General features: G+C 31.9%; 3 protein-coding genes and 1 non-coding gene across 4 annotated transcripts; 1 reads left to right on the forward strand and 3 right to left on the reverse strand.

Annotated features, from left to right (window-relative positions):
• Positions 1-4325: 4325 nt before the first annotated feature.
• Positions 4326-9433, reverse strand: LOC115723962 (uncharacterized). Its single transcript, XM_061105052.1, has 5 exons — positions 9007-9433; positions 7876-8252; positions 6530-6715; positions 5850-6048; positions 4326-4990 (listed from the first exon to the last, which is right to left on the reverse strand). The coding sequence occupies exons 1-5, from the start codon at positions 9431-9433 to the stop codon at positions 4326-4328; spliced, it is 1854 nt and encodes a 617-aa protein (XP_060961035.1).
• A 7545-nt stretch (positions 9434-16978) lies between these two features.
• Positions 16979-18609, reverse strand: LOC133031531 (uncharacterized). Its single transcript, XM_061105053.1, has 2 exons — positions 18170-18609; positions 16979-18113 (listed from the first exon to the last, which is right to left on the reverse strand). Exons 1-2 carry the CDS (start codon positions 18607-18609, stop codon positions 16979-16981), a joined length of 1575 nt encoding a protein of 524 aa, XP_060961036.1.
• A 14249-nt stretch (positions 18610-32858) lies between these two features.
• LOC133031632 (small nucleolar RNA snoR127) lies at positions 32859-33026 on the forward strand. Its single transcript, XR_009684733.1, has one exon. It is a non-coding gene; the product is annotated as a small nucleolar RNA snoR127 (small nucleolar RNA).
• A 5100-nt stretch (positions 33027-38126) lies between these two features.
• Positions 38127-44671, reverse strand: LOC133031532 (uncharacterized). The gene is made up of 5 exons (XM_061105054.1): positions 44161-44671; positions 43445-43950; positions 42335-42520; positions 41117-41318; positions 38127-38785 (listed from the first exon to the last, which is right to left on the reverse strand). The coding sequence occupies exons 1-5, from the start codon at positions 44669-44671 to the stop codon at positions 38127-38129; spliced, it is 2064 nt and encodes a 687-aa protein (XP_060961037.1).
• Between the last annotated feature and the right edge of the window lie 27418 nt (positions 44672-72089).

Genomic DNA, 72089 nt, shown 5'->3' on the forward strand with positions numbered 1-72089 from the left:
TTTATTCTATTTATGGAGATATGTTCCATAATTTTTGGTGCTATAATGTAGAAGAATTCTTATTAATAACACATTTCTTATTGTCAGATTGAACTTGCATATCTTTATGAGTGACATCATTTTGTAGTAAAGACCTCTAAATGTGTCTAAATCAAGTTTCAAAAGAAGCTTGGAACATAAAGGTCTTTGCTAATTTTAAAACAAAGTCACTACTATATTGCTTGTTCCTTAAACTTCTAAATGTGAGAAGTTATCTTGTCTGTGGATAAGATTTGCTCACAGTTACTAACTTTCTTAGGTTTATTTGTAAACCTTGCAAGAAATTATGAATGTGGAATAACAATCTAAAATAATCCACTATGTGTTAATAATCACATTAACTATATTAGAATGAATTCATACGCAATAAATTAAAATTTATTGGTGATAATAAAGTGTGATTTATTTTTCTTAATTATACAGTAAAAATTGTACATTTTAGATTAAGTTATCAGAATAAATTTTTGGAAATTTCTACTGGTATGAAAGAAATTTATGAATAGTGATGTAATAAAATTACATATATAGTTTTGAGGTTTAAATAAATCATGTTTTTACCAATGAATAAACATGCTTAAATATGAAATCTTATTAAACAAAAATTGCATGTGGGCTAAATTTTTAATTTAATAAGATTAGATTTAGATGTAGATTATGATAGATTTACAGAATTTATGAAAAACTTAAAGTTTAATATTTCTATCTCAATAAAAGGTATGAAACACTTAATTATTTATAAATGTTTCAAAATTTTATACTTTATGATTAACTTATTAAATTAAATCTACATAATATCTTGTGGGATAAATTAAGAGAATTCAATTTAACATATTAATTATGTAAATATAATAAAATCCCTGTAGGGTAGGATTATTATATTCACATAATTCATGTCCATTATGTGATCTTGATCCACTTAATATATATAATTTTATATAATTAAGGATGCTGTGGCTACTCACTAATTATTTAAAATTATGTGGTTCACTAGACACCAAAGTATAAACTGAAGATTAAAATTTTACTAAATCCAAAATTGCCTGTGGGCTAAATTTTAAATTTAATAAAATTAGATGAACCTTATGATAGATTTAATTAAACAATTAGTTTAGGAAAATGAAGGTTTATTATCTATCTTAATTAAATTTGTGATAACACTATTAAATTAAATCCCCATAACTCACTGTGGGGTAAATTAAGAGAATTTAATTTAACATATTATCCTAATTAATTATACAAATATAATAAAATCCATGTGGGGTAAAATTATTATACCTATATAATTAATTACAAGTTATGTCCATTAAGGTGAATTTTAATTAATATATAATTTTATACAAATAAGGATGCTGTGGCTACTCCCTAATTATATAAAATTATATTTTCACTTTGACATTAGGTATTGGGCTCTACCTAAAAGTAATTTCGTTATTAACATAGTAGACAATCACTGAGATTAGTGCTCTTAGTGTAGTCGTCCGAAGATCATTAAAAACCGTTCTAGATATGAGCATTTGTCCCAAGTTCATGTTTTCTTATGTCAAACCACAAAATTACTTACATTTTATTCATTTTATGAAGTTTTATGAATAATTTTATGAAGTTTTATGAAACTTAATGTGCTATATAAAATATTCAACCTATCTTAATGTTTGAACATTTCTAAATATATCTAGCACTATAAAAGGAATTTATGTATAACATTTAAATCATACAAATCAAAATTAATTGTATTAAAAATAAATTTTCCAAATAAATACAAATTAAAACAATTATTGTATGATAATAAATTAAATGCTTAATTCCATGATATGTAATTAATTATGCATTTATAACCATATAATATCTTAAATATTTGTACTAATAATTAATTTTTATAAATAAGGTAAATATACAAATTAGTACAATTAATTATATGAAATGAATTAAATGCAAAATTAAAGAATATACTTAATGGCAGATTATCAATTAATTTAATCAATAAATTACTTAAATGGTAAATAAATATAATAATTGCGCACTTAATTGTAGAATAATTAAATATTCACATTCTTAAAATATCACAATTATTGTAATTACATGTAAAAATAAAGCATGTAATTAATTTACCAAATTAAAAACTTTTCATAATAATTTATTACTAAATAACATATAACTATGAAGATATATGTTATAAGAATGGAAAGTTTAAACAAATGTAATTTAATTGACTAAATAAATAAAATAAGGAAATAAAATAAAATTCCAAAAATAAATTAAAATAATAAAATTTCGAAATTTTCTTAAATTTTTCTTAATTTTCCTTTTTTTTTTTTGAAAAATCTGCCCTGAAAAACGACATAATAAATTTTCCTTAAACTTCTAAAAATCATGAAATAAATTCCAAAATGATCTAAATGAAAAAATTAGTAGATCTATATTGATTTCAAGCATCGAAAACATGCAAAATGTATACTTTAATTTCAAAAAGTGTTTTCGGGTCCGAATAGATTTTTCCAGTAAAATTTTCAGATTTTAAAGTATTAAAATTATTTTGATGCACAAAATCGATCTATAATATCTTATGAATATAGTAATGCATATAGAATTCAAAATAAATGCCAAAACTGAAAACGGAAAAAATACGGACCGAAGCATAAAACTTTCATGTATATATATACTCGTATACAATATATACTGCATAAAATCATCATTAATGTATGGAAGAGAGTATTACATACAATTTTATGCAATAAAAACATATATAAAAAATATATATACGTATATATATACAACAATACTTACGTATATATATAATATATATGAACAAAATTAAAATATGAATACATATATGTATATACGTAGATTGAATTAAATGTATATATATGATCGGAATTATATGAATATGAATATGAATATATATATATATATAAATTAAGAACCGATCATATACATATATATATTATATATATGAAGATGTATATGAATATGAATGTATATATATGTATATATAAAAAATTGAGTATGAATATATATATGATGATCGGGATTATATAATATGAAAGTATATATATATATAAAATATATATTATATTATAAATGAAGAACCCCGTAAATGTATGTATATATATGAAACTCAAAATAAATCAAGGCAGAGATATATAATTCGCTCTGATACCAACTGTTAGACATTTATTATGTATAAACTGAAATATATGTATGTGTATATAAAATGCGGAATGAACGAATATATACACGATATAATCTAAGGATCGAAATACCTCCAGCCATTGATTCTTGAGCTTCAATCCCAAAAGTTCTGATCTGCAAAGGAAATTGACTACCATGGGTAATCAGGCTTCCTCGCTCTCTCAACTCTCTTTAGATGGAATTTGCTGTTATGAACAGAATGAGTGAAGAGCTCGGGGACCGAGACCTTATATTTATAGGTGAGATACTCCATCAGTATCTGCGCCATATTAATTGTCAGAATATTTTGACAATTAATTCAGGAAATCAAATCAGGTAATGAATATAGAAATCTGACCATATATAGAATATTACATAATTGATTTTGTCCGAATTCAATGAATATAAAATATTCATTTATTAGAAAATCAATTATTTATTTATTTCTTTAAATAGAAATATATTTCCTTAAATAAAAATATTCTTATATCTCATGCATAATTAAATACAGTTTTAAGTTTACAAATAATTATATTCTTTGCTTTATTATTTCAATTAATCAAATTATTTTGAACATCTCATACTAAATGCTGAGTAAGAACTTTAAGGACATAAATAAGAGTAAAGTTGAATTTTTATTATCACCAAAATATATTGAAAACAAGAAACGATAAAGAGCTTACATTGAAATACATATACGAATGTATATGATATTATTATTGATATTAAGATAATGAAATGGCAAAATTAAGAAAGGCGTGTAATAAAAATAAGTATATTTGCAATAAAAGTATTTAAATTATTATATTTATAGTATTAAAAGTATATAAATTATTATGTTTGTAATATTTAAATATCTAAACTATTTTATTGGCAGCAAAAATATTTAAATTATTACATTGACAAACTTAAGTACCAAAAAATAAATTTTGATACTTAAGTTTTACAAACATAATAATTTTGTATTTTTGTTGCAAAATGAAAAATAATTTTGGTACTTAAATTTTACCATATTGTAATAATTTTAGTATACTTTCGCCACTACAAAAATAAGTTAAATACAGATGAAAGTAAGTACTATAAATATGATAAATATTTAAGTACTAAAGAAAGCACTATCAACCTGTTTTAGGATGTGCATAAGGGCATTTGAGCATATAATGGTGATCTTTGTTAGATTCTAATTGACTATTCCATACTGCATGTGGGTCTTTAGTTGAGAACTTTGTCCAACTAGCAGTAGTATTTTCATACCTACTATGTGTAATACGTTTGAAGTTCTTCACATTTGTGTTTTTGGTAATGTCATTTGGGTTAACAATATCCACAGTGAATATGTCTCCATAAGGTCTAACAGAGTGGGGAACAATAGGCATAGAGATTGGATCAGCAGACACACCAGCAAGATCAGAAGTCACAACAATGCTCATACCATCAGGACTGAAAAATGGATGATTTACGTGCCCTTGAAAACCATACCCACTTCCAAATACTCTTGCCAACATCCAAGGATTATTTGCACTTACTAGATACACATTAAAAAATCCTGGGTCAAGACCATTGTCAGTTTTTGGTGCGTCAGGTGACTTGTTTCTAGATGAAGAGAACACTATCCAATCACCATTTGGTGACCAACTGCAATGTGTGTCGGTCCAATTTCCTCTTGTTAGCCTTCTTGTTGTTCCTCCTCCAAACTCACCACATTCTGCATTTTCCATTATGTATAAATTTTTGTGTCCCTCTTCTCCTCCATTTCTTGTAGATCGAAATACTATTTTTGTGCCTGTTACAATTTTCCAAATTCGTTACAAAAATTTACTTAAAATGTTACATATAAATTTTTTATAATGTGCTTTCGTTGTTAATTACACAGTATAGTTATTGTAATAGTATAAAAATCTTACCTTTAGTCATAATAAAACTTGTGATTAAAAGTGAATAAGTTGTGACTAATTATAATTAAATTATTATTTTTATGTTGTGATTAAAAAGTCCGTGATTGATTGTATTAGTCACAAAAATTATAATTTATTGTGACTAAATGTGTTTTAAGTCACAATAATTATTGTGACTAAAATTAAATTAGTAAAAACTTGTATATAAATACTATATTTTTGTCACATATAACTTTTTGTTTAATCACATTTAGTTATAAAGAATTTATATTGTGACTAAAAAATTATCACTAAAGATATTTTTTTTTTTAGTGTAATATCAAATGATGTATTAATAATTGATTCTAAAAAAACAACACACACTATAATATAATATATTTTCATTCATATTAGGGAGCAACTATAGTAAGTGTGTCATTTTTTGTGGTATTTATATTTTTAGTACTATTTGAAGAATTTATAATTTTTTTTTATTATATTATTGTCTACATATAGTTATAGTAAGTATCTACCTATATACTGTAGGATAATAAGATAGTTGATTGCATATGAAGAAAAAAATATGTGTGTACAATTAAATATTTGAATCCTACGTACTTTTGACACGATATATAAATTACTATACTGTACACAACATATATAAGTATTTGAGCTATAATTTATCTAAGTGTTAAAAAGAACATAAATAAAATAGTACTCCTATTGTAGAATTTTCTCAAAATAAATTAGATAAAAAGAAGTTATTACCTTCTGGATTAGATGATGGAAAAGCATTATTAGTGCCACATGCAGTAAGTTGTTTGATAATTTGGTTATATTTTCCTACATGTTGCATGGCATAAATGGCTACGGCTGCTTTAGGGTTGAAAGGTTCTCCCATGCAGAAATACAATGCATCCTTTTCGGGATTTTGGTTCCAAACTGGTCCGAAAATGCTATTTGTTGTCTACATTAACAAAAAAACTTTATATAAAGATCGATGTTGTTAGTTATAGTTAGCCATAATAATGTAGCTTAAAGAGATTTTCTGTAATTTTTCTAAAATTTCAAGCATTATAAGGGATGTCGAAAAATATCATTTTCTGCACTAGTCTATAACTTGTTTCGAATCATGCAATGATTTTTAATTTTATGAAAATTTGTAAAAAAATCTTTAGTAACTATATCATATACCGTCACATGAAGAAAAAATAATGTTAAAACTTTTCATGCACCGAAAATGCCTATAGATATAATAATTACAAAACACCACTCTTATATTTAAGACAAATACATTAAATAGACAAAAATATGTCAACTGGACAAATGGAATCACAATAATTTTTTTTGTCAAATCAATAAATATGTTAGTCTAAAGTATCATTACATTTTTTTAAATGAATATTTGACACATTGATTATATATCGTGTAGTTAATTACGTACTTACCGTATAAATTTTACGCAATCCTTGTCTATCGGCTAACCACAGATTCTTGAAATCATTATCGACGAATGCAAGCTTGGAGCCATTTTGGGAAAATGTTGGAAACACTCCTGAAGTCCTAAACAATCCTATATCTGGATTTGGAGAATTCAACACCTTGAAATTTTCTTCAATTTTAAGATTTCCATCCTGTTATAAAAGTAAATTAATTATTAGCCCGCAATATATTAATGTGTAAACTAGGGTTTTTAATAAATAATTGAAAACCCAATTAATTTTGTATATCATTTTTGTTTGATACATTTAATCACACTAAAATAACATTTATTAAATTACCAAAATTCTTATATAGGGTATTTTGTTTATTAATTTGGTCACAGTACTATTTATTTATCTTTTTGTTATCCATCTATGTCTTATTTATGTATGGCTTGCAAATCATGATGAGTAATATTTGAAATTTAATTAGTATTACCCTAAAAGATAAAAGAGTTACGTATTAGTTAAAAAACTCGCAATTTGTTGAATTACATGTCACTATAAATTTTTTTACCTTTAGTCACAACAAAACTTGTGACTAAAAGTAAAAAAATTGTGACTAATTATAAATCAATATTCTTATGTTGTGACTAAAAGATCCGTGACTAAAGGTATTAGCCGCAAAAATTATAATTTATTGTGACTAAATGTGTTTTTAGTTACAATATTTGTTTTGACTAAAACTAAATTAGTGACAACTTGTATCTAAATATTATATTTTAGTCCTAAGTAACTTTTTGTTACGATTAAAAAGTTATTACTAAAAGTAGCTATTTTTTGTAGTGTGTGTTTTTATTCTTAAAAAAAAAAAGTGTTTTTAGTCACAAAATTGTTGTGTCTAAAACTAATTTAGTTACAATTTATACTTATAAATACTAATTTTAAATTTCAAGTACTTTTGGTTGTAACTAAAATCAATATTTAATACAAAAAAATGGGATTATTTCATAAAGACACAAAAATAGCAAAAAAAAATTACAAAAATACAGTTTCACAGAATTTTAAACTTTTTTACGATTTTTTTTATTTTATTTATAGAAAATACGACCTTTTTATGTTGTACTCTTGTTAATTTGTTGTTAATTTTTTTTTTATCTATATGCTATTTTTTATTGTTGTTTTGATGTTATTTTCATGTTACTTTTATGTAGTTTTCATATTGTTTTTGTACGTGTTGTTTCTATAAAAAACCGTAAAAATATAAAAAAAAAAATTCTTTTAAACAGAAAAATGTCATTTTTTTTTACAAAATATGGTGTCTTATGTAATTATCCCAAAATATATATATATTTTTGTTTGAAGTAGTGTACCTTTAGAAAGTTAGTCTTAGAACGATGGTAACCAATGCGCTTTCCACCATCAATCACAAAAGGATTAAAGTGGTCAATCTCTGGTGCTATGTTCAGAGTGATTGGCATGGGTTGTCTTTTTTCAGTACAATCAAAAACTTCGATATGTCGATATGTTCCATGAATAGTTGCGACAACTACAGTGTTAGCATCAATGGCCGCTGGAGTCACTGCTTTTATGTTATGAGGGGTGACACGAATGCATACTGATTTGCTAATGTCAGCTCTGAATACAGCCCAGAATCCATCCTTTTTACTATGGAAAAATATGACATTGTCACTCCCCCAACTCGGCCAACCTCCATTGGTTATAACTAACTTGCGATCAGAAGGATTATCTACATTTATCACATAAATATCTGTCTTTAGATCTTCAATTAATTTCACCATCCCATCCACCTTTTTTCTGGAATGATGCCACTGCTATCATCTTTCCAGAGGGTGATACCGATGGACTTAAGTCAGCTTCTCCTGCTTACACCATCAAGAGAAAGAAAAATAAATAAAATTAATTAGATTTTATTGTTGTGATCTGCAAAATATATATATATAGGGCCCTCTGGTTTTTTTTTTTCAAATAACAAAATAAATCTTGTATTTTCTAAAATAGTAAAAATATATACGACCCTAAGCTCAATTTTTAATAATTTTTTCTAATATAACCAACTTGATGAGGACAACAATTCCTAATACGAACAGATGCAGAAAATAGTTTTGTCACCTGTCGATCAGGTTATTATTAAGTTTTATTTTGAAAAAAAATTCAATTCATAGTCCTATTTGTACTATTTTAAAAAATATAAGATCTATTTTGGCAAAACATATATAAGACTCAAAATAATATTTATTCTATTTTATTCTACATATAGCACACAAATTAACAATCACATAAAAAAAATTAAGTTTGCATGAAATTTCACACTAAAGCTATAAAAAAATATATGGCATTTCATGACTTTTTTAATTGGCATAAAATAAATCTTTTTGTGTCAATTAAAAAGTGTAGTAAATATTTTTTTAATAATAATTTGATTGCAAAATAACAAAAATTCTTATATAAATAATAAAATTATTAAAGAAAGTAAGAGTAACCTAATGGGGTGAGTCGTTCAGTTTGAGCAGTCTTAAGATTAGTTTTGAAAACAACAGTCCATGGTTGACGACGTTTACCAGGATCATCCTTAGTAGAAACATAAATAAGATAATCACCCGCAACACAACCTCTATCTTCCATTCGAACACCATCAAATGTGTCATATACATCGGCGAAACAGAAGATTTTAACGTTGGGTGTCCTATCATTGAAGTGAAGAGCTATGTAAAGTTTTTCAAGATGATCGCGTTCAGAGACAAAAATCATGCCTGAAAGGCGACCTGAATCTACATCGGCGGCATTGGCTTCACGAGCCAATTTAGGGCGAGTGAGAATTTTCTTGAGAGCAGTTGATGGAATGGCTTGGCCATTGTAATTGTAGTGATTCATATCAGTCATTTGAAGCTCTGTTTGCCATGATGTCATAGGAAATGGGGATGAGTATATGTCCAGTGGCACTGGTGTTCGGTATGATGAGAAGAAACCGATGGTACCTCTCTTCTCTTTATCCGTATCTATACATATATATTATATAAATATATGTGGAAAAAAAATAAGAGTAATTAATCAATGATCATGGAATGATTATTAACACACCATCAAATTATATAAATAATACTATATATTGGTTGGATTCGTTTTGAGATGAAATCACATGCACTTTCACCACACACATCTTAAATTCTAACATGATATCGAAGCAATTAAAAGTTATATATATTGATTATAGATTATTGAGTCATATATAAGAACATGAACTACACTCATCACCAATTAGTTTTGAGATGAAACCTCATGATTCTCAATATGGTATCAGAGTCATATCCCTTGCGGGCAAGTGATCCTATCCGATCTGTACCTATACAAATAGTGACCATGTCCACTCTGATGGTTCAAGGTTGATGAGCAAAAAATAACTACCATCTTGAGGAGGAATATTGTGGACATTGTTCCACATGGAATAAATGGTAGAGTATTGAGTCATATATAAGAACATGGACTACTTCACTCATCACCAATTAATTTTAAGATAGAATCTCATAATTCTCAACATGAACCAACATGTACATATAAAATGATCATACTATATATATATATGAATAAAAACAACACAATTAATTGACATACATGAATGAATATACACACTTTTTTTTTTGACAATGATCATTTCATGGAAAATTATTAGATGCATATACATCAGGAAATTTCTTCAAAACATATATATAAATATATACATATAAAAAAAAATGTTAAGGGAATGAAATTAAATATATGGACTAAGCCTTACCTATAATTGTTGGATGTTTGGGCTGCCTGGAAAAATTATAAACTATGGGTTCTCTGTGTAGTCTTCTCCCTTCCATTTTCAGCTTATTAATTTCTTCTTTTTTAGTGAAGAATTAATTAATGAACTAAGATTAATGTGTATAATTTGTTTGATGAAAAAAGTCACTATTTATAATAATATCCAAACACAGATCAAAGGCTTAATTATTCAAGTCTCTTTCTTAAATATAATTTATTAATTAATATGATCCACAACTGAAGTACAGAAGTATAGTGTCAACTGTCATATATAATATATAATAACAATATTGTTTAGATTCCTTAAATTCGAAAATAAAAATAATAAAAAATGCCACTTGACCTTATTAATTAATTAGCTTTATGTATACAAGGTTTATTAATTGCTACTTGTTCTTGTTTTTTTTTTTTGAAGGATCTACTTGTTCTTGTTAAGTAATTAGAATTAATAATAATTATCATTGACTAATATTTCCACCATGCAAATAGCCACGTGAAATTAAGTCTTTGCTTTAATAATAATAATAATAATTTTCAATGACTAATTAATCTCCACCCAAATAGCCATGTGAACAGAGGAATCATACCATGCATCTCTCAATATTACCTATTAATTATTACAGAAAAACTGAAATATGTATTAGTGTGTTAAATTATGGGATTAAGGATTAATGAGAGAATAAAGAATGATATTTGTATCTTTTTTACTTTTTTACTTTTGTTAAGGAATTGGAATGAAATATGTGGGTTTCACACTAATTAGAATTGGCAATCTCGTGAGGTTGTTCAGATTGCCAATCCTATTCATTTTAAAATTATAAAATGTTATTTTTATCCTTTTTAATTATAAAATATCCAAATAACACTTAAAAACAAGCATTTTTGTAACTTAAAATAATCTACTCTGATTCCGATTCCTGCAAGTCAAGTAGAAAATTTATCCTGATTCCGATTCCTAGTTAATTCGATTCTTAGTCATTTGAGTTACTTGTTTGGTAGGAGAAATAGTAGGATGTAGAGAGAGTTTGGAGAGTGTTATTCGTGTTTTCTCCTATTGCAACACATGGCCTCCGACCCATACATAAAGATAGAAGGGCCTATGTTCTATATCGTGGGCTCAAACAAGTAAGGACAGGTCCGAGACCAAGAGTCAATATATGGTCCTGTCCTGGGTCAGGAAAATCGAAAATCTACCAACTCTAGGATTTACCCTATTTTCGACTTATTCAATAACCACCCTTTCCCAAGTCGGGAAGGTTGAGGAGTAGACTAAGGAGAAGGTTTTTGCTAAAAGGTACGATAAGCCCAAGGATTGAAGCGATCACTACTCTAATACTGTTGTTTCCCCATGCACCAAAGAATCACACGTATCTGGAAATATTAACTCTCTCAATAATGTCTTAAAATATTGTCTCACACCTTAAGGGAGTTTGAAATCTTGTATTTATATAGAGAAAATTCTACTTAAAAGTGTGGAACAACACCATTGATTATTTATATTTAATTTTTTTATTGTGAAAAGGGAAATTTGACATTCCATGCTAAAAAAGGGAACATGGTGTTTAATTGTACCTAATTATAACACATAGCAAAAATATACCAATCTTTCACTTTTCTTCTAAAAATACCCTTCTCATTTCAAACTTCCCACATTCCCTCTACCTACATTCTCTCTCTTCTTTCCCTCTCCCAAACACACGACAACCCACACCAGACCAACGGACGGACGCCCGAACCCAGACCACGAAACCCACGAACCCCAATCGCAGACGACCACCAGACGACCACGAACCCACGAACCTACGAACCCACGAACCCACGGCCACCAGACGACCAGACCACGAACCGAACCCTTGAGCCCATGACAACCCAGACGAACCCTCGAACCCACTCCAATCGACCCCATCGACGAACGCCCGAGCGAACAAGGAGACCCAGTCGAATCCCACGAACCCCAATCGCAGCAATCCAGGTAAGTTTTTATGGAATTTTTCTTGAATTTCTCCTTTAAAATGCATACATTTGTGGTTAAATCTGGTAGTGAATTGAAAGTTGTTATTTTGTATGTTTTTTGGGGATGAACTGTGCAATAAAATTGTAGGATGAATATGGGTTTCGAACAATAGCTTTTTCTGAGGTTTTAGGTTTTTGTGCGATTTTATGCGATTCTATGTGCGATTTTGTGCGACGTAGCTGGAGTATGAACATGTCTTTATTGTGCGACATTGTGCGATTTGTATCCGATTTTGTGCGATTGTTACATAGATTATAAATTTTTGGTATGTTTAGCGACTTTAGGCGACATTAAGCGATGTGTGTGCGATGTATGACATATTGGGTAGGTTGTGCGATTTTAACAATATTATGCGATTTAGGTACGATTTGTGTGCGATTGTAACTGGCAGGATCTTATTTTTTGGTTGTTTTGTACTGTATTTTTTAGCGATATTGTGCAATTTATGTGCGATATTTATGCGATTTTATGTCATAGTGGCAAGTTTTATGCGATTTTAGGCGATATTTGTGCAATGTTTATGCGATAAAGTCTAATTAATCTTTGTAAATGCAGATGGCTCCAGAACTTATTCTGCCATTGTCAGAGCACTTTCTAGGGCGTATAACATACAGAAGGAACGGATATTTTGCATCAATCAAGGCTAAATTTGAAGCTTTTAACTTGACTCAGAAGGTGAAGGAGACGCCCTTTGGTGTTTTTTGGAATGCCAGCGATTTGAAATTCAGTGGGGTTATTGTGCATCAACTGTTACTAAGGAAGAAGAAAGTGAGTGAAGCCAAAAATGATGAAGTGTGGATTTACGTGGGTAAAACCGAAGCTAGATTTGGGCGCTCTGAGTTCGATTTGATCACAGGCTTAAAGATGAGCGGTGGTCCTTCGTCAGAAGAATTGACTGCACAGTGTGATTCTGATCGGATCTTGCGAGACTATCTCAACAATTCAAAAAGGGTGACCTTTAAAACCCTTTGGCTAGCGTTTAAGGCATGCGATGTGGCTGACGATGTATACAAGCTGGGGTTGTGTGCATTTGTCGAAGGTGTTCTGCTGTCACGGGCCGAGGGTGTGTATATCTGGACAGATATGCTAAAGTTGGTAGAAAATGAAGACAAGTTCTTCGAGTATCCTTGGGGTCTTCTTTCTTATCAGAAGTTGTTGTCTTCCACAACTAAGAATATGCAACAACTTAGGCAAAACTACATAAATAAGAACGATAAGACCAAGAAGAAACACAAGAAGGAGAAAAAGGTTACTCAACCAAAAGCGAAGTACAACGTGTACGGATATGCTCCTGCGCTGCAATATTGGGCATTTGAGGCCATGCAAGTTTTGGGGAAGAAGTATGGCCAGTGCAAAGGGACTCGATTCCCTCGAATGTTAAACTGGAGCACCCCCGACACAGTCACGAAACATGATGTGAAGCAAGCTGATGTGGCTGCACTCTTTGAGAAAAGGGTATGTGAATCTTTCTCTATTTTAGCGCAATTATTTTTTACTTTAAGTGTAATCTGTGTTATATGCGATATTTGATGCGACATTGTGCAATATTTGTGCGATTTACTTTACAGGGCATTATAAATGTTCAGTGATTAATATGTTTTTTAACGACTTTATGCGATCATTGAGCGATTTTGTGCGATTTTACTTGCACTCCTTATAAATTTTTACTTGTATTGTTTTATTTGTTTAGCGACTTTATGCGATTCTTGTGCGATTGTTGTGCGATTTGTTGGAAGTCTCATGTTTTCCACTTGTATTGTTTTGATATTTTTTGGCGACTGTATGCGATTACTGTGCGATTTTGTGCGATTTGCGATGACAGTAGCAAATATACTTTTCTATGTTTATGTAATAGATTTTTGGCGATATAGTGCGATGATTGTGCGATATGTCTGCGATTTTTTTATTATTATGCGATTTATTTGCGATTTTTGTGCGACATATTTGCGATTTGACGTGATCTTGTGTTTTTGCAGATGGTTGTGCTTCAAATTTTGTATCCTCGAATTGGGAGGTTGATTACTGGAAGGACAATTGTGAGGGTGAGGTCCCCACAGTGGAAATGGGGTTGGATGAGGTCGAAGAAACACAAGCCGGGGCGCAAGATTCGACCGCATTCGAGACCCAAGCCCAACAGGTGACAGAATATGTGGAAAGGTCCAAAATTATTCCACCATCCCCACCCAAAACTGCAGCAGACCCCTCCACATCTGCCACTGTGCCCCCAACCCCTGCCACTGTGCCCCCAAGCTCTGCTGCAGCAGATGAGTCTGAGTACCTCTTGTTGGCAAAGAGATTGGAGAAGGTAGAAGCGCAACAACTTGCGATTCTCACTGCCCAGACTGAGATGAAGGCTGACTTCAAGAGAAGTCAGAAAGAGATGAAGAATCTTATCATGGATCAAATTGCGACCGTGATAAGTTTGTTACAGAAGCAGCAGAAGCAGCCTTCGGAGCTGACACAACCATTAGGGTCGGCACATCAATCAGACCCCACACATCCATCCGACACGGCAGAGCCATTACAGACGGTACATCCATCACCGCTGACATATGATGATGATGATGATGTCTACCCAGAAGATAGGAAACCTGACGTATGTGACGTTCCTTCTACTCCTGCAAACGCCATTGTCATTTCGCTGGGTGATACAGAATCTCAGGATGTGGAAGAGTTGCAGGGGCCACCAGATGGGGTGGAGTTCTGTAGGCTTAGGCGAAAGCAGAAGCCGGTTTTCTTGAATGACTACACAGCTGGGAAGAAGAAACAACGACATGGGCCCGTGGTAGTAGACACACTGAAACCGGCGGACCCCCGACTGTTAAAATTTTTCCAGAAGTGGATTACTTATGCTAGGGACAATGCCCGTCCTAGGGATGTTCACACTGGCGAAGCCACTAGATCCTGGTTCGTGAAATTGATGGTGCTGAACGAATGGCTCGACGATGCTGTAAGTTATTTCTTAACAGAATTAATTTATTGTGTTTTTCATTTTCTGTGCGACTTACATGCGATTTATATGCTATGTTATGTTTAATCTGTTTATGCGACTTTTATGCGATTTATATGCGATGTGTGTGCGATTATTATTCAGTGATTTGTGTATTTTTTGCGACTTATGTGCGATGTTTGTGCGATGTTCGAAATAATTTTGGTAATTGCTTTGTGCGATTTCCTGCGATATTTGTGCGACTTTTATGCGATTTCTGTCTTACTGTTTTCTTTTGGAACACAGTAAATTGATACCATGGCGCACTTATTGAGAAGAAGACGGACCCTGTACCCAGAAGTCTACACTCGAAAAGGTGTAGTTTTGGACACATCTGCTCCACAGTTCTTTTCCATGTATTGGAGCATGTATGAGGGTGACAAGAGCAAGATGAAATGGGATGAGGGCGTTATGAATTACGTGCAGGGGATATCGCATAGATACTTGCCATGTTGGGAGAACCAGGATTACATATACTTTGTGTTGCACCTTCCCAAAGAGCGCCACTGGGTGGCAGTTGAGGTGGATATCGAGAACTGGGAGATCATTGTATATGATTCTGATATCGGTGGCACCGTGGAGTCATATTTGAAGCCTTACAGCGAGCTATTTGCGAATCTAATTTGAGCTAGCGGTTATTTCCCATACAACAATTATGTACATCCGGTGGAGTTGGACGATCTCAGTCAGCTCCTACCCCTGCATTATAGACGAGTTACCTCTGAGGTTGCACCACAAACGAACAGCAGGTGAATCTCTTTTTTTTTGTATAATTTGAGTAATTTATTTAATTTTGCACTCCATTATGAATTACTTAACTTAATTGTTGCTAATATTTAGTAATTTTTTTTAGTGGCAATTGTGGAATGTATGCCATGGAGCACATTGAGCACTTGATGCTGAAACGGTCGTTGGAGCATGTTCATGATGATAACATGCTCACCTTTAGACATAGGTGGTGTGTGGACCTATTTTACCAGAACTTGACATGGTAGTTTTTTGTAGGTTTTTGTAATGTTATTCTTATACACATAAACTCCCCTTTTGTAATTGTATTATAATCTCACCAAAATTATATATAACAAGTAAATTTAAAGCTATTTAAATTGTTGCTTGTATCAATTTCTTTATTTTTTTAATTTTTGATAAATACCTGTCAAATGATGACATCTTGAAAAATTATTTTGGTAAGAATCGCATTAAAATCGCACATTAATCGCATAATATCGCCAAAAAATACAGAACCAAACAAACTAAAAAATCAAGATTATTTTGACATCGCACACTAATCGCATAATATTGCCAAAAAATACAGAACCAAGCAAACTAAAAAACAAGCTCCTGTCAGTTAACATCGCACTAAAATCGCACACTAATCGCATAATATCGCCAAATAATACAGAACCAAGCAAACTAAAAAACAAGATCCTGTGCAGTTAACATCGCATTAAAATCGCACGATAATCGCATAATATCGCCAAAAAATACAGAACAAAACAAACTAAAAAAACAAGCTCCTGTCAGTTAAAAATCGCACAGTAATCGCATAATGTCGCCTAAAATTCGGTAAACAAACCAAAAAAGTATTAATCTAGGAGAAAATCGCACAATATCCAACAACCAGCAATACAACACATATTCATTTAAATATTAGAGAAATGGTTCAAACTCGAGCTTTGCATGTAGCTCTGTTGTGCCCTGAACCGTGACATAGCGAACAATGACGAGGTTCCACTACCACCTGACCACTAGACGGTCGACGCTTCGTCGGTCTTCTACCTGCATTGCTCTTCCTAGGCCGACCTACTGGTTTTTTCTCCACTGGTACCCCAATTCTTATGTTCTTGATATGTTCTGGTAGTACCCACTCATCCTCCTCGCCAACAATATTAATTGTGGCATCGTAGATCTTCTTCCACGTTTCTTTAGTGTAATATGGAGAGCAAAGTGTGTACACGCTCACATTCTGACTAACTGCTGCGGCACATGCATGGGGACAAGGGATTTTGAGCGTTTGGAAAAGTCCGCAAGTGCATGTTCTCTCCACTAAGTTCACATCACCACCTCTCTCACCTTGAGGACTCGTACCAACGTTGAACAATTGGGCACCATTACGAAGGACACTCCTGAACATACCATCTTTATGTTGATCCTTTAAATCATTTTCAAAAGTAGTAGCCAAAGGAGTAGCGCACTTACTAGCCTTTTCGAGACGAGAAGCAAACCAATTTTGAAGTGTGAACCTGATGAAGTCAACCAAAATAGTTACTGGATATTTTCTGAATTCTTTTGTCACCTTGTTGAAGCTTTCGGCAGCGTTGCTTGTCATTATGTTGTACCGATCGCCTGGACAATAAAGACGAGCCCACTTTTCAAACCCTATTTGCTCGACGTATGTAGCAATGGCAGGGTCCATCTGTTTCAGCACCTCAAAATGCCTATCACATTCCGTCTTGTTCCATGCGTAAGCTGCAAGCCATATTTGCTGGTTGCATACATCAGTCTTAAACTTGTGAACGACATTCATAGTAATATGCTTGAAGCATGCACAGTGGCATGCTTCTGGGAAAACAACATCAACAGCATGTTCAATGCTTTGATGCCTATCCGATATGAACATAAGATTTTCAACCTCACCAATGGCTTCCTTCAACTTCCGCAAGAAATACTTCCAAGAGTCATGATTCTCACTGTCAACAATTGCAAAGGCTACCGGAAACAATTGGTTGTTTGCATCGTACGCAACAGCAACTAACAGTGTTCCTCCATACTTCGTCTTCAAGAATGTTCCGTCGATACTAATCACAGGACGACAAAACTTAAATCCCTTCCTACGAGTGACTAGAAACAGTACTTGAACCGGTTATCCTCGCTGACAATGTCAGTAATAGTGCTTGGATTCTTCTGTTCTAGCATGTAGAAGTAACCATATAATTTCGTATAAGATTCTGCTGGAGTACCCCTCTTGTACATAACTGCCTTCTCTCTACATCTCCAAGCTTTCTCATAACTCATCTTGATGCCATATTCATCAAACATATCCCTCTGTATGTCTTTTGCCTTGTAGTTAGATCCATCTGATGTGTACTTGTTCTTAATAATGTGACCAATGACCCACGGTGCTGTTTGCCGGTGATCAGAATGTCTAGAATCCAAGTTACATGTGTGTTCGTTGTGAAACACAATAACCTCAAACATGTCACAAAGTGCCTTCTTATTCCCCCTTAATCTCCATTTACAATTTTCATCCTTACAAGTAACGTAAAACACATCAGTGCCAGACTTACTTACCATCCACTCAAAATTATTTTTCAGTGCATACCTTCCCACTACATTCTTCAATTCTTCCTTGTTTTTGTACAACTTGCCAAGATATTGTTGGAAATTATTTTACCAGGATCTTAGATCTACTCACAAGTATGTTTATTAACATCCTAAATAAGAACTTTCTAAAACGATAAATTAAACACATATAAAGTTTAAGAAACCTTACATTGGTTGCAGCGGAATAATATGACTCCTTCCGTTCAGATATCTAGCCCTTGATTCCTTTCTGTAGCAGAGCATTATCTCAATATCTGAACCTGGATCTCTTTCTCTGAATCCTTGATGCTGAAACTCCTTTGCTGATGATCTTTCTTCACGATCTTCCTCACTATGATTGAGGTATCACTTGATGTGTGTGGGCACTACTCTAATCACTAAGGATTTCAAAATTCAAAGGAAGAAGAAAGAAGAAGTGGCAGCTAAAGATAGGGAGAGAGAAGGCTCAGTTTTTCTGAATCAGAAAGTGTCAGAAGAAAAGTCTTCTTTTTCTGAAGCCTTCACTATCTATTTATAGCATTCCACTAGGGTTAGGTTTGAATTATATGGCATTAAAATAATGAAAAAATCAACTTAAAATACACACAAAGGTGGCCGGCCATACACTTAGTGGATTGGGCCTTGGGTTTTGCAATTTTGCAATTTTAACACCTTTTGTATCTGATTTTCTCCAAAATGCCAATTTCCTAATTCAACCATTTAAATGCCAATTCTAACTATTTAATAACTATAAATAATTATTAAATAATATTGTCATTTATCATATTTATTAATTGAACCATACAAAGTATCATAATTAACAAATATGCCCCTATAAACTCTTTCTTTACAATTTCGCCCTTACTTAGTGAAAAATTCACAAATAGACATAGTCTAATTTGAGAATTATAATTGATTAATCAAAACCAATTACATGAGTCTTACAAGCAATATTATCTCAACTAGTGGGGGGACCATGGGTCTATATAACCGAGCTTCCAATAAGTAGATCAAGAATTTAGCACTAAAATTCACTAACTTATTAATTCTTCGTTGAATCCACGCATAGAACTTAGAATTGCACTCTCAGTATATAGAATGCTCTATATGTTCCACCATATAGACACATCATTAGTTATCCATTGTTATAATCCTAATGTGATCAATTATCCTCTATATGAATGATCTACACAGTAAAGGGATTAAATTACCGTAACACCCTACTATGTATTTTATCCTTAAAACACTTGACCCCGTATAAATGATATTTCAGCTTATGTGAAATGAGATCTCCACCATTTATTTTTGTTTGGTCAAGCTCGAATGTGATCATCCTTTGCTTACTATTCGCCAGATAGAAGCTATAGATTCCATGTTTATGCTAGCGCTCCCACTCAATTGCACTACCGTGTTCCCAAAAAGTATGTATCACCCTGACTTAAAAGTAGGCTTAACTAACAATTCAAGGAACACGAATAACCTTTCAAGATTGAGCCTAATCATAACAGGATTAAGATCATTTGATCTAGGATCAACTAGGCGATATTGACTTGAATAGATTTTACGGTAAGTTTAATTAAATCTAAGTCAAAGTTCAATATCGGTCCCTTCCGATGCATACTCCATGCATCCAACCTGAGCTTTACTTTAACCAATGCTCTGGATAGAACATAGCACTTCTCCAAATGCAAGTAAACTCTGTTGTAGATTATCATATTAGTAAAACCCTGTGTCTGATAAATCTAGGAAACTTTATTCACATAGTCATGTTTACTTTCCAATGTGTTGACGGCACAATAAACAGGATCAAGTATGTGAAAAGGGTTTCAGATGAATTTATACATTATGTACATATAATCATGAAATAAATCATGTGAACCATGCAACATTAAATGTTATTTCTGATCTATATTAATAAGTAAATCTGATTATATTGAAATGAATTTTATTTAGGGCATAAAACCCAACAGATATATCTCCCCTGAAGGCGTACCACTAAGAGATGTTGTATACACATTATTTTCCTCTATGTCTTCCCTTGTCCACACAAGAGGTTTGAATTTAGTAGAAACTTCAAATTCAGATACAGGAGCACTATCAGAAGGACCTGGCCGACTGCTACTAGTTCCTGGTGTTTGGCGATTCTCACTACGGGGGGGTTTTCTTTGTCGCTCTACTTGGTTGCTTGGAGTTAGTTCCATCCTCAGGGGAGGTACATCTGTAGCCACATCATCATCCACACCCAAACCAACCACAGGATCATTGCTGTAAAAGGGAGCATCGAACTCATCTGAATGATGAAATTCGATACCCACTCTCTCATCATCTACATTAGTGCCAACTTGCTCATCCAAACCAACCCCCAGATCAGTTTCTGGGACAAAGGTCCCAACAACACTTCTAGGGGTTACATTTCGGGGAGTCTGCTCCAAATTCACATTCTTCTTCACCTTAGTCACAAATAGTGGCAACAAGTTGTCCACACTCATTTTTGCCTTCATGCTCAAGAACACTCGTAGTTGACTATCTTTCACTAAAACCTCAGGTGGAAACTTAGTGCCTTTCATGTACATGTAAAGAACTTCTAACTTCAATTCATACACCAAGTGGTCCACCTCCAACTCTTCATGCAAAACTTCACGCAACTTTTTCAGTGTACAGTCAACGTCCAATATCAATGTCTTACTTTTTGAGGAATCAAATACCCAGTTGAAACCCTCCAAAGTCCAAACGCCATCATACAATACAGGCACAAATACAGATGAATCTGTTCCAAAGAAATACAAACAAACTTACATAAAAAAATCACCATACTATATCGCACACAATATCACACAATATCGCACAATAATCGCACAATAATCGCTTTAAGCTAACTGTAATATCCCGAGAATTGTATTGATATTTAATTGGCCATATTTTATTAAATATGTGATCATGTGGGTATTAGAGTAGGATTATAATCCTACTTAAATTAATCATGAGTTGATTAGGGAAATATGAATTAATGAATAATAAAGCGTAATTTATTAATTACGGAGATTGTATTGGAACATGTGGGTATCGTAGATACCATAATTTGAATAAAATATTTTGGGCCGGGAAACTGTGGAACTTGGTAGGAAGGTCAGAAATGTCACGACAATAAAAGATGAATTGAATTGGAATTATATCGGACTAGGTTAAAATGTCGGGAAGTACGAATGTTGAGTTGAAATGACCAAAATACCCTTAAGTTAAGTTATAACTTAAGCTTTTAGTGAGGGGTAGATTAGTCATTTTGTAATTTGGATGTTTTTGTATTTTAATATTTCTCTTGGCTGATTATTGTTTAGGGTAAGATATATATTACCTTAAACATATTTCTTTTCAAAAAAAAAATTAAATAAAATAAAAATAAGATATAAAAGAGGATAACCTAGACTATGTTTCATAGTGTCTTCTCTCTCTCCCTCTCGTGGCCATAGAAAACCCAGCAAGAACTAGGGATTTCTTTGCTACTTCAGCTGTGTTCTAGCAAGGTTTGATCAAGGATTAGAGTTGTCTACACTTGAGGTAAGTTTTCTTCCTTTTCCTTGTTTATTTTCTAAGGTTTGGGTTTGAGTTTGGATTGGATACTCTAGGGATTTTGGGGCTGTGATGTCAACTAAGGTTAGATAATGTTTTCAGGTTTGAATTATGATTTGTTAGAGTTTAGTTTAAGTGATTTTAATGGTTGTGGTGCTGAAATTGGAGAATTGAGTGTTAGAATTCAATTTCTAGGTTCTAACATGGTGACTTGGACAAATTGATGAATTGAGGTGATACGATGCTTTGTGAATGTTGTATATATGTTGTGTACTTATACTTGGAGTTGTTGGACGGAGTTTGAAGAGAGTTTGGTTCGAATTTGGGGAAGAACTCGAAAATTTCTGGTTTGCCGAAGCAGGTCGACCGGTTGGTTCTGGTGTACCAGAACCGGTCGACCGGTTGCAAGCAGGGGAAATTTTTCTGTGTTTTCCTCGGAATTTGATTTTTGGCTCAGGGTTGTACCCAGTATCCATTTTAGGCTATTTGAGTATTGTTTGGCTTACTTTGGAGCTAATGGAAGTTAAGTTTGGTCCGGTTATGAAAACTAGGGTTAGTTTTCAGAGTTTTGGTTTAGGGTATTTATTAGTTTTTGTTGTCGTGACATAGGACCCAGGATTTGCCAAGCTTTGATTCCATTTAGAAGGGATGCACACTAAATTTCTGGACTGAGGTAAGAAAAGTATTAAATACTGTATAAGGTTAATGTTATGATTGTTACAGTTTCGATTAAGATTGAAATCTTGTTATACGTTGTTGTGGCTTAATCCTAATCGAGGTTAACGAGATGTAATGGATTTGACTCGATTATGATCGAGGGGAAAATATTATGAAACGATTATTATCGTTTGACTCGATTATGATCGAGGGGAAAATATTATGAAACGATTATTATCGTTTGACTCGATTATGATCGAGGGAAGTATTATGAAACGATTATTATCGTTGTGGCTCGATTATGATCGAGTAAAAGAAACGGTTATTACCGTTATGAGTAATTACTCCTGAAACCGCGGATAGGTTTCTTACTTATCGTTTGTTGTATCGGACAACGATAGTGACATATACAGCTCGTGGTTAACGAGTGGTAGGGGTACTTTATGAAGTACCTAAATTATGTGATTATGAAGTTGTGGAATGATCAAGTGTGTTATTATGTGATGAGTTGTAACTAAATTATTGTGTTATGGTATGATTGAATGAACGTTATATTATTTATGAAATTAGTCTCTGTAATTGTCGGGGGTAAAAAGAATACATGTTGTTGGGATGTAAGAATTGAGTGCTTTATGAAGCAATAAGATTATGTGTTTGAGTACTTTATTAAGCATTGAGATTATGTGGTTACTGTAATATATGAATTAGAGTGATTTATGAAGTACTGAAAGTGAGTGTTTATAATGATGTGTGATTAAGGTATTTAATAAACCACTGAGATGGTTGATTATGAATAGCTATAAAGATTCTTTATTATGTATTAAATTTGCTTATTAAGCATTATGTTATTTTTGGTATATGTAGATTGACATATGTAAGACCTACCGGTATGTATATTATATTATTATGAAATCTGCCTGCACTTTCCATAAAGTCTAATTAGTAGCTTTTCTTGCTGAGTCATTGTGACTCACGGGTGCTTCGTGGTGCAGGTATGGAAGTTGGAAGCTGTGTTTGGCCATGAGTCAGAGGTCTCCAGCAATGTACATATCAGCCTGGGGTCTTGACTTCTGGGAAGCAGGATCGAAATTCCTTTCTATGTTTGGAAATGTAATTTATTGTAAAAGAATATTTTTATTTTATAAACAGGGGATCCCCATATTACGACATTATTTAAAATGAAAGTCTTTATGTTGAATTTAATTAAAGATTTAAATTAAACCACACTTTTCTAAAATTTATAGATTAATAATAATAAGTTTATAAAAGCACACACGTGGCGTTCCAGAGGGTCAGGGCGTTACAACATGGTATCAGAGCGACCAAGGTTTAAAGATCCTGAAGACTGGTTTGATATGTACATTGGCTGTGAAGACTCGTTCGACTCATGGTTTAGTAAGTGATAGTTGATTAGTGAATTATTTACTGATTATTTGAATTGTATGCTTATTTGAAATGTGTAAGTTGTTATAGAAGCGTGATAAGTTTTAATATAAAATTATTGAGTATATTTATGCATGTGCGGTAATGCTTATTAGCATTAGTTTTAGTTAGAAAGATTCTAACTATGACCAAGGAATGGTCGCGAGTGTATTAGGAGGTGTACTTGAGGCAATTTAGCAAGAATGATTGTGAGCCTGCTATGCTCAGGATAGGTGGTGTGGTTATGAATCTTCCACTACCATAAAACTGAGAGTAAATGTATGTTATGAAGTTAGAGATTACTTGAGTGTCAAGGTAATAGAACCTGTATGGTTAATCCCGGGCAGCATAGTGATGGAGGATGACACTAAGCTGGACTGATTGGTAAAGTTTTGTTTTGATGGAGTAGTTGCTAAGGCTGCTAGAAGGGTTAAATCTAATTGAATGTGGGAAGAGTATCTCATTCAAAATGTAGATTTAATGGCTAAGCAACTAGAAGTTGTCTGGTTTTGTGCTCAGATGGTTGAGCTAACCCTTACTGTTGGGGGTGCAAGAACTAAATCACGAAAGACATAATACGAAAGGAGATTCATGAAGGTAAATATTTCGTGTTGGAACGGGTAAAAAGTGTTAACCCTAACGATTCAAAAAAAAAAGAAAAGAAAAGAAAAGAGTTACCAACCCACCAGTTATGGGTCCTAGTGGGAGGATTTAAAGTAACCAAAGTTTCTGACATGGTGGGAACAAAAGATTTGTAAACCCATTCAGGGGGTCGAGATGTAAGGGACACCAATAAAATGAACGCTACATGAGAGCCTGCATTCAGTGTGGGGTAGTAGGCCATTTGAAAAGAAACTGCCCATGGTTATAGTAGCGGGAATGGAAGAATGATTAAAAGTTTGTGTAAAATTAATGGTGTGTTACTGAGTAGCTCTGGTACCTTTTCGTTTACTGGAGAACTGGTTATTTTCCAGTATGTGGTCTAAACCCTTCCCAGATTGTGAGGGCAAGGAAATAGTTCGTTGTTTCAGTTGTGCTGAATTTTAAAAAAAAAAAGAATGAAAATGAGGACCCACTTGTGTTCTTGGGTAAGGTTCAAAGGTTCCAAAATCCATTAATCCCGGTGTTTAAGGTTGAAGGGGGTTATAATGGGAGGGATGTATCAACTTTTTTTTCAGTTAGTGTGGCCAATATTATAAAGGGAACATTAGTGAGATTGGGACACAATCTTGGGGCTCAAGGTTCTAGATGCTTTTAGAGGAGCCACTAGGGTTATTGGTTAAGTGAGAAATTGATTCTGAATTGAAATGGTAATGGGAGTAAAACCTGTATCCAAAATTCTGAATTGGATGGTAATTATAGAATTGAAAGGAGTGAAGATTCAATTGTAAGAAAGGTTGGGCTTGAAACTACCAATTTAAGTATTTCATTCTGGGGTATACCAGTTTTATTTGTGAAGAATAAGTATCCTTTGATAAGGACAGATGTTACGTTGAATAATTTTAGGGAAGGATCAACTTCTCTAGGTTTGGTCTTCGATCTGGTTATTACCAGTTGAAGACTCGAAAGGAGGATATTCTTAAAACAGTTTTCGTACTGATAACTTCATAATTGTTTTCGGTAAGGGTATTGTGATTCCTTTGGATGATGATGTTACGTCTCTAGAAGCATAAGTTTTGTGCTAAATATGAGAAATGCAAATTTTGCTGATCCTAAATTTACAATGAAGGTTAGAATTTTTTTTTTGGAATTAACAGGATGTTGTGGGATAGTTTTTGAGGGGTCTATGTCCTTAATGGAATTAAGTGAAAAGAACTGAAATAAAAGTTACCTATTGCACCAGTGCTAACGTTACCAGTCCTTGAGAAGAAAATTATGAATTATTGCGACACCTCTAAACATGGAGTAGATTATATTTTGATACAGTTTAAGAGGGTTATTGCCTGTGCACCTGGACAATGGAAGGAGTGTGAATAGTGGTGTTCTAATCATGATACTAAGTTGGCGCGGTTATTTATGCACTGAGAGTTTGGCGTCAGTACCTATATGATGAAAAGTGTGAAGTTTATATGAACTACAAGGGCTTCAAAACATATCTTCACTTGAAAGGATTTAAGTAAGAAGCTGCAATAATGGTTAGGGTTAGTTGAAGATTATAACGGTATGTTTCTTTACCGTTTTGGGAAGTAAATTGGTAATAGGTATTGTAAATCAAAGAGGTCCAGGAGAAGTTTGTAAAGGAAAAAGATCTTACCATCAGTTGTTGGGGATGTAAATAGAATAGGAATTGAGATCGCGATTGGAGAACTTGTTAATATTACATTGTAGTTCAATTTGTTGGAAAGAAATAAAATGGCTCAGTGGAGTAACTCCGAACTTTAGAAGCACGAGAGGAGGTTTGATACCGGCTTGACAAAGGACTTTTGATTTTGTTTAAAGGAAATTTTATGATATAAACCAGATTGTTGTATCAGTCAAATAAAAATACTGAGTGGAAGATTCTAAATGAGTTTTCATGTAATGACAGTTATTAGAGTACTGTTAAAGTGATATTGATGCAGTTTAAAGATTCAAATTTGTGTATTGCTTATGCAATAGATGAATAGAGATATTAAATTTAAAGTTGGGAATCCTATCTATCTTCAGGTGGTTCCAACGAAAAGAAAAATTTGGAAGTTGGAACAAAAGGGAAGTAAGTCCCAAGTTGATCAGTCTGTGTGAGTTTTCAGAAAGGGTAAGTCGGGTAGCTTATTAGCTAGCCATACCCCTTGTTTTATCTGATGTTTATAATATATACTTCGATGTTTCAGAAGTATAAGGTAGAAGCGATCTATACACAGAGTTGCGAGAATATTGAATTTCAAACAGACTTGTCATATGAAGAACAATCAGTACAGAATTTGATAGAAAAGAGAGAGTGTTACGGAATTAAGATTATATCACTAGTTATAGTGTTGTGAAAGAACAATAATAGTGAAAAGTGATGTGGGAGTTGAAGTCGTAATGGCAGGAGCCATATCCCGGATTGTTTGAGTAAATTTTGAGGACAAAATTTCTATAAGGAGGGGATAATTGTAATATCCCGAGAATTGTATTGATATTTAATTGGCCATATTTTATTAAATATGTGATCATGTGGGTATTAGAGTAGGATTATAATCCTACTTAAATTAATCATGAGTTGATTAGGGAAATATGAATTAATGAATAATAAAGCGTAATTTATTAATTACGGAGATTGTATTGGAACATGTGGGTATCGTAGATACCATAATTTGAATAAAATATTTTGGGCCGGGAAACTGTGGAACTTGGTAGGAAGGTCAGAAATGTCACGACAATAAAAGATGAATTGAATTGGAATTATATCAGACTAGGTTAAAATGTCGGGAAGTACGAATGTTGAGTTGAAATGACCAAAATACCCTTAAGTTAAGTTATAACTTAAGCTTTTAGTGAGGGGTAGATTAGTCATTTTGTAATTTGGATGTTTTTGTATTTTAATATTTCTCTTGGCTGATTATTGTTTAGGGTAAGATATATATTACCTTAAACATATTTCTTTTCTACAAAAAAAAAATATAAATAAAATAAAAATAAGATATAAAAGATGATAACCTAGACTATGTTTCATAGTGTCTTCTCTCTCTCCCTCTCGTGGCCATAGAAAACCCAGCAAGAACTAGGGATTTCTTTGCTACTTCAGCTGTGTTCTAGCAAGGTTTGATCAAGGATTAGAGTTGTCTACACTTGAGGTAAGTTTTCTTCCTTTTCCTTGTTTATTTTCTAAGGTTTGGGTTTGAGTTTGGATTGGGTACTCTAGGGATTTTGAAATTTGTGATGTCAACTAAGGTTAGATAATGTTTTCAGGTTTGAATTATGATTTGTTAGAGTTTAGTTTAAGTGATTTTAATGGTTGTGGTGCTGAAATTGGAGAATTGAGTGTTAGAATTCAATTTCTAGGTTCTAACATGGTGACTTGGACAAATTGATGAATTGAGGTGATCTGATGCTTTGTGAATGTTGTATATATGTTGTGTACTTATACTGGAGTTGTTGGACAGGTTTGAAGAGAGTTTGGTTCGAATTTGGGGAAGAACTCGAAAATTTCCTGGTTTGCCAGAACCGGTCGACCGGTTGGTTCTGGTGTACCAGAACCGGTCGACCGGTTGCAAGCAGGGGAAATTTTTCTGTGTTTTCCTCGGAATTTGATTTTTGGCTCAGGGTTGTACCCAGTATCCATTTTAGGCTATTTGAGTATTGTTTGGCTTACTTTGGAGCTAATGGAAGTTAAGTTTGGTCCGGTTATGAAAACTAGGGTTAGTTTTCAGAGTTTTGGTTTAGGGTATTTATTAGTTTTTGTTGTCGTGACATAGGACCCAGGATTTGCCAAGCTTTGATTCCATTTAGAAGGGATGCACACTAAATTTCTGGACTGAGGTAAGAAAAGTATTAAATACTGTATAAGGTTAATGTTATGATTGTTACAGTTTCGATTAAGATTGAAATCTTGTTATACGTTGTTGTGGCTTAATCCTAATCGAGGTTAACGATATGTAATGGATTTGACTCGATTATGATCGAGGGGAAAATATTATGAAACGATTATTATCGTTTGACTCGATTATGATCGAGGGGAAAATATTATGAAACGATTATTATCGTTTGACTCGATTATGATCGAGGGAAGTATTATGAAACGATTATTATCGTTGTGGCTCGATTATGATCGAGTAAAAGAAACGGTTATTACCGTTATGAGTAATTACTCCTGAAACCGCGGATAGGTTTCTTACTTATCGTTTGTTGTATCGGACAACGATAGTGACATATACAGCTCGTGGTTAACGAGTGGTAGGGGTACTTTATGAAGTACCTAAATTATGTGATTATGAAGTTGTGGAATGATCAAGTGTGTTATTATGTGATGAGTTGTAACTAAATTATTGTGTTATGGTATGATTGAATGAACGTTATATTATTTATGAAATTAGTCTCTGTAATTGTCGGGGGTAAAAAGAATACATGTTGTTGGGATGTAAGAATTGAGTGCTTTATGAAGCAATAAGATTATGTGTTTGAGTACTTTATTAAGCATTGAGATTATGTGGTTACTGTAATATATGAATTAGAGTGATTTATGAAGTACTGAAAGTGAGTGTTTATAATGATGTGTGATTAAGGTATTTAATAAACCACTGAGATGGTTGATTATGAATAGCTATAAAGATTCTTTATTATGTATTAAATTTGCTTATTAAGCATTATGTTATTTTTGGTATATGTAGATTGACATATGTAAGACCTACCGGTATGTATATTATATTATTATGAAATCTGCCTGCACTTTCCATAAAGTCTAATTAGTAGCTTTTCTTGCTGAGTCATTGTGACTCACGGGTGCTTCGTGGTGCAGGTATGGAAGTTGGAAGCTGTGTTTGGCCATGAGTCAGAGGTCTCCAGCAATGTACATATCAGCCTGGGGTCTTGACTTCTGGGAAGCAGGATCGAAATTCCTTTCTATGTTTGGAAATGTAATTTATTGTAAAAGAATATTTTTATTTTATAAACAGGGGATCCCCATATTACGACATTATTTAAAATGAAAGTCTTTATGTTGAATTTAATTAAAGATTTAAATTAAACCACACTTTTCTAAAATTTATAGATTAATAATAATAAGTTTATAAAAGCACACACGTGGCGTTCCTGAGGGTCAGGGCGTTACACTAACATAATATAAACCAGTTATGATGTCGCACAATAATCTCACAACAAAGGAAAGAAATCGCATAAAGTCACACAATATCACATAGTCAATAAAATCGCATAACGATGCACAACATATCGCACACCAATCGCCAAACATCATTATCGCACATAAAATCGTAAAATAATCGTACAAAGTCGCCAAAATTAATCATGTCATCTCTAACCTCAGATTTCTCATGAAATCGCACAAAACATCGCATGATGTCGCATAAAATCGCAAAAAAACAAAAAAACCCAGAAAAACACAAACGGTTAGCCACAAACTCTACCTCCATTTCAAGGACACAAAAGTCACATATTACAACTAACAACGTTCAGATCCATGCAATTTAACAAAAAACTACACTATTTACTAAGAAAAACACTTACCCATTGCTTTGTTGAGTGAGGTGGAGGTTGAGGGTGAAAATGGTGGAGGTGGCAGTCGGCCGGGAGAGGATCGATCGGCGGCAGTGATAGAGAGGGAGTGTGTGTGAAGAGAGAGAGAGAGAGTGCGTGAAGTGAAGAGAGAGAGAGAGAGAGAGAGAGAGAGAGAGAGAGAGAGAGAGAGAGAGAGAGAGAGAGAGAGAGAGAGAGAGAGAGAGAGAGAGAGAGAGAGAAGAAGAGAGGGAGAAGGAGGCAAATTTTTTGGGATTTTTTGGGTTAGGGGTATTTTGGGGTCACTAATAAAAGAATAGGATAGTTATAAAATTTTTAAAAGGGTGGTATAATTAAACACCCTATCTAATGTTTAAGCATAAAATGTCAAATTTCCCTTGTGAAAATGTGAGTGTGTTAAATTGTTAATGTGTTAGTTTATGTAATATGTATATATAATGATATATATAAATATTTTTTTTGGAAAAAGTAAAAAAAAAATCAAAATAAAAATTGATAATTTATAATATATTGTATTATTGTGTATAATTGTGTATTGTGTATTTGTGTAAGTGTATAATAATACATTGCATAATTGTATTATTTTGTAGTTTTTTTGTTAAAAAATGATATATTTTTTTTTTTATAAAATAGCAGTCCAACCCGAAACCCGACCTAACCCACCCCAAACGTGTCCCAACCCAAACCCGACCCATCCGGACTCGAAATCCAAAAAAACCGGTCTCCATATGGGCGGATTTGGTTCCAAGATTTCAAACCCAGACCCGAAAACTCGAAAAAGCTACCTGATGTGCACCCTTATCTTAAAGTAATATTGACATGTGAACATATAAATCGCATATACTAGAGACATATATGTGGTAAGTTATTTTTGATATGTGGGTTATTTAAATAAAGATGATGTATATAAATGTGTGTCAAATTTATGTATGATTTGTGTGTAAAATAATTTATATATATACATAGAACACTTTTAAATGGGTATTACATATATAAATATGTAGAATACTTTTTAACAAGTAAGTATTACGCATTGATGGTTACTAAAAAAATTTAACTATAAATATTAATTTTAAAATATTAAACTATTAGATTTTGATTAATAAGAATACTAAAAGAGAAATTTGAGTTTTTATACTTAATTTAACTACTTAATTAAAAAATATATAAAAAATATCTCTTTTCTACACTGCATGAAAAAAATATTTATATAAAAATATGTAAGTGACTCAACTTTTTTTTTTTTATCTTACTTTTTTTCTGAATAATTATTTTTTTCTTATTTTTTTTTTCAATTATTAGAACAACCTAAATCATATAATGTAAAAATGAAAATTTTTCTTTAATTTGATAGAAAAATTAAGCATAAAAATTCAAATTTTTCTAATTATACTTATTTATAAGTAATACCCATTAAAAGCACACATATATACAATAAAATTTAAAAGTCTTTCAATTAGATTTGGTACATGCAATCAGACAAAGAAAAGCATTAATCACGATCCATAAAACAAGCCAACTTAATTGCCTTATTTGATGGAGTCATGCATCATCTAATTTTAATGTAAAAATCTCTTAGTCTCCTAAAAGAATTCATAGTCATTTTATTATAAGTAAATGGCGTCAAAACGCCCTTCCAAAATTTTTATTTTGGTTTCACTTAACCCTCAAAACTCAAATTTGGGCGGTAAAATTCTCAATACTTGCATTCTGTTAGCAATTTAATATTTCCGTTCATTTTAGTTGTTAAGTGCCATGTTGGATTGGACACAGTGTACACGTGGCACAATTTTATTAGTCCACGTAAAAAAATTATTTAAAAAAATAAAAATTAATTATTTTAAAAATAAAAATAAAAAATTTCTTTTTCTTTAAAAATTAAAAAAACAATTTAAAAAAAAAAAAATTAAAAAAAAAAACCCTAATTCCCTATCCCATTCCCTGAAGCCCTCCTCCTCCTCCTCCTCCTTCTTCTTCTTTTACTCATTACAATCTGCATAATTAGATTTTGATCCCCAAATTAATTCATAAATTAAATTTAAAAATCAAATCAAATAAAAAATTAATCGTTCAGATTTGTTCCATTTTTTTTTTTTTTTTGAAGAGGGCAGATTTGTTCCATTTGGTTACCGAGAAAACCAAGAACAATGAAAGGAATCACCCTTTTGATGAAGCTTTATTATTATTATTATTATTATTATAATATTATTGACACTGAAAATGTGGTAAGCCTTTCTTTACTGGTTTCATTCTTTTATCCAATCCAAACTTTCTGACATTTTCAGATGTTAAGCTAACCGGATGAGTTTTGTGTTGTATTTGATTTTGTGAAATCCCAGATGGGTTCTCTCTTTTTAATTAATTATATTGCTTTTGGCACCAGTACTTGAAAATGGTTTTTCTTCATTAATTGAAAAAAAGTGTTTTACCTGTACTGTTTCTGTTTGGAATGATGCAACTTAGCCAAATCAGACATTAATGATGTGCTCCATTAGCCATGTTCTTCTAAGCTTGTTCTTTAAAACATGAGCAAGCTTTGGAGTTCAAAATGACTTTTGTAGAAGCGCATCCATCTGGTGATAAATTAGAGAAATGGTTCTTAGCTGACCAAACTTATTCCACAGTGATTTTATAATTGCACATTATTCTCAACCTATTTTTAATCTCTGAAAAATGGGTTCCTTAAAAAACCCTCCTTTTTTATGATGTTGACGAACATAGTTGCGTGTGGATGCGTTCCTCTCACTCTCATTGCCCATCTTACTCTATTTAACGTCTTTTTCTTCAGTACTTCGATGAGAGAGAGTGGGGGAAGAAGAAGAAGTCAGGCAATGGGATAGGGAATTAGGGTTTTTTTTTTTTTTTTTTTTTTTTTTAATTTTTACTTTTTTAAAATTGTTTTTTTAATTTTAAATTTTTGAATTTTTAAAGAAAAAGAATTTTTTTTTTTAATTTTTAAAATAATTAATTTTTTATTTTTTTAAATAATTGTTTACGTGGACTAATAAAATTGTGTCACGTGTACACTGTGTTCAGTCCAACATGACACTTAACACCTAAAATGGACAGAAATGTTAAATTGCTAACAGAATGCAAGTATTGAGGGTTTTACCGCCCAAATTTGAGTTTTGGGGTTAAGTGAAACCAAAATGAAAGTTTTGGGGGTTTTGCCGCTATTTACACTTTTATTATATTATAAAACACTTTATATGTTATATCTAACACAGTAATTGTATTGTATTAAATAATTAATACTGTTATGTTTGGATAAAATAATGTATTGTATCAATTATTACAATAAAAAATTATAATACAATGTAAGCTATATTACTTAATATATAAAAAATGATTCGTGTTAGCTTGTATATAATATTTACAAAGGATTTGGGGTCAACCTTAAATTCTGACTCGGATCTAGGGACCCGGGACCCGGAAATGAGCACGAGCCGAGACTCGAGACTCGAAACTGAATCCGAACCTGGATCCCTACGAGCAAGCCCGGCCCTGGGCATAGGCGAGCTAGGCCTGTGCCTAGGGCCCACCTAGCCCAGGGGCCCAAATTTTTTTTCCTCTTTTAAAATTATATATATTTTTTTTTTACAGATTTTGAAAAATACCATATTTTTCTAACATAAGGGCCCAATTTTTTTTTCCCTGTGGCCCACTTTGTTTCAGGGCCAGGATCCGAACCTTGGGGTCGGTCCGGACCCGAGACTCAAAACCGGACCTGGACTCGGACCCAGACCAAGACTCGAGAGCTAGACCCCAGCCCGAACCTGGACCCAGACCGCACTGGGGCACGGGACTCGAACCCGAACCCGAGATCCAGACCCGACTTGAACCCCAGACCGGACTCGGACCCAAGACTCAACCCAGACCAAACACGGGATCGAACCTCGGACCCATACCCAAGATCTGAACCCAAACACCGACCGGGACTCGAACTCGGACCCGGGTCCTGGACTCAAACCCGACCTGAAGTTGATGTTGTGGTTGAGTTTATTAAATATTATAACTTTTACACAACCTATTAATACAAATCAATACTAAACATATATAGTATTTTATTAAATAATACTAATACTAATACAATACAATACAATCCAATATGACGGACCAAACCAACCTTATATGTTGTCTAACGTACATGATAAATATAATGCATGCACTTAAACTTTCCTAGTTAGTAATAAATTTTAGGGCATGCATGCATGACTTACTATAGTGGTGAGTACATATTGCATACACTACAAGAAATGTCACTTTTGCCAGTATATTTTTGTGCTGTCGAAAATTGGTATTGCGCTGGTAAAATAGAATTTACTTGTGATGTGTTGGCAAAAGGGAGTTGGCAAATCAATGTTGGTATTAGAACTTTTGCTAGCATAAAATGAAAAGCGCTGGCAAAAATAACTTTTTCCAGCGCGTAAATGTACTGGTAAAAGTTAGATTTTAGCCACTGCAAATGTACGCTGGTAAAACTTTGACCTCTTTCCCAGTGCAGTTTGCGAAATGTGCTGATAAAAGTTACTTTTACCAGCGCAGTAACGAACTGTTAAAAAAATCACAAATAAGTTATATTATTAATATCCATATAAAATATAAGCTGCTAATAATAATAATAATAATAATAATAATAATAATAATAAAAGTACTATAATTTTTAGTTTCTTGATCACATCTTAATTACGCTGCTACTTGGAAGATCCAATAGCCTTTTCAAGGCTTTCTAAGCAAAGAAATGGAAAATGTGAAGTAAACCCAAATTTTCCTATATATGCATCATATATATATATTTTTATATATATCATGAGTCACTGTGCAATATTTTTTTGTGCAACTCTAGCTGTACATCTCTTGCATGGTATATCTCTAATAAATGGTATTTTTCGTTGCTACAGTGTCACTGGCTGCTTCCAAAGCCAACATTAATGTGTTTAATGTTGGGATAATATTTGTTACAAAGGCTATACATATTATAGCATCAAACATTAATCACGTTGCATTTGGTGGTTGGGAGAAATAAAAAATTAATATAGTAATATGAATGAAAATAGAATAAAATAAAATATAAAAGAGATTAAAAAAGGGAAAAAAACAAAAAAATACAAAAAAGAAAAAAAAATTACAAAAATACTTTGGGCCGGCCTATTAAACATTTATACAGTCCACATACAAATATTTACAAAAATATCACATGCACTAAGCCTTCAGCTGTACAGAGCGAACCATGAAGATGAAAATACGCGCTCGTTTCAAAACCGCAAAGCAACTAAAATGAAACCAAAACGAGAAAAATACAACTATTAATTCTGGCAAAATCAACTGGAAAAGAATACCTGCAATGATCTAAACTGAAAATGACGAAAAAAAAATCAGAAAAACTGTGAAGAAACTGAAATTACACATTTGTTTTCTATTTTATTCGATCAAAACAACTCCCCCTAATATCGAAATCCAGATTCATGAAATGTAGATCTGTAACAAACAGATCTGGACCTCCCACCAAATTCAAAACAATGTATGATGTGAAAATTTTTAAAAAAACCTCATGAATAATACATCTACGTTATATACAGTTACATTTTGATTTATTTTTTGTTTTGGTTGCCTTATAGTTGCATTATCGTTTTATGATAGTTTATATATTATGCAAGAATTTAATTTGATGGGGACTAAGAAATAGTAGTTATACATAGTAAGTTTTGTGCAAATAGTTGCATATTAATTTTATAGTGAAATAACATATGCAAGTAGCAAAACTATAATAAAACTACAAAACAACTGTATGCAAGTGCAAATAGTTGCCTTATAGTTGCATTATCGTTTTATGATAGTTTATATATTATGCAAGAATTTAATTTGATGGGGACTAAGAAATCGTAGTTATACATAGTAAGTTTTGTGAAAATTGTTGCATATTAATTTTATAGTGAAATAACATATGCAAGTAGCAAAACTATAATAAAACTACAAAACAACTGTATACAAACTAAAATACAGGAAAAACTCTTTGAACATCAACATCCATGATAAATCTCATTGTTACCCATTGATGATATAAAAATGGACAGGAAACAACTAGATAAAAAATATATTAAAAAAATACATACAGAAGGTGTAAAATTTCAAATATGGGAGAAAACCAAAAAGAAACCGAAAACAAACCTCGGTTCGAACATCAGCACCAACATTATCTTTTTTTCCCAGAAACGTTGACAATGAAATCTCTGCACACTATTCTCTAATATTATTGCACGTGAATGTTGTATATCATCAGTTTTTTCAATAGCAATGCTATATATGTTCATCACTCTTTCAATAGTGATTTTTATTGACTTAATTAGACACACTAACATGCGCGTTTTTAATTTGTACAAATAATATTAGACTGATTTTGAGATATTTCAAAAATAAAATCTTAGAATCGTGGTGTTGTTGGTATTGGTATACCTAATTTCCTAATATCTACTATATATGTTGACAATAATATCATTGTGTACGTCTCAAAAATCTTCACTACGTGTGCATATCATATATGTATATATATAGTTCTCCCTTGATTGATAGAAGTCAATCCTAGACCTAAGCAACAATATATAAGAAACTAGCTTTACAATTAAAAATTAAAAATAAAAAGAACAGAAGAATTGTTATGGAAAAAAAATTAAAAATTAAAAACTAAAAATAAAATTAAAAATAAAAAATTAAAAACTGAAATAAAATTAAAAATAAAAAATTAAAAACTGAAATAAAATTAAAAATAAAAAGAAAAGAAAAATTGTTATGGAAAAAAAATTAAAAATTAAAAACTGAAAAATAAAATTAAAAATTAAAAATTAAAAACTGAAATAAAATTAAAAATAAAAAATTAAAAACTGAAATAAAATTAAAAATAAAAAGAAAAGAATAAAAAAAAAAGAGTGAAATGATGGATTGATTGATAGAAAATGAAAAAAGAGATGGAAGAGAGTAGGATTTGATTGATGATGGATGAAATGATGACTAAGTGGTATTTGTGTAATAAAACCAATTTTGTAAGTAAAAATGTAGACATAGGCGTGTATGAGTAATTGTGTAATAAATTGTGTAAAATGGATTTTTCATGTAAAAATTTCATTAAAAAATGATAAAAAATTATCAAATTTTCTTATCTATAACTTAAAATGTATAGGGAACTTTTATGGTAAGAACATCAAGAAAAGGTAAAATTAGAGTTTATAAATTTTTATTATCACCATATTCAAAACAAGAAACAATAAAGAGCTTACATTGGAAATAAACATATACGAATGTATATGATATTATTATTGGAATTAAGATAATGAAATGACAACGTGTAATAAAGATAGTGATATTTGTAATAATTGAACTATTTAAATTATTATATTTTTAGTATTCAAGTATTTAAATTATTATTTTAGTGGCAAAAGTATTTAAATTATTATATGTTTGTAGTATTTAATTAAATATCTAAATTATTTTTTTAGCAGTAAATATATTTAAATTATTATATTGACAAATTTAAGTACAAAAAAATAATTTTGGTACTTAAATTTTACAAACATAATAATTTTAATATTTTTGCTGCAAAATAAAAAATAATTTAAATGCTTAAGTTTGTAATGATTTTTGTACTTTGGCCACTAAAAGAATAAGTTAGATACAAATGTACTATAAATATAATAATTTAAATACTAAAGAGAGTACTATCAACCTGTTTTAGGATGTGCATAAGGGCATTTGAGCATATAGTGGTGATCTTTGTTAGATTCTAATTGACTATTCCAAGCTGCATGTGGGTCTTGAGTTGAGAACTTTGTCCAACTAGCAGTAGTATTCTCATACCTACTATGTGTAATACGTTTGAAATTCGGCACATTCCAATTGTTGTTAATGTCATATGGGTCAATATCCACACTGAATATATCTCCATAAGATCTAACAGAGTGAGGAAGAATAGGCATAGAGATTGGATCAGCAGAAACAGCAGCAAGATCAGAAGTCACAACAATGCTCCTACCATCAGGACTGAAAAATGGATGATTTACATGGCCTTGAAGATTATACCCACTTCCAAATACTCTTACCACAACACAAGGATTATTTGCATTTACTAGAAACACAGCAAAAAATCCTGGGTCAAGACCATTGTCAGTTTTTGGTGCCCATGGTGACTTGTGTCTAGTTGAGGAGAACACTATCCAGTCATTATTTGGTGACCAACTGCAATGTGTGTCAGTCCAATCCCCTCTTGTTAGCCTTCTTGTTGTTCCACCAAACTCACCATATTCTGCATTTTCCATTATGTATAGATTCTTGTATCCTTCTTGTCCTCCATCTCTTGTAGATCGAAATACTATTTTCGTTCCTGTTATGGATTCAAAATTTTTACTTTGTGAGGGCTTATTATCATTAAAAAATAGTTATACTTATACTATAATCACTCTTACTAGATTTATTTAATTTTGTGGGGTTTTTTTGTACTATTTTGGTCTATAGTTATCAAATTAAAAAAATTACATTTAATGTGCCTCTTCCTTGTTAACTACACAACATAGTTATTGTATCAAATGATGTCTTCTTTAACTAATCTTCTACTTTTGCTTATAGCTAGAAGTATAAGATAAGTATAAGCTTTGAGTACTTTTTTACCGTTTGGATAATTATATAAAGTTTATTTTTAATAAAAAGTATTATTTAAAGTGTTTGAATATCATTAAAAAAAAATCTTTTGTGAGTAAATTCGGAATTATTTTAATTTTAAAAATAACTTTTTTTAAAAGAAATTTTTTTTTTGAAAAAGTCTTCCAAAAGGACTTTTAAATTAAAAAATGATTTTTATTTTTTATATCCAAACAAACACACTTAGGATTTTTTTTAGAAAAATTTACACTAGGAGACGTTATTTTGTTTTTATTTACGGAAATGGCCTTATATTATTTAATCCTATTTCATACCGTTATTAAGTTTAAAAATGAGTGTCTCGTATACCGTTCTTCTTGTTCCATATTTTATGCGTGTATTACACGATTATAGGCTTTGAGCTATATTTTAGCTATATTTCAGAAGCTACTTTTTCTCTCTCTCTCTCTCTCTCCGAAACGATAGTCACTTTTTCTTTCTCTTTCTATCTGATTACTTTTCTAGTCACTATCTAAGGTACTTTCTGAAGTGAGTTTCTCTCTCTCTCTCTCTCTCTCTTTCTCTCTCTCTCTCTCTATATATATATATATATATATGTATATATATATCTTGTGATATGAACCAGCAAGATCATAATCTTTTCTTCTTTCTTTTTCATTTTTCTTTCGTTTTCTCTGTTATACTTTAGCTTGTGTTTTGGGTTAGAGTTGATTTTAGGGTTTTGCATTTGTGAATAGTTGTTGAACGTGTTGCAATGGCGATTACGAGAAGCTCGGTTTCTCCATCGAAAAGGCAGTGAAGGTGGTGAAGTGGCGATGTCAGGAAAATGTATTTTGGTGATGAGAGGAGTGTCTGTTTGGTTTCTAAATAATTTTTGTTATCATTTTGTATGTGGTTTCTTATTTTGTTTAGATTTAGTTTTTTTAGGATTTATGAGATATTGTTGGTTTAGTTTCTTATTCTGTATTAGATGGGTGTTTGTGTATTTTGTTTGTTAAAAGGTGTTGTTAGTTTAGAATCTGGGCTTTTTTAGATGTTTTTGTATGTTTTGTAATGATGTTGTATTTGTGTTTGGCAAGTTACATTTTAGTTTCTTACTGTGCTTTTGTATCTTATGATTTGGTATTTCTTTTTTATTTAATATTTTAGTATAAAATGTAGGTTGTCAAATTGTGTGGTTAGTGTTTTGAGTGTTTGTTGTTTATGGTGTAGTTCCATTGATTTGTTGTAGTTCTATAAGTTACTAATAAGTGATTTATTATGTTTTAGTGATTTTTTGTGTTTTATATATAATTTAGCGATTCACAGATCACCATATATGTATTATTTTAGTTTCTTATTTTGTGCTTGATTTTTTTCTCCTAAATGTGCTTGCCTTTTTGTGTGTTTTTATGCACTGTGTGTTATAAGTTACTATTTTAGTTCCTTTTCGATATATGTATGTATCAGCTTATGTATTGTATAAGTATTAGTTTATTGCTTTTGATTATATGTTATGATATGTTATACTTCAGTTTCTAATTTATGTGTGTTTTTTGTGTGTTGCAGTTGTGTAAATGTTGGGTATTTTTTTTTTCTATTGTGATAGAGGTATATATATATGAGTTACTAAGGGTGTGTAATATGCATAATAGTTCATTTTTTTTAAGAATGAGTCAGTTGTCGAAGGCGATGGTTCCTGAACCGGAAAAAATGGTGGCATGTTTTCTAATATAGTTCAGCAACAAGTTCCACGTGTATTACTTTCAATTTTCGGTATGGCCAGAAACGGTATATTGCACAATTAAATGATGCACAAGATATCCGTAAATTTGTTATAATATAGGTATATTATTAAAAATTGCTCTTTTTTTAATTGTAAAAGCTAAAAAAAAAAAGCTAATAGAAGCTAAGCCAAACATATATATTTTCATTCATATAGGAAACGCAACTATAATTAATGTCATTTTTGTCCTTATCTAATCATCCTTATAATTTATCCAAGTGCTAAATCGAATAAGTAGCACTCTTATTATAAAATTTTCTCAAAATAAATTAGATAAAAATAAATTATTACCTTGTGGATTGGATGATGGAAAAGCGTTATTAGTGCCACATGCAGTAAGTTGTTTGATACTCTGGTTACATGTTCGAACATGTTGCATGGCACAAATGGCTACGGCTGCTTTAGGCTTGAAAGGTTCTCCCATGCAAAAATACAATGTATTTTTTCCGGGATCTTGGTTCCAAACTGGTCCGAAAATGCTAATATTTGTTGCCTAAAAGAAAAAAAGAATTTTTTTTTTATTTTTACGTACACTCAAATAATTTTTTTACAATTTTACGGAAATCCACATAAAAACTCACATAGCATTCAACGGAGCAATCTAAATCGTAATCAAAATTCACATAGCAACTCACATAGAAACTACTGAAACAACTCAAGCCGTAATTTTTTTTTTTTTTTTTAAAAATAAAATATATATATATATAGAATAATTCTTCAAGAAAAAAACCTAAATTTTAATTTTTATTTATAGGCTTTCATTTTTATTATTTTAGATTTGCAACTCTATTTATTTTCTATGACGATATATAATGAGCTTCAAGAGATTTTCCACAATTGTTTTTTTTTAGAAAGTTTGAACTATTTAGGATGTTGAAAAATATATCTTTTTGAGCAATACTTATTTCCAATGATGTTTTTTGACTCTATAAAAATGATTTGAAATTTTATGAAAATTTATGAAAAATCTTCTCAATAACTATATTATATACCGTCATATAAATTAAAAAAAAAAATAATATTAAAACTTATTCATATTTAAAAATATATGTATGTCAGTTGAACTTAGCTTTAGAATCACAATAATTTTTTATTTTATCAAGTTAATAAATATGTTCATCTAAAATAGTTACTGATCAAACTTATTATTTATTAATATTCTATATTTTTTAAAATAGTACTAAGTAGTATCTTGAGCTCAATTATTTAGACGATTTTTTTTTTTCAATATAACTAATTTGAAAATAATTTCTAACACAAACAGATGATGTAAAAAATGTAAGTTGTAACTAGTCTTATTATAACACATCTAGATCGAATTATTATTAAGTTTTATTTAGAGAAAAATGTGCTCAGTAGCATTTTCAAAAATACAAGATTTAATTTGTCATTTAACAAAACAGGTAGTTTAATTAATAACTTTTACAAAATAAAATGTCCAAAATATAAAGTGTTAATTTATCACACATGATTGATTATATATCGTATTATAGTTAACCACGTACGTACCGTATAAATTTTATGCAATCCTTGGCTATCCGCTAAATACAGATTTTTAAAATCATTATCGACGAATGCAAGCTTGGATCCATCTTTTGAAAAGGTTGGAAACACTCCTGAAACCCTAAACAATCCTACATCTGGATATGGAGAATCCAACCTCTTGAAATTTTCTTCAATATCATGATTTCCACCCTGTCACAAAAGTAAATCAATTATTAGCTATTTATTGTGTAAACAAGGCTTTTTAATAAATAATTAATTAAAACTACTTAATTTTGTATATTAATTAGATTATAGTATCTATTTTTTTTAAGATACACATGCCTAATTTATGTAGGAAAATTTACATGGTATACTAACTTTTGTTATTTTTTTACAAAAATACTGCTAGGCGGTAGTTTTTACTTTTTTACTGTATTTTTTTATAAGTTTCATACTGCAGTATACTGTGTTAAGTTTTCACTGGTGTTTTACTAGTGTTCTACTGTTGTTTTGAGTTGTTCTGCTTTGTGTTTTACTGGTGTTTTATAAAAACACAGTATTTTTGAAAAAATTTCCGTGTGACAGTATTTTTGTAAAAGTTAACCCGAATTCCAGTATTTTTGTAAATTTCCCATTTATGTATATATGGAGTACAAAAAGAGCTATTTTTAGGATTAAAAAATTTGGCAAAACAGATAAATTTTAAAATAATTTGAATATTTTAATACTTTTACCATACAAGATTAAAAAAAATGGTATTTGACTGTAAACAAACGCAAAGTATATAGATATATAAAAAATTGTTGGTACCAACAAAATTAACAAAAGAAAAAGTAATATTTTGGTACATTTTACAGCCATTTTTAATGCAATTATAAAACACAAAGTTTTAGTAATTTTATCACAATTTTTTTTTTTGTTGTAAAACTAATGTTATCACTAAAAAATTGTGGTTTAATGTATATATTAGTGAAAAAAATCATTGTTATTAAATGTCCGTTTAGTCAAAAAAAAAAAAATGCTGTATCTAAAATTATAGTTACAAGTTGTATTTATAAATATTATTTTTAAATTACAAGCAACTTTTAGTTGTAACTGAAAGCTGAATTTAATCACAATATTTTTGAAGTGTACCTTTAGAAAGTTTGTCTTAGCACGATGATAACCAATGCGTTTTCCACCATCAATCACAAAAGGGTTAAAATGGTCAGCCTCTGGTGCTATGTATAAAGTGATATGACTAGGTTGCATTCTTTGAGTAACATCAAAAACTACAATGTGTCGATAATCTCGATGCATAACTGCGACGACCACAATGGTCTCGCTAACAGCAGCGGGAGTCATTGCATTTATGCACTCAGGGGTGACACGAATGCAATCTCCCCTACTAATGTCAGTTCTAAACACACCCCAATATTTCCCAACCTTGCGATGAAAAAATATGACATTGTTACTTCCCCAACTCGGCCAACCTCCATTATTTATAACCATCCAACGACAACAAGGCTCATCTACATTCATCACAATAATATCTGTCTTTAGATCTTCAATCTCACCATCCCATCCACCTTTATTCTCGAATGATGCCACCGCTATCATCTTTCCACAGGGTGATACTGAAGGACTTAAATCAGCTTGTCCTATGTATGAATAAATATGCTTAATTAATTAATATTTTTCAATACATGTATATACACTTAAATTAATAATTAAGTCAAAAAAACAAAAACTAGAAAAGTTTATGCACTTTCATGACATTTTTAAGTTGACATAAAAATCTTTTTGTGTCAATTGAAAAGTGTCACAAATAAACCATGTATATTTATATATTAAATGTAAAGAGTAATAACCTAATGGGGTGAGGCGTCTAGTTTGAGCAGTAATGAGATGAGTTTTGTAGACAGCATTCCATGGTTGACGACGTTTACACGGATCATCTTTAGTAGTGACATAAATAAGATAATCACCAGCAATACATCCACTGTCCTCCATACGAATACCATCAAATGTGTCATATACATCGGCAAAACAAAAGATTTTAACTTCATCATTGAAGCGAAAAGCTATGTAAAGCTTTTCAAGATGGTCGCGTTCAGACACAAAAATCATGCCCGAAAGACGACCTGAATCAACATCGGCCGCATTAAAGCCTTGACAAGCCAATTTAGGGCGAGTCAGAATTTTTTTAAGAGCAATTGATGGAATGGCTTGGCCATTGTAATTGTAGTGATCCCTATCAGTCATAAAATTCTCCCTTTCAGAAAACGACAGAGGAAACATTGGGGATGAGTATATGTCTAATGGCACTGGTGGTCGGTATGCTGAGAAGAAACCGATGCTACCTCTCTTCTCCTCATCCATATCTATATATATTTATGTTAATACACCATCAAATTATAAATAAAAGTTACAATGTATATTTTTAACTGTAAATTTTATTCAATTAAACTAATTCAGTCTCAACAATATTAACAACATAAAAAAATTATGCATATGTATTATTTCTTCACAACCTGAATTGATTTCTCAATATAACGTCTCTTAAGTGATTTTTGGTTGGAGGTAATGAAATAGAATGGAATAGAAAAGAAACAATTTTCATTTCATTTCTTTATTTGGTTGCATATTAAAGTATTAGAATGTCATTCTAATGAATGGATATTTCCACTATTTTTGTGGAATGACTATTCCATTTTGAAATAGAAAGAAATACCATTTCAATGCATTATGAGAAAAAATTTTGTAATTTTTTTTATCAATTTTTTTTATGTATTTTAAATTTTATTCAATTCTATTCTATATATATTTTTATTTTCATTTTCATTTGTATTCCTATTTTTATATTTTCATTCCTCCCAACCAAACCTCATATTTGTTAAGTAAAATAATAATAATAATAATAATAATAATAATAATAATAATAATAATAATAAAACTATAAAGATAATGAATAGCATTTCATATTAAACCAACACAAATTTAATTGACATACATGAATCTATACACCATATTTTACAATTAACATTTCGATCATTGAAAATAATTGGAATATAATATATTTCAGGAAATTTCCATATAACTAATATAATATATGTATATATAAAATGTTATAAGAGTACTGAAAATATATGGAGAAGCCTTACCTATACAAGTCGGATATGGCTGCATAGAACAATAATACCCTTGTGGCGCCATTTTCTTTCTTTTGTTATTAATTAGTGAATGATTAATGAACCATTAAGGATTAATGTGTGTGATTTGTTTGATTAGAGAATTATACTATTTATAATAGCCAAACACAAATCACAGTCTTATTCAAGTCTTTCTTAAATAATTTATATTGTCATTGACCTAGCCATGATGCACATGAAGTACAAAAAGTATATATACAACAATGTTTAGATTCCTTAAATGAGAACAAAAAATCATGTTACTTTACCATATTATAATTAATTATCTTATATATATATAGTTTAGGAAAAAATAATTATATGGTATGTACCTGTTAAAAGTGGTGCACTGTACCTCCTTTATTTATTATGAATGTATATATTAATGTAATTATTTAAGATACATTTTGTAATTATCTCGGGCTGGGAAAGAGGTTTTAATTAAAACAGTAGCTCAAGCTTTTCCTAGCTATGCGATGAGTGTCTTCCTCTTACCATTGAAAATTTGTCAAGAGATGAAAAGAATTCTGTGTTTTAGTTGGTGGCGCTCTTCTTCAAGAAATGGGAAGGGTATTAGTTGGGAATCTTGGGATAGATTGGTTGTCCATAAAGATTCGGGTGGGATGGGTTTTAGAAGCCTTCATGATCATAATCTTGCTATGTTGGGTAAGCAAGGTTGGCGCCTCTTAAATAATGAGTCTTCATTGGTTGGGCGTGTTTTTAAAGCAAGATATTACCCTGAAGGTTCCTTTTTATCAGCTTGTATTGGAAATAACCCGAGTTTTGTTTGGCGGAGCATTCTTGAGAGCCAATCTTTGATTCAGTTGGGAGTTCAGTGGAGTATAGCTAGTGGGGCTTCGGTGGATGTTTTAAACCAGCCGTGGTTGATGGATAAAGAAGATCCTTTTGTCTCCTCTTCACATCCTGCTTTGATTGATGCCAAAGTTTCTCAACTTATGATCCCGAATGAAAGGCAATGGGATGAGGATATTCTTTTGGATCTTTTTTCAGAACATGACAGAGAGTTAATTAGGGCGGTTGTGATTAGTTCATCCATGAAATTTGATACTCGGTACTGGGCTTTCGAAAACTCAGGCCATTACACTGTGAAGAGTGCTTATAAAAGGCTTCAAGTGTTGAATGGAAGATGGACTGGTGGAGATAATTCTAGGTTGTGGAGGAAGCTGTGGAATTTGAAAATACCAACAAAAGTCTATGTATTTTTATGGCGTGCTTGTCGTAATAATCTACCAACTCGGATTAATTTGAAGGTGAAACATGTTAATGCCCCTGTAGTGTGTCCCGTTTGTCAGCAGAATGATGAATCTGGAGAGCATTTACTTGTTGAGTGCTCTTTTGCTCGGCTATGTTGGCAGCATTTAAACACTAGCTTTGTCATAGCTGATGGTGTGAATTTTGTCGACTGGTTTGCTAGTTTATTCAGCACTTTGTCATCTTCTTTTTTGGGAAATGTGGCTGTGATTTGCTGGGCTGTTTAGAAGGCGAGGAACGAGGTGGTTTGGAGCAATAAGAATCTGGTTGCATTAGCTGTAGTGCAATCTACTTTAGCTTACTTTGATCAATGGAAAAGTGCGAAATCTTCGATTGTTGATAAATGCTCTGCCTGCTGGTGCAGACATCAACTCGCACTGGGAACCTCCTAGCTTGAATACAATCAAAGTCAATGTGGATGCTTCGATTTTTGCGGCTGAGAAGAAGGTTGGGTTCTGGTGGTTGGCTAGAGACCATGAGGGCTGTGTTCTTTATGCTACTGCTATGATGCAGCAGTATTATGTTGATCCTGCAATGGCCGAAGCAATTGGCCTCAAAGAAGTTCTAAGTTGGTTGAAAACCAATGATTTTCCACATGTTGTGGTTGAGTCTGATTGTCAAGTGCTTGTCAACGCTGTTTTAAACAAAGTAACTATGTATTCCCTGTTTGGTTTACTTGTTGCTGATTGTATTTCTCTCTTAAATGATTTAAGAAATGTTTGTCTTTGTTAAACGATCTGCGAACAAGGCCGCCAATTTTTTGGCTAGGCATGCTTGTTTATACTCAGGTCGTAGTTATGGTAGGGGGCTTGTCCCTACGGATTTGCAAGCTATTGTTATAGCTGATTTGCATTAATAAAACTACTACTTTTTTTTTTGTTAAAAAAAAGATATATTTTGTAAAATTTTGAAAAATTAAAAAATAAAATTACACACTAAATAAAAACTTTAACAATGATATATAAAATAATTGGATTTTTTTAAATAGATAAAGGGTGTATCGATGTACGCTACAATTAATTTTACTTTTAGTTACAATAAAATTTATGACTAAAAGTAAAAAAGTTGTCACTAATTATAAATTAGCATTCTTATATATATTGTGACTAAAATGTCTGTAGCTAAATGTATTAGTCACAAAAATTACAATTTGTTGTGACTAAATGTATTTTTAGTCACAATATTTATTATGACTAAAACTAAATTAATGACAACTTGTATCTAAATATTATGTTTTAGTCACAGGTAATATTTTTATTATGACTAAAAGTTACATTTAGTAAAAAAAATTGTATATTAACTAAAAAATTGTCACTAAAAATAGTAATATTTTGTTGTGACTAAAACTTATATTTAGTAACAAAAAATTATTTTGTGACTAAAAAATTGTCACTAAACATAGTAATATATTGTAGTGATACCTATTAATAATTAATTATTAAGGTAGAGTAATATTTTTATTCTAATTTAAGGAATCTAAACATTATTATTATAACTAATCTAATGTAAGTCATTACAAATTTATAATTATCATTGACTAATCTCTCTACCATGCAATAATAGCCACGTGAAATTAATTAGTCTTTGCTTTGATAATAATAATTTTGAATGACTAATTAATCTCCAACCCATATAGCCACGTGAACAGATCTAGGATGCCATGCATCGAATATTACCTATCAATTAATTATTACAAAAAAAATAAAACGAATGATGAATAAGAAGCTTGAGGATGATATATATATATATATATATATATATATATAAATATATATATTAGGTGAATGTACGTGCCGAGCCACGTATTGCTAATTTTATTTAAGATTTTAGTCTTTTTAAGATTTTAAATATATTTTATTTTTAAAGATTACAAATTTTTTTCTTGAAAAAATTAAATATTTATATTTGAAATATCTTTATGTATTTGAAATATCTTTATATTTGAAAAAATTAAAGATAGAAATGGTATTTCTGCTAAACCATGACACTTGAATCATCGGGGCGAATTAACACCAACCAATAAGAAAGAAAAAAAACAGAGAACGGTTTCAAGGTGGAGTATTGTGTTTAATATATGAGTTTGCACGATCAGATTTAGAACAATTACAAATATGAGAAAGTAGATACAAAATTAAATTTAATCAAATTTAAATTTAAATGGTATTTAGATATTTTTAATTAATCTATTTAATATTTAATAATTATTTAGTAAAAAAAATATCTACAAACATCATAGTGAAAAAAATAATAACAATAAAAAAAATAGTTATCCTTATATGATAGAAAAATATTCTCCCTATATAGGTTTGTTAGAGAGATATGTGGCTAAGATGATTTTTTTAATTTAAAAATAGATTATTAATATTTAAAAGATTGTTTAATTTTTTGGGTTTAATTATTGGGTTTATTTGTTAACGGGAGATCAAACCTAATCGTTAAATTTAACAGAATATTCTTTTATTTTTAAATATATTCTGTTAAACCAAGAAATGCCGTTAGATAGACACTTTTAATATATAAAGATATATAATACTAGATGTGAGTTACGTGGCGAGCCACATAAATATTAGTTTTATATAAGTTCTAGTGGTTTTTGTTTAAGAATTCAGTAACTAAGCAACGGCAACAACAATGGTAGATAGATCTATTTAAGTTTTTCATATTTGTAAAGATTATAAATCTAAAATTTTAATTTTCTTGATTTGAGATTTTGAATTGTTCAGATTTATTTGTTTATGAATTTATTAAAATACTTGAATATTTATTTGTTCTGATTTTGAATTATTTTGATTTATTCATACTTGAATATTTATATTGATGATTGTTAATTTGAGAATTTATTATAATGAATCATAATCATAATCATAAAATAAGTTTGAGAATTTATTATATTCAATGTTGGAATGAAAATGACAGCATGTGATATAAGTATCCTCAAAGCATACAGGTACATGGGTTTTAGATTGAAAAAAAGTTGAATAAAGTAAAATAGTCCAATATTTTTTCCCATAAGCATTTGCCATGATGGCTCTGTTAAGAGGTGCAAGGTAGCAAGTTCCTCCCCAAGTGGTACCATTTCTTGCTGCCGAGACATTTCTTTCGTGCAGCTTTTTCATAAAATAAGTAACAAGATTAGTCGAAATCACATAGTAAGCCAAACGTTCACAGCACTAAGCACAAATATAGAGTAAAAATGCTTATAGTTAGAGCAATATAATACTTAGATTGAAGGGACAAGCTTTTCAAGTTCCAATATTATGCTTCAACACACTGTTTCTTTTAAGCCAACAGAGTCATCATTGATGTAGTCTATTTTCTTCAATCTGAAATGAAACACTCAAAAAATTATGTCTAATGACTCTTATCCAAGAATCTATATCAGAAAAACACCATTGTGACTAATACAAAAACAAATCTTATAAAACTAAAAGATGTGATTCTTCTCTTACTCCCTCTATAATACAAACAATATTAATTAGTGGGTGATACAGAAATAAGTAATCAAAAACTAAAGGAAACTCTTACCTTCCTAGTTTCCATCTAAAGCAAGCAAGAACTAAAAAGAAAAAAATGATACTTTGGCAAAGATATATAGCAGAAGAAAGTTGATCATAAATATTCTAATTACATCTAATCCAATCATGAAACAGGATAAAAAACAACCATGGAAGTTATTCCCCCAACAAACACAAATATATAGTAGCAATAATTAAGAGAAAATTAAAAATTCGTCCAATAATTTACAAAATCAGTGGTATCATAACTTATATTGGATAATTTTGCAACAAATTAATTCATTTGCTGATTCAAATCATCAAGAACATTTGCATTTGCAGACAGTTTGCCTTCAAATAACTCCTTATCTTTCTCAGCTATTAAAAGAAGGAAACTACAATTAGCATTCTTTTTCTTTCAATAATTTTAATTTAATAACGATCATATATTGGTAAAAAAATTCTTGTGTGCGAGCTTGATCGAACAAATTAAACGAAAGCATCGACAGACACAGGGAGAAACAAAGAGAGGTACCGCCATGTCTAGATCTGTCTTCACGGAAGCTTGCTCTTTCACCAATTTCTCTAAAATAAAAATATCTGACGAAACAGTGTAAGGAAACATCCAAATTTTCTGAGAAAATAAGCCAAACAACCAACAATTCCCAGATAAAAATAGAACCTACAGTGCTCTTCAAATTCGTAAAGCTTCCAATATATAGTAGGAACAAATAAAGATAGTTCCTAAATAGAAAATGGTCAAATAAAAACCATGGTGTGAGAAATGTATAGTAGGTAACATAGATTGTAAAGCCTTTGATTACTCTATAAGAGTGGAAATTCTCTGTTTTCTCATTTTTTCTGCAATAAACATGAAATTTTGGTGTCTGCAATGGAAGAATATTAAAATAATTTTTGCTGAAATTCATGAAATTAAATACAAATAAAGTATTATCTGGGTAAAAAGTAAGCACCTTTGGGCATGAACTAAACCCAGGCTCGAACACGCCATTGCGAAGCCAACCCTTATCCTCCTTCAACCTCTGTGGTTGGGATTTGGATATTTTCAGACTATTTCACCCTGAGAGAAAGGCTTAAAGAGAAAGGTGTTGCACCCGCTTCTTCGATTGGCTTCATCGATTTGAAGAACCATGCTTCATCTGCTATTTTTCTGATTATAAACCCTGAAACTAAATCAATAATCTTTGCAATAGAAAAATCGCGTTAGAAGGCTAAAAGGGAAAACGTAGAGAGGGCTGAGAGACGAAAAATATTGTTATTGAGAGAGAAATTAGGATCAGAACCATCTGATTAGTTTTTGATAGTTTAGGGTTAGAAGATTTATTGATTGGTTATATTTTTCTTTTTCTTAGGGTTAACGGAGGAATTGTGTTTAATTATTGGGTTTATTTGTTAACGGGAATCGTTAAATTTAACAGAATATTCTTTTATTTTTAAAGTATATTCTGTTAAACCAAGAAATTCTGTTAAACCAAGAAATGCCGTTAGATAGGCACTTTTAATATATAAAGATATATATAGAGAGAGAGAGAGAGAGGGAACGAATGGATAAAGGTTAAGGTTATGTTTGGTAGGAAAAAAGAAAGAGAATGATGAATAAGAAGCTTGAGCATGATATATATATAGAGAGAGGGAACAAGTATGAGTGATATTTGGCGTTGGTAAATCGTATTCGTATCGTGTTGAGACTTAAGTATTACAAGCACAAATATTAAATCTAAATCCAAACTATTTATTAATTCGTTTATAAATAGTTTGACCTAACCCAATCCATTTAAGTTGTTTATATACATAAGATCATCTCCAATAAGAGATATGTAAAAGTTAAATTATATTTTGTACAAAAAATAATTTTGTGATATTTTTATATCAACTTTTATTATTGTACTCTATATTTAATATGTTATTTAATGCTCACTTAATAATTTATTAAAAAAATATATAATAATAATAATAATGCAAAATTAAATGTAAAATTTAATGATAAAATATTAAAAATAGCATAATGATAAATACAAAAGTATAATATTTATTGTGATGTAAATTTTGTATCATGCAAATTTAGATCACTTTTAATTAAGTGAAATTTTTGCATCATAATTTAGCACACGAAGTAGACTTTAAACAAATATAAACTATAATTATATAATATTTATATATTAGAAAATCATAGATGATAAACATTTTATTTCATAAGTATTTATGTTCATCTTACTAAAATCGTGTATCTTTATGAGACACTCCCACTATGCCCACTGTAGACACTACAACAATTTTTATTATTACCGACGGAAGCATCCGCCGGTATTAATAGGCTAGACTGTCGGTAATAATTAATACCGGCAGAATCCGCCGGTAATTATCCGCCGGGACTAATTGGTTGCTATTAGTGGTTATTAGCGACGAAAATGGTATTCCACCGATAATAATATTAATACCGGCGGATTAATAGCAGTGGGGTCCGCCAGTATTAAAGCCTGCACTTTTACACGCAGGCACATTAATACCGGCGGACCCCACTCATTGCTCCGCCGGTATTAGTACTTTTAAATATTAAAAAAAAACATTATTTTGATTATTTAATATAATTAAATTAATTATAATAATTATTTTATATATAATAATTATTTAATAAATATATTATTAATTAGAAATAAAACATTAAAATTAAGAAATTAAGCATTAAAATTAATTTGTCCATTGCAATGTAAAGTAAATTATCTAAAATAAAATTAGGACATTGTCTTTAAATAAACTTTAAAACATAAAAAATGACATAATTAAAAAAACCTAATTATCATTGTTCAAACCAGTATACTCTAAAAATTCATCTGCATTCGAGGTAAGTCTTGAACCATCAAGATTATCACGGGATTGAGCAGGCGGGGTAGAGTAATAAGGTTGTCCAGTCTGCGGTGTTGGTATGATCTCCACATATTGTCGAGGCTGCGAGCGAACCAAAATTGGTTGTTGCTGACTCTGTGCACTGAAAAAATTACCATACATAGGCTGTTGTGGAGATCCTCCCATTTGACCATACACAGGTTGTTGTTGCAGCAATGACCCAAATTGACCGTACATAGGGTATTGTTGTTGGGATGAGCCTCCAATATTGTCAACCATAGGTTGTGTCTAAGATCCTCCAGCGACATCCGAAAAAAATATAGGAGGAGACTGTGAGGGAAGCCCGAACATGTAATGCAACTGAGGCGATTGTGAAGAGCCAGCAGACAAGTTGGGAGAGTTTTATTATTGTTGTTGAAAAAATTGAGGCAGCTGAGGCAATCGTGGTTGTTGTTGTTGTTGTTGTTGTTGCTGTTGCGGCCTTGACATTGGAGGGGGGCTGAACTCGACGCGCTACCTTGCAGTTTTGATGGTAAAAATTTTTGTAAAAAATTATCAAACCGCGGGTCATGCAGAAACGCGTCACTGGAGGTGCCAGACTGATCAATCTTATCACGCATTTTCAACATAAACTCGGTGAAGACTCCCATATCTTCCGGAGTAATGGATGAAGTCGGTATTTGTGATTGAGCTCGACTTTGAGTACTAGAACTTGTTTCCGAGCTGCCTTTCAATTTATAACCCAGTCCTCTTAGATAGTCCGATCGGCTCCCAAGAACTTTATTCATAGCCCTTAATTGCTTGTATTTGCTAGTAGACCCATCGCTGTAATCATCTTCTGTATCCGTCATGCTAGCAACCTCTTCAAGCATTTTCTCCTGATCAAATAAAATATTAGAAATACAATAACAACATCATGCATTAGTTGTAAAAAAATTATTAAAAAACATATTGAAACTTACATGTAGTTCTTTGCATGTCTCGCTAATCCAAGTGTCTTCTGTTCCTTTTCTGAGGTGGCCTCTCTTCCAAGTATGAATTGCGTAGTCTTCAGGGACGTCCTGTTTAAAAATAGAGTTAGTTTGTATTTAGTAAAAGAAATTGCTAATAGGAAGTTGATAATTTTACTTGCATGTTCATTACGAGACGCTGCCATCGACCTCGAGCCTTGCGTTGACAAATACTGCATTTCCCCTCTATTTTTCTTATTTTGATTTGAACGCGCAATGAATTTTGGGCTCAAAAACAAGTCAATGATTTGCTTCCAACTCTCTGTAGTGCAGTGATCAGGTACAACTTCAATAACACTTGTCAAATCATTTGGATCCCCAGAATAATGTTCTTGGAACCACGTGTGTCTGATATTCTTTCTCTCAGAATATCTTCTCTTCATGTCATGATAAAGAGTTCTCATCACTCTTTCAGGCTCGGGATGGCCATCAATATCGTACAAATACTACAAACAAATAGTATTTGTTTAAAAATTATGTATTAATTGAAATTAAATATTTGAAACATTATACTTGTTAATGTGTTTTACCTTCATTTTTTCTACAATTTGGTCTTTAAAGTGTTGAGGGACTTCACTAAAATTCAAGTAGTGTCCTGGCAACGTAATTGTGACCTCAACACTCATTTGACGGACAAAAGCTTGATTTTCCGTACCAACCACTTTGCCTGTCACGACATCAAGTTTTAGTGGTAGTGGTTTTCCTGCATCACGCCTTCTTTGCTCAACATTCAAGTTGGTAGCAAGGCCACGTCCCCTTCTTCTTGGCGGTGGAGCCGTCTGACAAGTCGGCGGTACCCTACTAAGGTCCGGTAGATCGGTACCACCCCCATCTCCACCATGATAAGTTGATACATCAGCTGACATTACTTTTTTTTGAAAAAAAAATATTTCACTTATAAGTAATAGTAACAATAGTTTCAAATTAATAAAGCTAACTTCAAATAAGATATATTAACTTGAAATTAATAATTGTATGTATTACAAAATAAAGTGATTGAAAATTAATCATCCATATCACTATCATTATTAACTAAATGATCATTCACATCATCTTCACACAAGTCAACTAAAATTTCTTCGTTAGATTCTTCAGTAGCATCTTCGTCGTCCTTGTTGCGGTCATCTTCGTTGACATCCAAACTTGGTTCAGTGCCAATGTCCATAGGAGGTTGATTAGGTAGCAAAATTAACTCCCCAAGATCAACTGTTAACACAAAATTGGATGAGTTGGTGTCGTGTACAAAATCAGTTTCGACATTAGCATCATCATCCACGATGTCCCAAATTTGTCGGTGATTTACATTCTCAACTATTTTCTAATTTTTCCCTCTCAATAAATCATCGAGATAAAACACTTGCTTTGCTTGACTAGCAAGTACGTATGGGTCATCTTTATACCATACACCACTGACATTAATACTAGTGATAAGGTTCTCGACGATTATTTTCTTTCGTCTTGGATTTGTATTGTACCACTTGCACTTAAATAATGTGATAGAGTAAACACCAGTGAAGGTTAACTTTAGCACTTCAGTGAGTGTGCCGTAATAATTAAAACCTTCTGTTCCTGCCACAAACACTCCACTATTTTGTGTGCTCCTCTTCTCATCTCTTTTGGTAGCCATAAATCGAACTCCATTCACAATACAACCTTCATAGTAAGTGCCTAAGTGATCAGACCCGGATGCTAAAGCTAGCAACTCTTTGCCATTCTCTAATGATCCGGACTTGTGCAAGTCATATATCTATAAAAATAAGTACATCATTAGAAAATGACAAACACCACTTAGATAATAATCGTTTACTACACGTATGTATTCACCTTCTTGTGAAACCACAGACGAAAATATTTTTTGTGTAGAACATTATGATCTCCATTCGAGTAATTTTGTCGGATCACTTCCAAGTGTTCACTGTAAAATGAAATAGATTTGAATTGATTGATTGAAATTTAAGTTGAAAAAAAAAAAGAAAAATTAATAAAGAAAAAAACTCTCTAAGTAAGCTTGAATTTCAGGTGAATTGTTGAATATATACCACTCTACTTGTTCACGAGATGCGCGATCAAGTGGCCGGAGATTGCCTTTTGTTGTGGGTCGACATTGAGATTGAAACACAGAAAGCTTTCGTGGGACAACCTCATCTTCATTACGATCAAGACGGTTAAACCTTGTTTCAACCCCCTTGAAATACATTGAACAAAATGTCAAAGCCTCATCAATAACGTAACTTTCTGCTATCGACCCTTCAGGACGTGCTTTATTTCCTACATAGTTCTTCAATTTTTTCATGTATCTTTCAAATGGATACATCCACCTCATAAAAACAGGTCCACCCAAAATTGCTTCTTCAGGCAAATGAAGGACCAAATGAATCATTATGTCAAAAAATGCAGGAGGAAATATGGACTCCATTTTACACAAGATTAAAATAAGATCTTGTTGAGCAACCTCCATGTCTTTAACATTTATAGTCCTTGAACAAATTTGCCTGAAAAAGTTACACAGTTCAGAGATGGTGGTTGATATAGCGTTCGGGAGAAACTTGCGAACACCAACAGACAGTAATCGTTGCATTATTACATGGCAGTCGTGTGACTTCAATTCGATGACATTTGTTAAATTTTCATTTACTTTTTTTTTTTTTCAAATTCAAACAAAAGCCATCGGGAAATTTTACATCCTTAATAAATTTACAAAATTGGATCCTGTCATCAGGTTTAAGCACGTAAGGTGCATGAGGTTTCAACAGCTTCCCCCTCTCATCTTCATAAATCCACAACGATTCTCTAACGCCTAGCTTCTTTAACTCGTGTCTTGCATTGGTAGTGTCCTTGGATTTCTCATTGTCCAATATTGTGCCCAATAAACTATCACAAACATTCTTCTCAACATGCATGACATCAATATTGTGTTTAAGAATATTTGAACACCAATAGTCAAGCTCGTAGAAGATGCTTTTTTTCCGCCAATTATGATTTTCTGCAACTCGCCTACGCTTCACACCACCAAAGAGCTCATGATTTCCATGGAGGTGGGGTGGGAGTTTGTTTACTTGTTCTAATACTTCTTCACAAGTAAAACGTCTTGGAGGAGGTCTTCTCTCAATTTGTCCGTCAATTTGAGTATCCCTTCTCATTCGATGGTTATTTGGCGAAAATCTTCTATGACCCACGTAAGTGTTGGATATTATTTTACCAGGATCTTAGATCTACTCACAAGTATGTTTATTAACATCCTAAATATGAACTTTCTAAAACGATAAATTAAACACATATAAAGTTTAAGAAACCTTACATTGGGTGCAGCGGAATTATAATGACTCCTTCCGTTCAGATCTCTAACCCTTGATTCCTTTCTGTAGCAGAGTATTATCAAGATCTGAACCTGGATCTTCTTCTCTGAATCCTTGATGCTGAATCTCCTTTGCTGTTGATCTTTCTTCACAATCTTCCTCACTATGATTGAGGTATTGCTTGATGTGTGTGGGCACTACTCTAATCACTAAGAGAGGTTCGAAATTTTGAGGAAGAAAAGAGAGAGAGAGTGGCGGCTAGAGAAGAGAGTGGAGGCTCAGGTTTTTCTGTTTCAGAAAGTGTAATTTTCCTGAAGCCTTCACTATCTATTTATAGCATTCCTTCTAGGGTTTGATTTGAATTATATGGCATTAAAATAATGAAAAAATCATTTAAAAAAGATAACATAAGTGGCCGGCCCTAGGCTAGGTGGACTGGGCCTTGATTTTTGCAATTTTGCAATTTTACCACTTTTGTATCTGATTTTCTCAAAAATGCCAATTTCCTAATTCAATCATTTAAATGCCAATTCTAACTATTTAATAACTATAAATAATTATTAAATAATATTAAAATATTTATCATATTTATTAATTGCACCATACAAAGTATCACAATTAACAAATATGCCCCTGTTAACTCTTTCTTTACAATTTCGCCCTTACTTAGTGAAAATTTCACAAATAGACATAGTCTAATTTGTGAATTATAATTGATTAATCAAAACCAATTACATGAGTCTTACAAGCAATATTATCTCAACTAGTGGGGGGACCATGGGTCTATATAACCGAGCTTCCAATAAGTAGATCAAGAATTTAGCACTAAAATTCACTAACTTATTAATTCTTCGTTGAATCCACGCATAGAACTTAGAATTGCACTCTCATTATATAGAATGCTCTATATGTTCCACCATATAGACACATCATTAGTTATCCATTGTTATAATCCTAATTTGATCAATGATCCTCTATATGAATGATCTACATAGTAAAGGGATTAAATTACCGTAACACCCTACCATGTATTTTATCCTTAAAACACTTGACCCCGTATAAATGATATTTCAACTTATGTGAAATGAGATCTCCACCATTTATTTTCGTTTGGCCAAGCTCGAAGGAAATCATCCTTTGCTTACTATTTGCCAGATAGAAGCTATAGATTCCATGTTTATGCTAGCGCTCCCACTCAATTGCACTACCGTGTTCCCAAAATGTACGTATCACCCTGACCTAAAAGTAGGCTTAACTAACAAATCAAAGAACACGAATAGCCTTTCAAGATTGAGCCTAATCATAACAGGATTAAGATCATTTGATCTAGGATCAACTTGGCGATATTGACTTGAATAGATTTTACTGTAACTTTAATTAAATCTAATTCAAAGTTCAATATCGGTCCCTTCCGATGCATACTCCATGCATCCAACCCGAGCTTTACTTTAACCAATGTTCGGGAAAGAACATAGTATTTCTCCAAATACAAGTAAACTCTTGTTGTAGATTATCATATCGCAAAACCCCGTGTCCGATAAATCTAGGAAACTTTATTCACATAGTCATGTTTACTTTCCAATGTGATGACAAGACAATAAACATGATCAAGTATGTGAAAAGGGTTTAAGATGAATTTATAAATCAATTAGACAAGCAATTGATAAAGTGAACCAAAACATACACAAATGAATGAAAAATACTTCTGTTTCTTTATTGATGTTGAATAAAATAGATTACATTGAAATGGAGTTTTATTTAGGGCATAAAACCTAACAAACTCCCACTTGCACTAATATAAAACTAATTAGTACATATCAATTAATCCTAAATTCGACGTGCTTTTCAAAGGCCGTCACGGCCAAGACTTTGGTAAATGGATCGCCTAGGTTGTCCTCTGTGTCAACTTTCTCAACTAGTACGTCCCCTCTTGCCACGTATTCTCTGATAATGTGATACTTCCTTTCAATGTGTTTGCTTCTCTTGTGGCTTCGAGGTTCTTTACTGTTTGCTATTGCTCCATTGTTATCACAGAGTAGTACCAGAGGCTTTTCCATTCCAGGAACAACTCCTATGCTGGTGAAGAACTTTCTTAGCCGTACAAGTTCTTTTGCAGCTTTCCTACGTCGCTATGTATTCGGCCTTCCATAGTTGAGTCCGATATTGCGGTTTGTTTAGCACTTCTCCAAACCACCGCTCCACCCCCAAGAGTAAACACCATCCTGTATGTTGATTTCCCGTCTTCAAGACTTGCCTCGGAAATCGAATCGGCTGTAGCCTATGGGATTTAAAGCACCACCCTTGTAGACTAACACAAGATTCCTTGTACTCTTTAAGTATTTCTAATATACTTAATCGCATTCCAATGTTCTTGTCCCGGATTAGACCGATACCGCTCACGATTCCAACAAAGATACCGTATGTCGTGTCTAGTGCATAACATTGCATACATTAGACTTCCAACTGCAGAGGCATAGGGAATTTTCGCCATGTCCTCTATCTCTTGAGGATCAGTCGGTGACTGTTCCTTAGATAGACGAATACCATATCTAGAAGGCATGTTTGCCCCATTGGTGTTGCTCATGGAGAATCTCTCTAAGACTGTGTCTATGTAGGTCGTTTCGAGAGAGAGCAAGAGATCCGTTCTTCCGGTTTCTTATAATCCGAATACCAAGAACATAGGCTGCTTCACCCAAATCTTTCATATCGAATTGAGTGTTGAGCCATTCCTTAATGTGAGTCATTTTCTTGACATTGTTTCCAATGATCAAAATGTCATCAACATAAAGGACCAGAAATACTACTCTTTGGTCTTCCTTGAGTTGGTAAACACAAGGTTCATCTTCATTCTGAAGAAAGCCGTAGGTTTTGATGATTTCATCAAACCTCTTGTTCCATGAGCGAGAAGCCTGCTTGAGTCCATAGATAGACCTGTTTAACTTGCAAACTTTCTTTTCTTGCCCAGGAAGAACATAACCTTCTGGTTGCTCCATATAGATGGTTTCTTCAAGTACCCCATTAAGGAAGGCAGTCTTGACATCCATTTGCCAGATTTCATAATCGAAAGCAAGATACCTATGGGAGAGAAGAATTCGGATGGATTTGAGCATGGCAACAGGACTAAAAGTTTCCTCATAGTCCACGCCTTCTCTTTGGGTATAACCCTTGGCTACAAGTCTAGCTTTGAAAGTTTCGACTTCGCCTCCAGCTCCTCTTTTCTTCTTGTAAACCCACTTGCATCCTATCGGATGATAGTCGTGTGCGTCTACATATTCCCGTACTTTGTTCTTTTTCATGGAATCCATTTCGAATCCATTCCGCCGACCATCGTTTCCGTTGCGGACTAGCCATTGCCTGTTTATAGGTTAATGGATCGTCATCAATACCGTCACCTACGACCATATTGATTTCACCATCCAAGCCATAACGAGCAGGTTTTGTTGAAACTCTCCCACTACGACGAGGTATGGTTGTCTTCTGAACAGAAACTTTAGTAGTAGATTTCTCAGTTTGTTCAACTGAGGGAGTGGGATCGTCTTCTTCACGAGTGGAAGAGGACGGAACATTGGAAGGACTTATATCTGATAGCAATTCCTCTAGAACAACTTTACTTTTCGGTTTGTAGTCTTTAATATAGTTCTCTTCAAGGAAAGTAGCATTTGTAGAAACAAACACTTTATTATCCTTGTGACTATAAAATAGTCCACCCCTAGTCTCTTTAGAATTTCCAACAAACATGCATACTTCGGTACGTGATTCAAGTTTGCCTTCTTTCTTTCTTAAGACATGAGCAGGGCACCCCCAAATTCTGTAATGGCGCAAACTAGGTGTTCGACCATTCCAAAGTTCGACGGGTGTCTTAGGGACCGCTTTAGATGGAACAACATTTAAAATGTCATTTGCCATCTGTATAGCATATCCCCGTAAGGACGTAGACAGAGTTGAATAACTCAAATATGACCTAACCATTTCCAAAAGAGTGCGATTTCTTCTTTCTCGCAACTCCATTTTGTTGTGGAGTAGCTGGGGCGTGTATTGGGATTCAATTCCAAGTTCAATTAAATGATCTTTGAACTCGCATATCCATATATTCTCCACCCCTATCGCTTCGCAAGATCTTTAATTATTTACCTAATTGGTTTTGGGCCAAAGCATGAAATTCTTGAAACTTTTCAAACGTTTCAGATTTCTTTTGCATTAGGTAAAGAAAACTATATCTAGAGAAATCGTCAATGAAAGTGACAAAATACTCATAACCACCTCTGGCTTTGACATTCAAAGGTCCGCAGACATCGGAATGCACTAACCCTAGAGGGATTTTGGCACGCTCTCCCTTTGCAGAGAAAGAACGTTTAGTCATTTTTCCTTCTAGGCAGGACTCGCATACTGGCAGTTCACCTAGGACGACATTTTTTAATGGACCGTCTTTGGTGAGCCTATTGAGTCTATCAAAGCCTATATGACCTAAACGTAAATGCCATAGATAAGTTTGATCATCATTATCAATCTCTTTTCTTTTTAGGTTTCTAGGTCTAGCTACACTGAAAAGTTCACTATTTAGTGAGATTTGAGTACTCGGTCTTAAAACATAAAGCCCTTGTTCCATTATAGCAACACATATTTGAAATCCATTACGAGAAATTGAACAATTTGTACTCGAAAAATTCAATATATAAGATTGTGTTTGCAAACATGAGACACTAATCAAGTTTCTACTAAAGTTTGGAATAAATAAAACATTTTCTAAAATTAAAAATCTTTGTTGAAACTTGATGCGGGCTTTTCCTCTAGCTTTGACCGATACTAATTCGCCATTGCCAACTTTAAGCTGTAACTCTCCCGGAAGTAGATTTTCCTGTGTTTCAAGCAGCTGCAGTGAAGAACATACATGGTTAGTAGACCTAGAATCAACAATCCAGATGGATTTGTCGTTCTCTAAAACACATGATTCAAAGACAAAAGCATTACCTTCGTTTGAATTGTTTAGAAGCCTGGGACATCGTTCTTCATGATGACCCTTTCCATTACAATTCGAACATAGAAGATTATGTCTGATAATTGTACTTGAAGAAGCAGTTTTGCTAGATCCTTCATACCTAGTCCTTTTCCTTCGATTGTTGATTGCAAACCCAGGGGGACCCATTGCAATCAAGTTCCGTTCATGGGCTCGTAATTCTGTTTCGAGCTTGTCCATGTCGGAGGAGTTAGAATTGTTGATCATATAAGAGATAACAAATTCATTATACTCCTGAGGAAGACTATTAAGGATAAGTTGGACCCATTGTTCTCTTGATAAATCAATTCCCAGTAGATTTGCCTTTTGGAATTTCAGATTCATCATCAACAGGTGCGAGTTAATGCAACTACCAGGATGCATTTTCACACTATAGAGTTCTTTTGCTAAGATAGTAACTAAGAGAGGATCGGGGTGTGGGTTATTCATAATGACACTACAACACATCAATAAAACAGAAGTAAGGTTTTGGCTCATAAATTCATACACAATTTAGAAAATAGCAAGTAATTACATATGTTATAGAAATACTAAATCTAACATAGTTTATTTTCCAAGGTATTTCAACAACCGACACAAAGGTCCCGTTTAGGCGAGAGTCAAAGCATCATTCATTGAATAGAGTTGTCGCCTCATCTAAAATGATAAACATTCTAGCAACCTTTTATTCGATCAAGATTTGAATTCGGCCGTTGTCCCGTTTAGGCGAGAGTCAAGGCAATTCTATCTTATGAGCTTCCACCATTGTTTCATAACTTGCAAGTCAAGTATGGTCGCCACCATTAGGGTGATCTATACCATACAAAACACTTACAAACTACTTATCATGCGAGGTTAAATCGGTGCGAAATTGCTAATGAACGTTCCTCCATTAGGGAGGATTACTCACTAAAACAAACACGTGTAAAACCCACAATGGAGATCGAATGTCTCTTGATTAAAAGCTCATTATTTAAAAAAATATATATATGTATTTTGTATAATCATAATATTCGATATTATAATAATGAAAAATTACAAATTAAAGTTGGTTTAATTAAAATCAACTTTAATTAATTTTCAATTATTATTTAAATTTGAAAAATAAATTCAAATAAATATCGAATAAGTTCCATAATATAATAATGAAAAATTAAAAATCAAAATTGATTTAAATAAAAAATCAACTTTAATTAATTTTCAATTATTAATTAAATTCAAAAATTTGAATTTTAAATGGAACAAATTTGAAAATATCTTGTTTAAGTTGTTTTAGAAAGAATCTAAAAAATCAACTTAAATATCTTTCAAATCAGATTTAATTAAATTCAAAATTAAGTTGTAACCACTTAATTTTGTAGATATTTTAAGTTAAATATTCAAAAAAGATATTAACCTAAAAATATCTAAGATATTCCATTTTAAGTTAATATTTGAAAAATATCAACTTAAAAAATATCTAAAGAATCTTAATAACCAATTCCTAAAATTCCTCAACTTAATTTAAAATTTTGAATTCAAAAGATATTCAGATTTAAGTTGGTTAGTTATGTATAACTAAATATCAACTTAAATAGGAATATTTAATGAAAAATTTAAAATAAGTTCCAGAAAGAATCTAGATAGTTATAATTCTATATTTAATTAAATACAAGAAAATACATATAGTTTAGCTTAGAATATTAAATTCTTTAAACTATGATTTTCTAAATTAATTTCAAAATAAATGAAATTAATTATGTTGCTAATTCAATTTTAATTAGGTTAAACTAGTGTAATTAACCCTAGTACAGTCATTCAAATCAGGCAAATGGGCCTTCACAATTGGGGTAGTTTGTGTGAGGGGGTGCTGGGTTCAGTATGTCGTACCCACTTCTATGGCTCCCAACTCTCACACAAGGCCCAAAAGAGAGGAATTTAACCTTAATAAGAACAACTGTTATTAATTGAATAGGCCCAAAAGCTAAATGGGCCTAAATAAATCCTATCAATAATTATGATAATTTATTTTAGCAACATTAACCTATATGCATCTATAATAAAATTAAACACATAGGCTCACACAGGCACACTTTGGATGGGTCCTATCATGTTGCTAGGTCATACACAGATGAAAGAAGATTGTAAATTATACCTGTTACAAATTATTATCTTGACCAAGGGAGCCATCAGATCATTAGATCTGGCAAAAGGTAACCATGGCTATTTGCAATCAAGTAATAATAGGTTTTGAAAACTTACACATAAGTTAAAACACATACTCCTGCAACAGGGTTAGCTGGATAGTTGGAAGTAGGATTTATTTAATTTTTTTTTTTTTTTATTATTTTTTTTTTTATAATAAATTTCGAATAAATAAATAATTAAATAAAAATTTAATATTCGAAAAAAAATAATTTCGGAATTAAAAAAAAATTTCGAAAATTTAAAAAATTAAACCTACTTTTTATCTTATATCTATTTAAAATTACATGATTATAAATATCTTATTTTAAATAAGGTCAAAAAAATCTTTTAAAATATTTATAAAATCTGACCTTAAATTAAAAAAAATATAATCAAATTTAAAAATAAGATAGGTTTTTAAGCAAAAAGATAAATACTAATTCTATTCGAATTCAAATTACACTAATATCTTGAATTAATTTAAAAAAAATAAAATTAATTCAAAATGATAATTAGAATTGAATTAGGAATAGTATTAGTATATATACAAAACCATACAAAAATTTGGAAGTTAATTCCATGAAAAAGTATGAAAAATTGAAGAAAAAGGGAAAAAACCGAAACTGTACGGACAGTTCTGCGATCGCAGAAAATATCAGCACAGCCCCGATTTTGTCAAATCTTCAAAAAATCATAACTAATTCAAATAAAATCCAAATTGAGTTCTGTAAAAGGCTAACTTGCTTAATTTTTTCCATACTATCCAATAAAAATAATTATAGAATCGAAATCACAATTATTTATCACGAAAATTTAACAAACATCAATCATTCATCAAATAACACTCAATACAACATGATACCATCCAAAGAACATACAAACAATCGTTTTAAAGTCCAAATTTCATGTAAGTAAATCAATTACCATGGCTCTGAGGCCAGTTGTTGGATATTATTTTACCAGGATCTTAGATCTACTCACAAGTATGTTTATTAACATCCTAAATATGAACTTTCTAAAACGATAAATTAAACACATATAAAGTTTAAGAAACCTTACATTGGGTGCAGCGGAATTATAATGACTCCTTCCGTTCAGATCTCTAACCCTTGATTCCTTTCTGTAGCAGAGTATTATCAAGATCTGAACCTGGATCTTCTTCTCTGAATCCTTGATGCTGAATCTCCTTTGCTGTTGATCTTTCTTCACAATCTTCCTCACTATGATTGAGGTATTGCTTGATGTGTGTGGGCACTACTCTAATCACTAAGAGAGGTTCGAAATTTTGAGGAAGAAAAGAGAGAGAGAGTGGCGGCTAGAGAAGAGAGTGGAGGCTCAGGTTTTTCTGATTCAGAAAGTGTAATTTTCCTGAAGCCTTCACTATCTATTTATAGCATTCCTTCTAGGGTTTGATTTGAATTATATGGCATTAAAATAATGAAAAAATCATTTAAAAAAGATAACATAAGTGGCCGGCCCTAGGCTAGGTGGACTGGGCCTTGATTTTTGCAATTTTGCAATTTTACCACTTTTGTATCTGATTTTCTCAAAAATGCCAATTTCCTAATTCAATCATTTAAATGCCAATTCTAACTATTTAATAACTATAAATAATTATTAAATAATATTGTCATTTATCATATTTATTAATTGCACCATACAAAGTATCACAATTAACAAATATGCCCCTGTTAACTCTTTCTTTACAATTTCGCCCTTACTTAGTGAAAATTTCACAAATAGACATAGTCTAATTTGTGAATTATAATTGATTAATCAAAACCAATTACATGAGTCTTACAAGCAATATTATCTCAACTAGTGGGGGGACCATGGGTCTATATAACTGAGCTTCCAATAAGTAGATCAAGAATTTAGCACTAAAATTCACTAACTTATTAATTCTTCGTTGAATCCACGCATAGAACTTAGAATTGCACTCTCAGTATATAGAATGCTCTATATGTTCCACCATATAGACACATCATTAGTTATCCATTGTTATAATCCTAATTTGATCAATGATCCTCTATATGAATGATCTACATAGTAAAGGGATTAAATTACCGTAACACCCTACCATGTATTTTATCCTTAAAACACTTGACCCCGTATAAATGATATTTCAGCTTATGTGAAATGAGATCTCCACCATTTATTTTCGTTTGGCCAAGCTCGAAGGAAATCATCCTTTGCTTACTATTTGCCAGATAGAAGCTATAGATTCCATGTTTATGCTAGCGCTCCCACTCAATTGCACTACCGTGTTCCCAAAATGTACGTATCACCCTGACCTAAAAGTAGGCTTAACTAACAAATCAAAGAACACGAATAGCCTTTCAAGATTGAGCCTAATCATAACAGGATTAAGATCATTTGATCTAGGATCAACTTGGCGATATTGACTTGAATAGATTTTACGGTAACTTTAATTAAATCTAATTCAAAGTTCAATATCGGTCCCTTCCGATGCATACTCCATGCATCCAACCTGAGCTTTACTTTAACCAATGTTCTGGAAAGAACATAGTATTTCTCCAAATACAAGTAAACTCTTGTTGTAGATTATCATATCAGTAAAACCCTGTGTCTGATAAATCTAGGAAACTTTATTCACATAGTCATGTTTACTTTCCAATGTGATGACAGCACAATAAACATGATCAAGTATGTGAAAAGGGTTTAAGATGAATTTATAAATCAATTAGACAAGCAATTGATAAAGTGAACCAAAACATACACAAATGAATGAAAAATACTTCTGTTTCTTTATTGATGTTGAATAAAATAGATTACATTGAAATGGAGTTTTATTTAGGGCATAAAACCTAACAGTAAGATGCCTTACCAATTACTCGAATAGAAGATATATCTTCATTGCAAGTAGGACAAGCTTTATATCCCTGACCATTCCAACCAGACAAATAACTACGAGCAGGAAAATCATTCACTGTCCACAAAAGAGTTGCACGCAACTTGAAGACAGTGTTGGTTCGACAATCTCTCGTATCTACTCATCCGTTAACCCACAACTCCTTCAACTCATCCACCAAGGGTCTTAAAAATACGTCTATGTCCATTCCGGGTGATTTATCTCCAGGAATAAGAATGGTCAACATAAAATTATTATCTTTCATACATAACCAAGGTGGAAGATTATAGTTTGCCAAAACTACAGGCCACATACTGTAAGCTTGGCTCATAGTGCCAAATGGATTAAAGCCATCGGCAGCTAAACCGAGACGAACATTTCGAGGTTCACTAGCAAAATCAGGGTGTTTGGCATCAAAGTCCTTCCACACTGCACCATCCACAGGGTGTCGCATCACACCCTCATCTTTTGATTTACCACTGTGGTGCCATACCATGTATTTTGCCGTATGCCTTGAAGTATACAATCTCTTCAGTCGCGGAATTAACGGAAAGTAACGCATCACCTTATGAGGCACCTTTTTTGCTCCTAAATTTTCTGAAGTTATCCATCTACTAGTGCCACAGACTGGACATGAATCTTCATTTGCATGTTCATTGTAAAATAAACAGCAATTGTGCTTGCACACATGAATTGACTCATACCCCAACCCTAATTTTTTCAATTTTTTCTTGGCATCGTAATAGTTTGATGGAATTTTATTTTCCTTTAGAAAAGCAAATTTTAATAACTTCAGTAATTCATCAAATATGTTGTTAAGAATCTTTCCCCTAACTTTCAAATGCAATAACTTTGCCAAAAAGTTAAGAGAAGATATCCAATCACAACCAGGATACAACTCGACCTCAATTTCTTCAAATAATTCGTCGCGCCATTGATTTGCATCTGGATTATCATCCATTTCGAATGTCGGCTGAAGGAAGTCATCCACTATCGGGATCATCTCGTCAATTTCAGTATCATCATCAGCGGCATCATGGTCATTCATTGCATTAGTGGCACTAGATTCTGCTTCCCCATGGTAAGTCCACTTCTCGTAACCAGTAAAAAAAACCCCAATCGAATATATGTGCTTTCACAACAGGTAAAGTTTGAAGCCTATTGTTCACACATCTTACACATGGGCACCTAATTCTACCATCACAATCTTTACATTTCGAGGCCATATCTAAAAATGCATTTAGACCATCCCAATATTGTGGATATATACGATTTCGCAAAGTGGTCCAAGACTTGTCGATTGTCTTCTAAAATTTTATGAAGACATAAGATTTAATAGTATAAAGAAAAATTGAATGATAAAATTTTAAGCTATTTTAATATATTTTATGCTATTTTATGATATTTTATGCTATTTTATTAAAAAAATTCATTATTATTTTAATACTTACACAATTATTTATATATTATTAAAAAAATATTCCTTATTAAATATATTTTCTATTTTTAATTTTTAAAGAAATATTATTTAAAAATATTTTCCTATATTGAATCTTTTTCTTAAAAAAAAATTATAATTAAAATCGTAAAAGAAATTTTAATATTTTACATATAAATATTTTTTTTTCAAGTATATATTACAATAAAATTTTTATTTATTAATTTTTTTTATATTAAAAAAATTATTATTTTATTAATATTTCTTTTACATATTTTAATGTTAAAATTATATTATTTAATTAATTTTTTAAAGAAATATTATTTAAAAATATTTTCCTATATTAAATCTTTTTCTTAAAAAAAATTATAATTAAAATCATAAAAAAAAGTTTAATTCCTTACATCAAAATATTTTTTTTTTTTGCTTTTATATTTATTTTTCAAGTATATATTATAATAAAATTTTCATTTATTAATTTTTTTTTAAATTAAAAAAAATTATTATTTTATTAATATTTATTCTTTACATATTTTAACGTTAAAATTTTATTATTTAATTAATTTTTAATATTTAATTATTAAGTATATATTTCATTAAATTTTTGTTGTTAAAGTTTACTTTTTTATGTTTTATATTCATAAAGATTAATTATATTTATTTACATTTATATCATTCATGTTAAAAAATATTTTACTTATAAGTATTTTTTTTCAATCATATAGATTTATCTTAATTTTTTTATTACATCTTTTAAAAAATAATCAATTGTATATCAATTTTATACATATTTACAAGTTGTTTATTATTGTAAAATATTAGTGACAAAAAATTTCTTGAGAAAATTTAATATTAAACTCTATAAATTACATTTATTGTTACATAATATATATAGATATAACAATATATTAAATATACAGTATATATAGTGTATGTACAGTATATATACTGTGTATATTATATATACTGTATATACTGTATACACTGTGTATAAATTGACAATATGTACACATTTTCCATTCACAATACACAATATATATACAAAATATATAATATACAATATACAGTATACACAAAACAACAATTAAAATTACACTAAAGTAAAATTTTTCAAATATAACACATACATATATAATATTTTTTACAGAAAAAAAAATTATTTTTATGAGATATATACACAAATATTGTAAGAACTAACCTCCAAATATTTAGAGCACCAACCGATCCCGGCGTTTTACTCAGAAATTTCCTCCCCACCGATTATTTATCTCAAACTTTAAAGATGGAGAAAAAATTAGATATTAAGAAAAAAAAAAACATATGTAAAAAAGAGAAAAAAGAAAAACAAAATGCATTACTGGTGCACTGGTGGTGGACGGGTGTTGCACTGGTGGTGGACGGGCGGCGCATTGGTGGTGGACGGGCGGCGCACTGGCGGTTTCGGGAAAAAAATGTCGGAGAAAGGGGCGGAATGTGTATGAAAACGGGGAGGGGGGAAGGTGGAATGGGGGAAGGTGGGGAGTGGGAAAATGGAAAAAATGGTTTTCTGAAATGGGGAGGGGTTTATATAGATTTTTAATACCGGCGGGACCCGCCGGTATTAATTGGGTTCCGCCGGTATTAATTAAAACGGTCAAATCCCTGATTAATACCGCCGGGTCCCGCCACTATTAATCCGCCAGTATTAATCAATTCAAAACTTTGGGCGGTAAAAATCTCACCCTCTTTTTTCGAGGCGAGATTCTGCTGGTATTAATATATTATTTATTATATATTTATTACCGGCAGATTACTATTTCCGCAGGTAATACCCCCATTAATAGCGGCGGGTCAGTTCCGCCGGCAATAATACCGCCGACAATAACCAATATTCTTGTAGTGAGAAGCTAACAACCTAAACAGAAAAGGTAGAAACAAATAAGCAAAGAAATCTCAGAGAGAAAGTAAAAGACAGAGGAAAATTTAGCTGAAAGCTTAACTCTTGAAATGAGTTAAGTCCCTTTATTTATACCACTCAATACAAGATACAAGAGAGTTAGTTAAGAAACTAACTGACAAGAAACGAACTAACTGACTAAAACAAAACAGTTAGTTAATATCCCCCCTCAAACGAAAATGGGTGGCAGCCATATTGAGTTTGCCTCTAAGATACAAAAATCTTTCTGTCGAGAGTGGTTTAGTAAGGGAGTCTGCCACTTGATCGATTGCTGGAACATATCTGACAGCAAGTTCTTTGGCCAGGATTTGATCTCTAATGAAGTGGAGATCGATTTCGATGTGCTTACTTCTAGCATGAAAGACCGGATTGGCTACCCAAATGACTGGAGTATTGGCTGGTTTGATGTGTAATTCAGACAGTAAATTGAGCAACCATTTGATTTCTGCAGATGTGTTGGCTAAGCTTCTAAACTCACTTTCAGTACTCGATCGTGCAACAACATTCTGCTTCTTTCCAGACCATGAAACCAAGTTGCCTCCAAGAAAAACCACATAAGCCCCAGTTGATCTTCTACCATCAACACAACTGGCCCAATCGGCATCCGAATAAGCACAAACACCCATGGTAGCTGCTGGTCTGAGAAGTAAGCCATGGGAGATAGTGCCTTTTAGATATCTAAGAAGTCTCTTGTATGCTTCCCAATGATTAACAGTAGGAGCATGAATAAACTAACTTAGTTTATTAATGATAAAGGCAACATCAGGCCGTGTCAAGGTAAGATATTAAAGAGCCCCGAGTGTACTTCTATACAAGGTAATGTCTTCAAATGGTTCCCCATCAGCCAAAGATAAATTCTGTGTTGAACTTGTTGGATTTATACAACTTTTGACACCATTTAGTTGTAGCCGACAAAGTAAATCAGTCACATATTTACTTTGAGAGAGATACATCCCTGCAGCATCCTTATATATGCCAAGAAAGTAATGAATAGGTCCCAAATCCTTTAAGGCAAATGACAAATCCAAATCAACAATGAGTTTGGAAATGAGACTCGAATCTGGTCCAGTAACCAATATGTCATCAACATACACAAGGAGGATGATGAGATTTGAATTAGAGCCATAGACAAAGAGAGAAGTATCAGATTTGGAAGCTTGAAACCCCCACTGCAGTAATGTGTGCCTTAATTTTTTATTCCAAGCTCTAGGAGCTTGCTTCAAACCATAGAGAGCTTTATGTAGTTTACAGACATGAGTTGGTCTGG

This window comes from Cannabis sativa, chromosome 9, assembly GCF_029168945.1.
Source record: "Cannabis sativa cultivar Pink pepper isolate KNU-18-1 chromosome 9, ASM2916894v1, whole genome shotgun sequence".
Taxonomy (NCBI): Eukaryota; Viridiplantae; Streptophyta; class Magnoliopsida; order Rosales; family Cannabaceae; genus Cannabis; species Cannabis sativa.

Coding starts and splice junctions, on each gene's coding strand:
- LOC115723962 (XM_061105052.1), bottom strand. CDS start 9,433: ATGACATCATGGCAAACAGAGCTTCAAATGACTGATATGAATCACTAC. Junction 8,253..9,006: donor TGAACGACTCACCCCATTAG/GTTACTCTTACT, acceptor TGATAAATGTAG/ATAATCCTTCTGATCGCAAG. Junction 4,991..5,849: donor TCCATCATCTAATCCAGAAG/GTAATAACTTCT, acceptor AAATTGTAACAG/GCACAAAAATAGTATTTCGA.
- LOC133031531 (XM_061105053.1), bottom strand. CDS start 18,609: ATGGTAAGTAAGTCTGGCACTGATGTGTTTTACGTTACTTGTAAGGAT. Junction 18,114..18,169: donor AGCGAGGATAACCGGTTCAA/GTACTGTTTCTA, acceptor TCCTGTGATTAG/TATCGACGGAACATTCTTGA.
- LOC133031532 (XM_061105054.1), bottom strand. CDS start 44,671: ATGGATGAGGAGAAGAGAGGTAGCATCGGTTTCTTCTCAGCATACCGA. Junction 43,951..44,160: donor TAGACGCCTCACCCCATTAG/GTTATTACTCTT, acceptor ATTCATACATAG/GACAAGCTGATTTAAGTCCT. Junction 42,521..43,444: donor CTAAGACAAACTTTCTAAAG/GTACACTTCAAA, acceptor CTTTTGTGACAG/GGTGGAAATCATGATATTGA.